Source organism: Xiphophorus maculatus, chromosome 8 (assembly GCF_002775205.1).
Source record: "Xiphophorus maculatus strain JP 163 A chromosome 8, X_maculatus-5.0-male, whole genome shotgun sequence".
Taxonomy (NCBI): domain Eukaryota; kingdom Metazoa; phylum Chordata; class Actinopteri; order Cyprinodontiformes; family Poeciliidae; genus Xiphophorus; species Xiphophorus maculatus.
Window position 1 is genome coordinate 961,992 of NC_036450.1, and position 72,089 is coordinate 1,034,080.

A 72,089-nucleotide genomic window follows, 5' to 3' on the forward strand; every position below is an offset into this window, starting at 1 on the left:
GTAAGGATGCTTCTAACAGTTGCAGGATGGTAGCTCTCGAGGACCGGAGCGCCCCTGGTTTAGTACGTTTCAGGAACAAGTCAGTTCAAAGTGCTTTACATGACACAAACAAATAAAGAAGTCAGAAAAACAGTCAATAATTGAGAAACAAGTCAAAAACATTATATTGTCATGAGCGCCATCATCAAGATCATCAGTTTGACTCCTCTGATAATCTATCAATCAATCAATCAATCAATCAATCAATCAATCAATTCACTTTATTTCGGTAAATTGTCAACATTAAACATAGTAAACAAAAAATAACAATAAACAAACCCATAATTTACCAAACAACGAACAGGCTGAAGCCAAAGCTTATTCTTCACACCTTATCTCTTCTTTTCTCTTCTTCTGTTCTCAACAGCTTCATCTTTACAACTAGGGATGGGAATGCAGAACCGGTTCTTGTAGAACCCGCTCGACACATCTTACGGTTAATGTAACGTGTGACATATTTGCTCCAAATATGTTTTACAAAACACAAACAGAAACAAACCAAGGCCAGTTGCAACATGTTCAGATCTACAGTCCTAATAAAAAAGGACATTCTTTCAGCATCCTCAAACAGCTCACCACACAGCGTGCAACCGATGTGTATGAATGGAAAGTGTTTGACATGTTGCTTAGCAACAGCAGAGACTCTGCAGGGGGCGGAGCTCCCAGCACAGCTTCTCCTGTACGAATGGCCCAGGTACCGTTAAATTCCTGTGCATCCTGGTTACTGAGTTAATGTATCTCCATCTCACATTAACATTGTGTCAGGTTTAAACACCTATTGAGACAAATTAAACAAACACAAGAAAGACAAGAGAGTTAGATTCTTTTGTCCTGGTGAGGAGAACAGCCACAGATGTTTTCAGTCTCACATCTCTTCGTTCTGAAAACATCTGTGTCCGTTCTCCCTTTCTATTGCTGTTAGGATCCCTGTTACAGAGAGCGTCTCAAAGGGGCGGGGAAAACACTTCAGTCACATGATTGCAAGGCAAATGCTAGTCACTAACAAAACACATGGTATCTACACACTAGATTATTCTGTTCCAGACACAGGATAACACAAAGCAAGTTGTACGTCTTCATGGCAACAGTTTTATATCTAACAGGTCAAGGATGCAGAGGTTTCTGCTGAGCGATAATCTGTTGGAAACAGTTTCTCTGCTCTTCCTCAGAGGCCTTCTGAGAAAGGAATCACAGTAATTCAACAACACAGAAACTTTCTTTATGCTAAGATGAAACAAATAAAGGCATATAAGACAAAAACATTATAAAGGCACATGAAACAACAAATATTTGATAATAATATATATAATTTACCTAACAGATTTACAGTCAATAAATTAAAATATATTTTCAGACGGGGCTCATTTATTATACTAAAGACAAAACCTGTTGATGCGCAGAAAGTTGCAGTTCATGTTAAAATGTTCATTTGCCAGAGGGATATTTATTGTTTAAGCAAGTTTTAATTTTGTTTGAATCAAATACAACTTAGTGCATATTTTGAATTAAAGTTTATTTCATAATTCAATGAGAATCAATAAGAAAATCAATAAAGAGTCAAATCGATAAGCAAGATCTATAATAGAATCGATAGCTATAAATCTATATCTACAACAATTCTGTCCTGTATTTCTTATAATTAAATGTAACATAATTAATATATTATCGTCCAGTGATGTACTGGCAACATGTCCAGGGTCAACATATCCTTGCCCCTCCAACACTGGCTGTTGGAGGGGCAAGGATATGTTAGATGATGGATGGAAGGATGTATAATACATTTTAAACTAAAACATTCTTTAAATAAATATAATTCCTTCCACCAGAAAATGCAGTGAAGAAGAAACACCTGTTGCTCAGGAATGGTGGGAGAAAAACGCCAAGGGTTCAGTTTCCTATCATCACCACATGCATCTGGTCTCTCCTCCACACCTGCAGCCTGTTAGCTCCTCAGTCGTTAAACCTTCTCCTGCTCAGCCGCCTTGCTGGTTCCTCCCATTATGCCCCATTAGATGCTGGTCCCGGGTCACGCGTCGTTCCTGGTGTTTTTAATCAGTTATGCAGCTGCTGATTATGAGATTCTTATACTGAATTTTTAATTTGTTTGTATTGCAGTTAGTTGTTGAGTGTTAAATGGTTTCTAAACATTTTTTAACTGTTACTCTTTTGCCAACCATTTTTATGGAAGAATTTCCTAACTTGTATGTATAATTATATTTATTGTACATTGAGGGACTACAAATAAAAAGAAATGTGGCTACTCCTGGCATCCTTTGTAATATGCATTGTTCCTTCTAAAATAAAGAACTAAGTTCAGATCTTGTACATGAGTCATTTTCTGCCAGCAAGTCTTTAATACTGAAACTGAGACATTCCCTCGTCTTCTACCTCAGCTACCTATACAGTTTATAACAACTGCAATTTGCTGGCCTTGAATTTTATTTGCAAGTTCTTCTTTGCCAAGTCCAGTTAGCTGCACTCCATTACATATTTTAATTTTTTTTCAATACAATGATGAGAAGCATTGCTTGTAAAATACCAGTAACTTAAAAAATATAAAATAAAATTAAGAAAAGTCAGAATAAAAACGTCCTCCAGCAATGCTGAATTTGAGCTTCAGGATTTCAGAACATTTCAGCAGCAGTACAAATCGTTATTCCAGATTATCGCAGCGTTTTGTGTATTGATGCTCTGCAAGAACACTATTGGATTTGCATTTAATTACACAGTACATGCAATTGTGTTTGCTCACTCAATTTAGTAGTTATTATTTGTTCTTTTTAAATGGGATGATCATAAAGATAATTATGAAAAATTAACAGTTTTTAACACTATATAAATTCTATTATAACCTTTCTAATAATAACTTATTAAAAAGGCTAATAATTATTGCTCCTCTTCACAATGAACAAGATGCTAACTGTTTATGTGACAGATTTTAACCGCCACATAAACAGTTAGAAGAAAAGGTTTGATTGCTGTGATTACAGTAACAATTTCATTTCTGAAAACATGTTTTCTTCAACATGTCTGCTTTTCAGTCTATCATCAAAGTTCCCATACTTGGATAGAGAGAAAGGAGGTTTGACAGCTTGAATGATACTTGATCTTATCTGAACAGGGAGTGGTGCTTGAGTGTGTTGACATGTTGGTTTCTCTTTCTCTTGTCTGTGGAATTACAAAACCAAATCCATTTCCTGCTGAGCAACATTTTTAAAAGCTGACCAGATTTTCATGAAATGCTGCTTTGACTTTCTGTAAATGTTTCTGAGAAGGAAACAACAGAGAAAAGTCAGCTTGCTTCTGCTTCATCAATCAAACCAAAACACTTTCTCTATCCTCACCTCATGAACAAGACCCTGAGATACGTCACTGTCCAGACTCAGACCAGGCTGCCGCTTTGAGACAGAGTCATAAAAATTCACCTTTAAGCCAGAGAAAAGAAAGTGTCTTTGGAACTGGTATGATGTGTGAGCGGAGAAATCAAGGACAGAAAAGGAATATGAGAGAGCAGCGAGTCAGAGGTAAACAGAAGCTGTAAAAGATTATTTTAGTAATCAAGTAATCTTTTGATTATCATAGCAATTAATCGAGTAATCGAATTAAAAAAAATTATAAAATAAAATGTTGGTAAATATTGCAGCAGTATTACTATCAGATATCAACATTGACCCAATTTTTGATTTCAGCGTGCCTAACAATAACTTTTCTGTAGTTTAGAAAATTAACTTGTAACAACAACAGTTCATTTTCTAAGTTAACCTGAAGAAAAGTTACACAAAAGTCTGAAATTATAATGAATTTAGTAGAGCCAGGCACACTGACATTTATAAAAATGTCTATCCTCCAGTTTCTAGTTTATTTTTTCATCTTCAGTCAATTTAATACATGAACTCCCACTGTGTCCAGCCATTAATGGCTTTATTTCCATGTGAACGATGGGATTTGGCTCCTTCATCAAACAGAAACTCATCTACCAGCTACGTACCGCCATGACGCGCTAAAGCACCCTGCTGTATTCAGTCTGCAACAGCGCAATGTCACCTTTATTTTCCAGTTTGTCTGTGAAGTTACATTTACATTAAGCATCAACTAGACCACAGCTGCCTGCTGTGTTCAGTCTACCTGCTCACCTGTATAAACACACCTGCTGCGCTGTTCCCAGCTGTTTGCTCTGAACACCGGCCACCAGGCAGCAGCTCCAGGAGGAGAAAGGCTGCCGTACTCCAGGCATCGCTCTAGTCATTTTAAGGATACTTATTGGTCCCCCAAAAACCAATAAAAACCCAGACATTATCATAATTCAATGGAACACCCCCATTTTACCTGGACCAAACTCGAAAATTGGACGTTGTGCTGCAAACACTTGGCACTCCTCAACAACTCAGAGGTGGAAGTGATGCACAGAGTAAGGAACATCTTGTTTCACAAAGTTTCTGTATTCTTGGAGAGGTGGACGACAAACAGACTCAAAGATGTTTCATTTGTAAACAAGTCCTGTTCCTCTTTCTTGCTTGTCAAAGTTGAAAATACTTTGGTCAAAGCTGCCATGTGGTGTGAATGAAAAAAATACACAACTGTCAAATGTCAAATGGAGAAACTTATATAATAGAAGCAACTACTGTAGTTGCATTGTTTCAACTAAACTGCAAAACAGCGCCCCCTAGGGACCTGTTTGTTTAAGCTTTTGCATTTGCACTTGTGTTTTTTCAGCCTTAATCCACGTACATCTTTACCACAAGTGACGTGTTTTAAGATGTTCATTATGCATTTTGAGGGAAGTTCATCCCCCAAAAAGACAAATAATTTACTACAAGAATAATAAACATTTGTTTTTCAATAGGCTTACATTTAATCTGTATTATTCAAGTCTACTGTAAACTGTGAATCAGGGAGTTAAAATACTACATATGCTTTTCATAATTTATTAATACAATTTTTAAACAAAAGCTAATAAAACAGAAAGTTTTCTGTTGTGCTTCTAAATGAATTATCAGCAGTAATTAAATGTAAATGAATCTCCAAGTCTTTCTTAATTAACAAACAAGTTAAAAAGTCTATTATTCTATTATTTTATGCCCTTTCATTACGTGCCTGGTTGCTGTTTGTCGTGTTTTAACTTCAGGAAATGTTTCAGGGAATGTTTCAGGGAATGTTGTCGGTCTCTTCAGCCAAATATTTCATTTCATGATGAGTTTGTCAGAAACCATGTGATCAGTGTTTTCTCCTCCCTGCCAGTATAAAAACTCGGCGCACTGACTAATCTTAGATCTGCCGTCTCACCCTCCCTGAGCTTCACAAGGACTCTGGGTAATTTACACACAGGTAGGCTCAGATTTTAATTAGGATTAGTTTAGCTAAATGGCATAAGAAACAACAGAATATTCACACAAATAGCATGATTCAGAAAAACTAGGACATTTTGAGGCTACTAATTTGCTTTTTCATCATTTGTAATTTAACAATTTTAAATGAGAGTTTAATAATCAAAGAACTCCTGTATTTACTAATAAACACATTTGTATCAAAATGGTATTTTATTAATGTCACAGTGACAGACATCAATAAATGTCTAATATTTTGCAATTGCAGTAGAAATGAATGAAAACAGCAGCTACACCTTTTTGATTTTTCTTCTTAGACACTGAGTCGTGTTTCAACATCGCCGTTGTGAACAACGTCCGCACAATGGAAAGATCGTGAGTAACTTATTTGCTCTTAACATCTGAAAGCAAATCAAAGTAATGTCGAGTAATGTCTGACAAAATTACTAGTAGACATTTTAACATGTGATAAGAGATTTTTCGTTTGCTGTGGAACATTAACTTTAATGATTTTGTGACAGAAACTCTTATTCAAAGCACAGATCCTTTCAGATAAACATCTTTCAGCTGATGTTAGAAATTGTTCACAGAACGTTTTAACCAAAGATAACAAAAAGCACAAAGATGAAAAGATGGATAAATAAATCTTGTGAAACAGTGCTGGGTAGTTTTCCCATAACCCAAATGATTGGCTACTAAACTAAGACAGACCATCACCTGTTGCACTCATCGGCTCTGCTTCTCAGGTTAGGGTAATTACGGTGCTCACTTTGATGATCTCATTACTAATAAAGTGCAGGACGTACATGTAAAGGTAAAGGTAGTTTTATTTACATAGCACATTTTCAGCAACAAGGCAATACAAAGTGCTTTACAGGAATTAAAAGGAAATACAAACAAAATAAGAAACCAAAAGAAGAAAAAGCTAATAATGTTGATCCAAAGTAAATAAACTGGATTCTCCTGTTCCCTGCCCTGAGCAAGAGAGGAAACTGACTTATGAAAAACTGCAGCCCTGAGTCAAGCTGCAGATGAATACAGCTCCCCGTCTGTCCAGGCGTGGGCTCATTTCGTTTGTTTTGTGTAATTGCACAGTGTCACCACAAGATGGCACAAACAACCATCACTCATGGATTTTTCCACAATAAAAGCCTGTTGAAGTCACAGAGTATCACAAAAAACAAATGCTTATTTTGTTAAAATTCAAACATTAGGACTTTGTAATGTAAATTTAAAATTTTATTTAAATTGCACTTTTCAAACAGATGAGTTTCACTTAAAACATATCTGTCTGAAAAGGGTTTAACAGGATTTTTTAAAAATAATGGAGTCAAACAGCAGTTGGATTCTGATTGGAAAAAAAATTAGTTTGCAAATTGGACAGTTTGTAACTCCGGGTTGCCAGACTAATGTCATGTTACTATCTCACTCTAATTTCTTAGAGCGAGGTACATACATAGTATATACTGTATGTACTGTATATATATATATATACAGTATATATATATGTATAGGTGTGTGTGTGTGTGTGTGTGTAGTCAAGTTAAGATTATTACCCTCCTCCATGAAATTTAAAGTTTTCCTGTTTAAGTTTTGATCTTAAACAGGTCATCGACTTTTCAATACCGCTTTTCCAAACATAGTTTTATTTTGGATGCTTGCATAACTACCAGAGTCAAATGATCACCCCTCTGATGCTAACAGTCAATTGTGTATCTTTTTTTTCTGGGTAAGAGCAAGCTGTCCTTTATTGTAGTTTGTATCAAGTCTTTACTGCCTCTCCTGAGGAATCCCAGCCCATTCTTCTTTGGCAAATCGCTAACACTTTATCTGAAGCAGTGTACATAAGACTGACATGACGCTGTCATAAACATGAAGGAGTCTTCATGGATATTTTTGACTGTTTTCATTAAATGTCCTTCAGTCAATAATGATATGCTTAATGCAAAGTTGACATTGTTTAAAATATCTTTGTTACATTAGCCAAGACAAATCATCTTTGTCAAACAGCCATATGCTGAGTAACGCAGATGTGCAATAACGTTTAAGAATCTACAGGTTTCTCTAACCAACTGAAAATAGCAGTAAAAAATATAGCAATGTAACATTACCGTCTATAAAGTAGTTTCAAATCTACAAATTTATAAACAAACTTGAAAAAACAGGCTAGTTCAAAGATCAGAGTCTTGACTGAACTGCCTTTTGCTCCAAGACGTGAGCATCGTCATTCTTTTGTCCTGCTTTAAAGAAGCATCCTCCTTGGTGCCATTTACCTGGAAGTCTGATGACATCACAATACTTGATCTGAATATCTTTTCCAAGCAGACATCTTAAGGCCCCCACATACTGTGGCGTACTTCTGTCCGCGCAAGGATACATTTTTATGACCACATATCCGTGGAAACAGTGTTCACATCAAACTGGTTTTCATGTGACACCGGGCTGATAAATTTGAGAATAGGGGTTACATGATTGTCTTAAAGTTGACATCAACACGATAAAAGTCGATATAGAGTTGTCGCGGTGACGTAATGGAAACGAAACCAACAATGCTTCACAGTAACAGGCTATATCAGCAATATATGTGCAAATATTGACATGGCGTATTATGCAGAACTATAAGAACAAAAAACAGGACATCATCCCAGACTTCTTCATCAGCAGCGGAGCAGAGATGGTCCGATATGTTGAGTCTGATCTTTTTTTTCTGAACAATGGCAATGAAAGGATGAGTGGGAAAGCTCATTTTGGATTGCTGCACAAACTATAATGCCGACCACAATTGTGCTCTTGGCACATATTAAACCAGGTTTATTATGAAGTGATCCCGTTGGATTACAGCTAAATTCAGCGCAGCCTCCTGCTGCTCCTCTGTCCCGATCTGCAGTAGGATGCTGCGCTGCTCTGGGTAGCAGTTCACGTCTTTGCAGGATGACATGTGACTGTAATTCTCTGTCCCGCACTGACTGGTGTGTTCAGGCTTCCCAGATGGAGAAGAAACAGAACTAGGCGCCCAAATAGCTCATCAAACTCGCTAGTTCTCACTAGAATTGTATGAAATAAAGGGATTTGTCACGAGAGAATTTTAGGTAATCAGTATGCTTGAGTATGAAGACCCAACCGTCCATGGACAGTATGCTCGGAGTCCGCGCAGTTCATAGAATGCACACAGTATGCCTGAGTATGTGAAGGCCTTTAGTTTGCTCTCTTATTTGTGCTCTAGGACTAAATAAGTTACCTGAGTAACCAGTGTCTGTTTGACAGCTGAAATCAATTATACCCAGAAAAATTTGTAAAATCTTTATATTCTTGATACGCACTTGAGTGCAACACAAGCATACATGCGCTCACCAAAATGAACAAGAAGCTTTTCTTGACAAACTTGTGTAAATAGTTCTATTACTAAAATAAACTTTCTAATACCAAAGTAGTGAAGTCCTCCTATATCCTACATAACACGTCTCCAACTCTAGTCCTCAAGGTGTAATGTCCTGCAGGTTTTAGATGCATCCCGGCTACAACACAGTTTAATCAAATGATTGAAACCCCTCTTCAGTATGCCATCAACATTGGGAAATGCCTGGAAATGAGCGATTCATTTGATTCATGTGTGTTGGACTAGGGTGGCATCTAAAACTTTGTCGACTGTAAATTTTGAGGACAAGGGTTAGAGACCCCTGTCCTACAGAGTACAGTATGCAAACCTCCATGAAGCTTCAAAATGAACCCATCAGCACAGAGTATGCTATCAGAGGACTCATCTTTACTTCTGCTTGTCACCAGTGTGATATAAAAGAAATTATTCATAGTTAAGAATGAGATTAACTACAAGCATGTGCCTCTTGAAGTGCTACACAGCCATTGAGCTACATGCTAAGACATAGTGACATTAAAATTGGAGAAGAAACTGAAGGTTAAAGAAAGCTCTTTCCAGTGCACAGGAACTGATGCTGGCAGTGGATATCATAAATGCAGTTAATACTTTTAGAAGTGGGAAAGTGTTTGTCTTGGTTTGGTGAGTCACTTTCACATAGCAATCTGATCTATACCGATCTTAATAAATTGCATCTGTTCTGTGTTTTCATGGCTTCTACTTTACAAATACGACCATAAATTATAAAATATTTTATAGCAAAAAATTTTGTCAACTAGTGACTTAGTATATTTAGTATCAAGTTAATCAGCAAATGTATAAGTAACATATGCTTCCACTGAAAAAGAGCCAGATTTACATAAGGTACTCAATGTCCTCTAAAACAAAATCTGCACCAACCATAAATATTTCTAAGATTACCATTAAGCCCAGTCATTCACACCATTAGCAGATTTAGATTCAATATTATTTTCATTAAATCAAGAACTTTGTTTTTCAGAGAAAATGAGACAGGGTTCTCATAAACAAAAGTTGAAAACCAGTGTAAATTTTGGAAAACAATTGTCTATTTTTATTTATCCTCCATTGAAAGAAATGCATTGAAAAAGTTATCCATAATAATATATGGGAAAATCATTGGCATTACAGCAGTAAAACCATTCTTCCAACAGTTGAGCAACTCTCTGCATCTTGGCCCTTGTGATGGTTTATCTTTTTGTTGAGTTTCAAGTCTTTCAGGACAGAAGGCCTCATTGCCACCACACCAAACTTTACCTCACTACATATTCAGGTCATGACTCTGACTTAACCATTTCAGGACATTATGACTTCCTTTCAGAAAAAAATCTGATGGTCAAATTAAAAGACTAAATCTGCCAGGGGTATGAATAATTTTGGGCCTATTATCTACACATCTTATATCTTCAAAGGGTAAATTATGGATTTTTTCTACAGGAATTTCTCCACCAAATACAAGGAGGTCATCTCTAAAAGTCTTCTGATCCAACAAGGATTTCCTGCTATCTACCAGCTAAAGCTAAAAAAGGAGGAGACTGGACCTGTGACAAAAGTAACCTTCGGTAAAATAAACATCAACAAGATAAACAAAACTATCTTACTTGTTGGAGAATCAGGGGCTGGAAAATCAACCCTGATCAACACTATGGTCAACTACGCCATGGGAGTCAAGTGGGAGGATAAAATCTGGTTTCAGATTGTAGAGGAGGACGGGAGCAGTCAGTCTGACAGTCAGACATCAGACGTGATCGTGTACGAGATTTTTGGTTTTGAAGATAAAACTATGCCGTTCTCCCTGACCATCATCGATACTCCTGGATTTGGAGACACCAGAGGATTTGAATATGACACAATTGTTAGTCACAGATTGTTTGACTTGTTTCGATCAGAAGATGGAGTTTATGAGATTCATGCAGTGGGTTTGGTGATGAAGGCTACAGATAATCGTGTTAATGACAGATTATCGTATGTCCTGAACTCAGTGATGTCTCTTTTTGGAAGAAACCTAGAGAACAACATTGTTGCTCTTCTCACTCACTCAGATGGACAGAGACCCAGAAATGCCATTGAAGCCCTTGAACAAACAAAAATTAAATGTGCCAAAACTGAAAAGAACCAGCCTGTTTACTTTCTGTTTGATAACTGCCAGAATGAAGACCGAACAGAAGAAGAAGACGCAGAATTCCTGCAAATGGCAGACAAAATTTCAGACAAAGGAATGAGAGCACTCACAGCATTCCTGCATAACACTGCACCTAAAAGAGTGATGACCACTGCTCAAGTTTTGAGTGAGCGCATCAGCCTGATGGCCTCTATCCAAAACCTCCAGGCCAGAATCCAACTGACTGAACAGAAAGAGAAGGAAATTAATAAAATCCAAAAGGCTCTAAAGAAACATTCAGAGGAGATGAGGAAGAATGAAAACTTCACTGTAGAAATTACAGAAGTCTACAAGGTGAAGGAACCTACTAAAAGTAAAAAGGTGATGAGGCATAGTATTTTTGAAAAAGCTATGTGCTGCACAGTCTGTGAGGAAAACTGTCACTATCCTGGATGTACACTTGTTCCGAGTCCACAACACTGCGAGGTCATGAAGAGGGGCCGCTGCACTGTCTGCACTGGGAAATGTCCCGCATCGGCTCATGTAAGAGAGGCCTGGAGATATGTCAACAAGACCAGGAGAGTTCAGTGGACTATGAAAGCTATGGAAGAGAAGTATATGAAGAACAAGGCAGATTGCGAGAAGAAGTTAAGCCTTTTAAAACATATGGAAAAGGACATGAAGGAACTTTCAACACAGAAGTCCCAACTTGTTGATGAAGCCTTCAGACACGTTGTTCGACTGGAGCAGATCGCCCTGAAGGTTGATTCAGTTTCTACATTTTTGTACTTGGACTTTCTGATTGAGAAGCTGAAAGAAAAGGGAGATAGAGCAAAGGTGCAGAAACTGGAGGAGATGAACAGCAGACAGGATGACGGAACTAAATTAGCACTGCAGTATGTGTGGGGTAACATAACAGACACAATGCAATGAACATGAGACAGTCCAGCTTCCTCCACAGCCATTCACATCCCTGAACTCAAACTAAATATGAAGGCTGTAGTAGCTGTATTTGGTAAATTTTCATCTGAAGTGAAAAACATCAAGATTATTTTAAAATGTATAAAAATAAATTTGGTGGCAATGATACTCATGAGAATCCTTTGACCACAAGTGATAGTAAACACCATAGATGATCAAGCTTTTACAATGGAATGTTTGTTGTATTTGTCTATTTGTCAAAAATGTCCAAATAAGTTAGGAGAACAATGTAGGTTCACTAAAACCAGAATTATACCAATCCAAATGTATGCTAGGTCTTAATTATTAGCACAATGTGGCAGCAGATACATTAGCTCAGGCATCTTTTAAAGGGTCTGGGCTTAAAAGATCCCAAATAAGGAGTACTAAATTATAAGAGCAAAAACAGCATATGCAGTCAGTGGGTGTGCTGCACACTATCTACAAAGATACTGTGCCCAGTTGACTGCAGGTGCAGAAGTAGTGCAGACCATCCTATTTAAATGAGGATTTTCTGTGTTACTGCCTCTCATCATGGAGTGTCTTAGTGCAGAAAGGCCATAAAAGATAATGAACTTGAAAGACATGCAGTTGAAGGGATAGCAATAATAACAATTATGACAATAATGAAGAAGATAATAATAATAACTTATTTAAAGAAAGCATATTATTATTATTATTACTATTAAGTATTTCAAAGTGATAGAACAGAACAGTGAAAACATTTAAAATCAATCAAAATAAAGCTCTAAACATCCATATTTGACTCCATAACTCAAAGAGTGCACAAGAGCTATTTTTAATTGTTTCACTTTCAATGTCACTTTGACTCCATGATGGTTTTCTGGTCTCTGTTGGCTTAGGGTTAATGTTCAGTTTTATTTGTCAACTAACATGCTAATTTAAATATTGTCAGCAGTCTGACAGCATTATTCTATCTCAAGCTGACATCTTCTGCCTGCACGATTTGTAGAGAATGCAGTTTACTGCCGGCTACAGAGATGTGCTCCTGAAGGGAATCCAGACACAAAGGTGTTACAGTGTCGTAAAGTGATGGCATGGTGGTATTATTAGGTAATCCTGCAGCTGAAGTAGTATAATTCAAGCTTCAACTTTCTGCAATATAGTAAAAACAAAACTGGTTTTGATGTGATTGAAAAGTAAGAATCTCAAGCTTAGATAATATATATTTGCTGTGTCTTATTTGTAGCAGTAGAGAACTGTTGATTGCATTGAAACTGTAAAACTGTGAAGCTTGGTAAAAGTATTAGTACTACACTGGGTCTGATCAGATGAAGCAGATCAGAACTCATTAAAAAGCTTTTAAAAGTGATGCCAGTAGTGATGCCTGACATAGGTACTTGTTTCATATATTTATTTTTGTGAATACTTTCATGTAACAATATGAAAACCAAACCTATTAAGAGGACAGTGGTTATGTTATGTCAGGACATCTTTGTTTTTAGCACAGCAGGAAACACCTAAAGTGGTAATGTGTGGAATTACTTGTTGCTTGCATTTATAAATGTTGTATTTAATTTTCTTGTTTGTACTATGAACACCTTTGGCTTGTTAACTGAGAATATTTAAAATGAATTTGTGAAAAATATTTTTCTTTCACTGTGAATAAAGGAATCCATATGAGATTGATTGTATTGGTTTCTTACTGTTACACTATTTCAAAGTAAATGCTATATTTACCAGGATATTTAAGATAGTTTATTAGATCTAAAACACACATGAAATGATAGTTGTTCCAGTAAATCAACACCAACTCCAGTCAATAAGATTCAAAATAAACAGAAATAATTTAAGGGTTGTTTAGTTTGAAAAGGTGTAGGCTGAAGGTAGTCAGCTTGTAAGAGCTTTCAGTGTTCGTTACAAATAAACCAATTCCATTATTCATCGCTTTGGTTTAATAAATATTACCAGAATACGCAGAATTAACAATTAAACTCAAACAGAAGAAAAAAAACAAAGCAGAAACATTAAAAAGTAAATTGTCATCATGAAGGTTTAAATTAAGTATCAAATATTCAAGTCTCTTTGTAGCTTTATCTGCTTTAATATCCTTTAATCCTGAGAAAATTGCCAGCTGGATGTCATGCTCCAAATAGTGCATATGTGGACACAAGCGTCATTAAACTGCAATAATTGCTTTCAAATCCTAGAAGAGAAAAAAATAGAAATAATATTTTTTAGATTATTTGGAACAATCTATTTTATTAGCAAAGGAAATGGTCAAGAACAATATTTAAATAATTTTATGGTTAAACATAGCCTGGTAAAAAAAACAGTCCCTTTTTCAATTCATTCCTTCATTCAGAAGCTCTGGGCTCTCAGCTACTGAGAGATTATTGCTTCCTGGAGACAGTTTTAAATTTTACCCAGTTCGACACTAAGACACGAATTGCAAAGAGATCCAAACTAGGCATGTGTAATGTTGATTCAATATTTGAAAGTGTGTCCAATATGGCCTGAATGGCTGCCTTCACTTCCTCCACTGCCATTGCTAAAACTACATGCAATTCTAAAGCATTGCAGAAAATCAACATCATTGTTCACAACTTGTAATTCTGCTTGCGGATTGGGTCAGTAGGAAGGCAATGGCCATGTTAGATTAAATGTCTTTCTGGAGTAGTTTAGAGAGTGATATAAAGTTTGAGACCGACCAGAAATTTGGATGTGGTCAAGACAAAATTATATGCTTGATGCTAAACAAGTGCTAACAATAGGGGAAGTTATATTAATAGGCAAGTAGAGTGTGAAGTCAGAGGTCTGGATCAAGTGCGTTAATCGAGCTCTGACACAATGTCAGTGGGCTATGGCTGGGCTGGGCTGGATTTATTTAGGCCCAAACTAAATTCTACTCTGGAGAATACTTTCATAGGAGGGGTTTTGTCTGAAATCCTGTATGCAATAATATCTTCCTCTAAATTACATTTCTTTATAATCTACAGTACTTTGCAATATCAGAAAGGTAAGTTAGTTATTGTGTTGTTAGTTTTTTTGTTTAGACTTCAGACATTTAGTTCACTAAGGAAACATGTACAAAACGTTAAAGGTTCTTTGAGCAAGTTTGTGCTTTTTCTTTTGCAGGATCGAGAATCCCATTCTGACAAAACTGATTTCCACTTGTGACTTAATCTCCTCAGGACATCCAAAGATCTATCAACTGAAAACAGAAACGGAGAAGTTTGGATCTCTGTCCAAAGTGACTTTTGGTACAAAAGACACTAAGCAGAATAATAAAACCATCTTACTTGTTGGTGAAACAGGGTCAGGAAAATCCTCCTTGGTCAATGTTATTTTCAACCATGTAATGGGAGTTCAGTTTGAGGATGGGGTCTGGTTTCAGATCGTAGATAGGCAAGAAGGTGAAACACCAGATGTGATCATATATGAGATCTGTAGTTGTGAAGGTAAAATTCTGCCCTATTCAATCACCATCATTGATACTCCTGGATATGGAAGCACCAAAGGAATCAAACAAGATGACATAGTCACTGGCAGGATGCGTAAATTGTTTGAGACAGAAAACGGTTTTCACATAGTTCATGCAGTAGGTCTGGTGATGAAGGCAACTGATAACAGACTAAGTGACAGATTGATGTACATCTTTGATTCGGTGATGTCTCTGTTTGGAAATGACATGGAGAAAAACATTGTGGCTCTCATGACTCACTCAAATGGAAGAACACCTAAAAATGCTCTTCAAGCTCTTGAAGCTGCAAACCTCAGATGTGCAAAAAATGAAAACAATCAACCAGTTTATTTCTTGTTCAACAACCAGCAGAATGAAGATCGCACAGATGAAGCAGAGTACTTTACAAGAGCTGATAGAATATCAGAGAAAGGAATGCGAGAGTTTACGGTCTTTGTTGAAAAAGTTTCACCTCAAAAACTGAAAATAACAACAGAAGTGATGAATGAACGCATCAGACTGACAGCCTGCATCCAAAACCTGCTGGACAGAATCAGACTGACTGAACAGAAGGAGACAGAAATCAAACAGATTCAAGAAGGACTCAAGATGCATGAAGAAGAGATGGGAAAAGAGGTCACTATACTTGTTGATGAGCCCTATGTTACTAAAGAAGGTATCAAAGGTGGACAGAAGTGGCTAATCTTCTATCAAGGAGCTGTGACCTGTCCTGTCTGTAAGGAAAACTGTCACAAAGATGGATGCACCAAGACCTGGTTTCCTGAGTTCTGTGAGGTGATGAGAGGAGGCCACTGCACTGTTTGTTCCAAAAAGTGTCCTGCATCAGTTCATGTTAAACAAACATGGATATACAAAAACAAAACAAGGAGAGTTGAGAAGAGAATACCGAAGAGGAAACATGACTGTGAAAATAAAACAAAGTTTGAGGACCAGACACGTTATCTGGAAAACCTTGAAAAGGAAAAGCAGCAACTTCTGGAAGAAAAATCCAAACTTGTGGATGAGGCCTACCAACATGTCATTAGACTGGAGGAGATTGCTCTCAAAGTTGATTCAGTGTCTATTAATGTCCACTTGGACTTCCTGATTGAGAAGACAAAAGAAAAAGGAGACACAAGCAAAGTCCAGAAACTGGAGGAACTGAAGAGAAAAGTGGATGAAGGAACCAAAGCAGCACTAAGATACAAACGAGTTTCTCAAGTGTAGTTTATGATGAGAAATAAATCTGTGAAAACATTCATTGTAAACATTAAAAAGTTTAACCCATTGGTTCAGAAATGTTCATAATACATTGCCTTCAATATGTGGTGGAGGGATTATTTTAAATTAATGGTCAGTATAGTCTAAAAATCTATGCCTGTATGTAAAGTTTAAAGACAGATAAAAATACAGAATTTTTTAAATCATAAGTACATTTTTTTTGTATGTTGGTATTGTTTTTAATATAACATTCCTTGATGTAAAAGCTGTTAATTGGATTACAGAAATTAATCAAATGTACAAGATATGCTTAAAAATATATGCTAGCATAACACTAAGCATATCTAAATGACGTGGTGTTCATACTGGACATTATTACTCCCAAAATGTGATTCACACACACACACACACACACACACACAGACACACACCCCGACCCCCCCCCCCCCCCCCCCCCCACACACACACACACCCCGACACCCCCCCCCACACACACACCCCGACACCCCCACACACAGACACACACCCCGACACCCCCCCCACACACAGACACACACCCCGACACCCCCCCCCACACACACCCCCACACACCCCGACACCCCCACACACAGACACACACCCCGACACCCCCCCCACACACAGACACACCCCGACACCCCCACACACAGACACACACCCCGACACCCCCCCCACACACACACACACACCCCGACACCCCCACACACAGACACACACCTTACCATATGTACTTACTGAACACATATTTTAATGTGTGTTCAGTAAGTACAAGTAAGTATTATTTCTAAAACCATTAGAAATAATTTGTTACTTCTTTGAATCCAGCTGATTCATTCATTCACATTTTGTTTTTTGTGGGTTTTTGGAGTCCTTGAATAAAATCTTTGTGTAACAAACTGTTCAATGTATCTTTACTAGATCATCACTTAGAAAGTCACTTTTTCAGGGCCCCCCTATGTATTACAATAAATTTCATAGGGTTTTTTGTACCACCTGCGCCACAAGGTGGAAAAACTGTACCACTGGTTGAAAAAAAAAATCAACTGGGCACACATCGTTGAACCAGACATAAACCTATACACATATTTTGTTTTTAAACTCCACTGAAGTTTATTTCACACTTCAGTGCACGCCCCACACTTTGGGAACCACTGACTTAGTCAAATGTGGTTAGGTAAATAGTAAATGCCCTGCATACATATAGCTACTTATTTATACACATTCAGCCATTTACACACACACATTCAGGTATCCATTTCAAAGCTATTAAAGGTTGATAATTGAGGAATCTCCTGAATGAGCAAACCCAAAGGAAATCCTGATGAAAATATTAGATATGTCTTAAAACTGGATATACATTTACAAACTACAAAGTGAAAGAGTTATCAGAAGAAGAATTATAAAATCCTCCCATCTCCACGTAATAATTTTAATGTAGAAATTGGCTTTATTTTTCCAGCTTCCTGACAGTCTTAGAGATATAATTTAGAATATCTAACTGGGCTGCACAGTGGAGCAGTTGGTAGCACCTCCTAGGAGTCCCAGTCTGCAGTTTGCATGTTCTCTGTGAATGTTCTCTCCGAGTCACAGCTACAGTCCAAAGACATCTATATTCTCCTGAATATGTGTGTGCATGGTTATTTATACTGTCTTTCTGTGTGGTGCCCTGTGATGGACTGGCGACCTTTCCAGGGTGTACCCGGCCTCTTGTCCACTGACTGATGGAGGTAGGCACCAGCAGCCCTGATGAACCTGCCTGTAGTGTTAGATAATGGATGATAAAGGATAAATCGAAGTACTGGCTTTAGTGTGTTACTACAAGGCGGTGCTAAAACATACCTATAAAGAACAAGACATTACATATGAAAAACTACTGAACATAAAAACAATAAAATGTATCAAAGCTCGGTTTTTATAGTCCCAAGCTTTCAGAAGTGGGATGTACCAAAGTCCTTTGTACCAGCTCTGACAGGTCCTTTCTGAGCGCTGAGTTTCTGCTGATCATAAGAAATTAAATATTTTGTTTGGAGGTTAAAGAGCAAACACATGGATAACAAGAAGAAGTAGTGCCATATTTAATCAAGTCATGGCATGAAGTATTTCTAGATTTTGTTTGATCCTTTAAACTATTAAAGTACTTTACAACTTAATCACTGACATTCTCCAAAAGCAATGTATTTGTCTTGGATGGAAGCAGACAGAATTTGTTGGGAGGAATGGTTTTGGGCCTTGGGTGGGGCTGTGTCATTCCTACAGTCATCCACTAGAGGGAGTCCCAGAGCTGCTGTTCCCTGGAGGGCAGATCTGCTGGCTGGTCAGATGCACCTGCTAACCATCAGGCTCATCTACCAGACAATATGAGGAGGAGCATGCTGGGAAAATTATTATCCAAGTTCATTTAAACTATGAGTTTGTCTGAATGGTTATGTTTTCATATTATTATTCTTTTGTGTTTTTACTAGGCTCCTTTTCTTTTAATTAACTGTTCCAGGACATGGGGACAGTGGTGACCAGAAGCTTGTGACTCGCTGAGATGATATCCGCAGAGAGACACAGGAAACAATGCCACGTCAATAGTCACACTCAGACTTAAAGAAAAGAGCTTTTATTTAAATGCTGTGTAATCAATTGGGCCACATTGCAGCTGTTTAGAGCTACAATGTGATTAGGTTATACTCTGTTTCAATAAAAGGTAGTTGAGGACTGGGAGCTCTCCGTGTCTAGCTTCTCTCCCCTCTTCTGCAGAAAAGCAACTTGTGTTCTTGGTTGATTCCTTGCAGGTTGGGAGCCAAAATACATCCAACAGACCAAGTCCCAAAAATGTTGAAGATTGACTTAAAAATCATCAAAAAAGAATACTAAACAGTTATAATCTTGATAAATATGTAAACAAGATTAAAAATCCTGACTGGACATAAGAGGAATTTCAGATGTTTGATAAATAATATTCTGAACAAACATGGTCCTGGAAAGAAGTTCTCAGTGTGTTAAAGACACACCCCATGGCCATATGGTCATTTAAAATAAATGCTGATTAGAGACCAAACTAAGCTAACTGCAGTTAAATCTGGACCTTAGTCAGACTGGCTTACATTTCTGAAACTGAGAAATTATATAACAATACAAGACCTACTATCAAAAGAAAATACAAAAAGGTAGAACGACAGTAAACAATTAGGGACAACCCTAAATTCTTTCTTGAAAGGCAATACATTTACTTCCTACCACTTGGAGACATTGGATTTTTAACTAAATAATATGAAATAGCTAATCATTTAAACAATTATTTTCTAAACAAGATACATTCCTTCAGAAACGCCTGAAATATAAAAAATATATTGTATTCATTAATAAATTAAAAGGCCAGTAATAGAAAATGCAATTTTAGTTTTAAGAAAATGCAAGTAACAAAAGTTTAATTACTATTGATGACTGACTAAGACAAACCTCCAGGGCCCTGTTTAAGAAAGCAGGAAAAACAAGTTCTGAGTATTAGATTGATACTCTGAATAAACCTGCCGAGCTCTGTTGTACTCAGGGTTTTAGTCTCTGAAAAGGAGATTTCAACTGGGTAACTCGATTCTGGATCAAGTCACCTCTAAATTAAGCATGAATGCGAGTAGAGACAAAGCGTTCATCAATGATAACGTGATTCACCATGGCAGCGGGACAAAACAACAAGCCTGAAAGTGTGAATTTCTCGTCAATAGACTTAAGGGCATCAAAACATACTTAACAAAAAGTGCTAAAACACAAAAGTATAGAAACAGCAGTACTGTTGATTCTGCAAAATAGTGAGAGTTAGCATGACACACAGAGTTATATTACCAGCAGAGGGTTAGTTTCATTATTGATGCTACACTTTATTTTATTTGTGGATTAACTACATGGGCTGTCAGGGACCTGGGGTGTCCTCCATGTGTTTAGTGCTTTCTTACAAATTTCCACCAGAGGGGGCAATAGGACAAGTACCTGGAGGATGGATCTCCACAGGTGTGCCTTTGTGCATATTCAGATCATCGGTGATCATCAACAGAATATCAGGACTTGGCTTCCAATTCCTCGTTGTCTGAGTGATGAGCCTCGTGGTAAAACCTAAGTCCCTTGTAGTCTCTTTTGATCTTGCTGACTCATTTATGAAGTCTTGCTGATTCTGTTTTTTCTGATTATCTCCTCATGTGGAAACCTTCCCTGAGTGAATCTCTGGAACCCTCCACCAGTGAAACAATTACCTTCCAGATATTCTGCTCCACAGCTCGCAACATTCAAGCTCCTGAGACCTGCTTCCTCTGTGCAACCTGTCCCAATAAACATCGGCATCCTTCAGACACACTTCACTCATGGTTCTCACCCTGCATTCCCTCACTCGCTCCACTGGCTCTCATCATCTGCAGTCCAAGTAATAAACTCCACTTTTCTTAGTAAATTCCCCAGTTCAAATCTGGTCTTGGCCAAATTCTATATACAGATTTTACAAGTGATTTACCATCAGTGATAAGCAAAGCAGTCATCTCAGTGTTTGATGACACTACGGTAAATGATTTAATGAATATACTTTATTAATCTCCAGGGGGAAATTCACAGTAAAGTCTATCAGTGAAATTAAAACTGACTTTGAATAAAAGCTTGATTGTATATCTCAGTATACATTGAAGCTCCCAAAGTGGAGATTTTGCTCAAGAAATATTTCTAACATTTAAATATTTCTAAAACAATGGCAATTGTAATTGGCACAAATCTTTCTCTAAAAGCCAAACCTTAACTACATTTCCACATAAAGGATATATCTGTATAACAAATATAGGAGGTGAGGCTCTTTGGAACTCGTATACAGCAGACTTTCCTAGAATAAACATATCCTGCAAGTGATCTCCATAATGGGTAGTAGTACATTATTAAAGGATGTTCACTACATAAACAGCCTCATATCATTCAAACTCTATTGTTTCAGTTGGATTATTGCTTTGTTGTTTGGTCCAATACATCATTTTATATCTCCCGCTGTGCTAAAGGGTCTGCGACTGTAAGCTGAGACATTTGTGATGCCCTCACGCTGCCGGAGTTATGCAGTCTGGGGGACAACGAGCTGGGGCCGTCAGGAGAGGAGCTGTGTCAAAGTTGTGCACAAATAACCATTTGGTGAGTAAAAACATCTAAAAATGGCTTTAATATGAATTCATTTCCACCAAACACAACATAGTTTCTCAGCAGTGATCTGATGAAATGGACAATTATTGTTAAACACAGCTCAACCCTGAGATGTTTGGTGCTCAGCATCTAAATCCAGCAACAGTTTAAAAAATTACTGATTTTCAAGAACAATGCATCAGTGAGTTTTTGTTCATGATTTTTAGTGTTAATTGTAGCCAACAACAAAATCATAGCTGAAGGCAATGATGTTATCTTGTCTTTAACAGGGATCAAGAAGTGCTCCATCAGTTAGTCAAAATGTTTGACATTTATTCTTCTAGTTTGGGTCCACAGGAACTCATGTTCAGGCTTAGAGTCAAGAAAAACATAAACACAAATACTATAGCAACAATAAACAATGAACATGAGAATAACAGGCAATAAACAAGTACTGACGAACAAAAAAACTGACAGGTTATATGAGAAATATAATTTAAAAACAATATTTCTCTGAGATCCTGAGTAAATTTTGCACTTAACATTAATTTTATTGCGTAATGTGTGTGGGGGTGTGAGAGAGAGAGAGATGAAGCTACTAAGTGAATGGAAGTCAATACAAAGTCCTAACCTGGGCAGAAATACAAATCTGTGAGTTCAGGTCTCTTAATCAAAACAATGTTAAAATAAAACCAAATACATAAAATATACTTTTGAAAAACTAAACTAGTATTTTCACCTCAATTATTATTTACATTTATTACTTATATATGACCATATCACTGCATATATATATGCAGTAGAGTATTAAGAAACATGTCTGAATAAGTGTTAAACTTTTTAATATTTCCAGTGAAATATCTGATTCTTATTCTGGGATTTATTTCTCATCATAAACTACACTTGAGAAACTCGTTTGTATCTTAGTGCTGCTTTGGTTCCTTCATCCACTTTTCTCTTCAGTTCCTCCAGTTTCTGGACTTTGCTTGTGTCTCCTTTTTCTTTTGTCTTCTCAATCAGGAAGTCCAAGTGGACATTAATAGACACTGAATCAACTTTGAGAGCAATCTCCTCCAGTCTAATGACATGTTGGTAGGCCTCATCCACAAGTTTGGATTTTTCTTCCAGAAGTTGCTGCTTTTCCTTTTCAAGGTTTTCCAGATAAAGTGTCTGGTCCTCAAACTTTGTTTTATTTTCACAGTCATGTTTCCTCTTCGGTATTTTCTTCTCAACTCTCCTGGTTGTGTTCTTGTATATCCATGTTTGTTTAACATGAACTGATGCAGGACACTTTTTGGAACAAACAGTGCAGTGGCCTCCTCTCATCACCTCACAGAACTCAGGAAACCAGGTCTTGGTGCATCCATCTTTGTGACAGTTTTCCTTACAGACAGGACAGGTCACAGCTCCTTGATAGAAGATTAGCCACTTCTGTCCACCTTTGATACCTTCTTTAGTAACATAGGGCTCATCAACAAGTATCGTGACCTCTTTTCCCATCTCTTCTTCATGCATCTTGAGTCCTTCTTGAATCTGTTTGATTTCTGTCTCCTTCTGTTCAGTCAGTCTGATTCTGTCCAGCAGGTTTTGGATGCAGGCTGTCAGTCTGATGCGTTCATTCATCACTTCTGTTGTTATTTTCAGTTTTTGAGGTGAAACTTTTTCAACAAAGGCCGTAAACTCTCGCATTCCTTTCTCTGATATTCTATCAGCTCTTGTAAAGTACTCTGCTTCATCTGTGCGATCTTCATTCTGCTGGTTGTTGAACAAGAAATAAACTGGTTGATTGTTTTCATTTTTTGCACATCTGAGGTTTGCAACTTCAAGAGCTTGAAGAGCATTTTTAGGTGTTCTTCCATTTGAGTGAGTCATGAGAGCCACAATGTTTTTCTCCATGTCATTTCCAAACAGAGACATCACCGAATCAAAGATGTACATCAATCTGTCACTTAGTCTGTTATCAGTTGCCTTCATCACCAGACCTACTGCATGAACTATGTGAAAACCGTTTTCTGTCTCAAACAATTCACGCATCCTGCCAGTGACTATGTCATCTTGTTTGATTCCTTTGGTGCTTCCATATCCAGGAGTATCAATGATGGTGATTGAATAGGGCAGAATTTTACCTTCACAACTACAGATCTCATATATGATCACATCTGGTGTTTCACCTTCTTGCCTATCTACGATCTGAAACCAGACCCCATCCTCAAACTGAACTCCCATTACATGGTTGAAAATAACATTGACCAAGGAGGATTTTCCTGACCCTGTTTCACCAACAAGTAAGATGGTTTTATTATTCTGCTTAGTGTCTTTTGTACCAAAAGTCACTTTGGACAGAGATCCAAACTTCTTTGTTTCTGTTTTCAGTTGATAGATCTTTGGATGTCCTGAGGAGATTAAGTCACAAGTGGAAATCAGTTTTGTCAGAGTGGGATTCTCGATCCTGCAAAAGAAAAAGCACAAACTTGCTCAAAGAACCTTTGATCTTTGGTTCATATAGGTAGAGTAACAGAAAATAAACAAAAATACAAACTGTACTTATATTTCTGATAGTTTTATGGGAGATATTGTTTATCGTGTCAGAAAAAAAATCCAAACAATTAAAGGCCTATTCAGGTAGACATGTTTTTCCTTAAGTAGTTAAAATGTTAGTTTATGCTAATACACTACAGGAAACATGCCAGTTCAACTAAAAAATTGCATTCCTATTGTTTTCTTCTAAAATGTTAAATGTTTTCTCCTTGCTCTTTAATGATTTCTCTTTCCACCCATGTACCAACTGGTTTCTCAAGATTAAAGCATTTTGTTCTGCATGCTATAAACATAACTACTTTGATGTAATGTAACACTAAGAAAGCAATGCTTGTTATCCAATGAAGATTCCTTTATTTAAAGCCAAAGAAAGACAGATTCACTTTAACAAGCCAAAGTCAATTGTACAACCAAGAAAATTGATTACAAGAATTTTCTATCATATTAACACTTTTTAAACTGTAAAGAATTACAGTTTAAAGCATTTAACAAGTTCTGACTTGGTTGGTCTGATCAGACCAAATGCTGTACAAATATCTTAACCAACTTCAAGCTCAATGATGTTTTAATGCATTCAACAGTTCTCTATCCCTTTAAATAACATCACATGTATGTTTTCATGTTGAGGTTTTTTACTGTAATCCAATAGGTTCAGGTATTCCACTGGGAAAAGCTACTAGAAAATATATTAATTAATTAAAATGTGTATATTTACAGAAATAAAGTAGCTTAAATTTATCTGTTAAGGAAACAATTTCCTTATGTTGTAATAACTAAACTTACACTTTTTAGGTTTAGTCATTTACTCTCCATCTGGAAAGTATAGAAACTCTTCACTTTTTCCACATTGTTGTTGCAGCCTTTTTCCAAATACTATTAGTTTCTTTCCTAACCCTAACCCTAACCCAGGGTTGTGCATTGATGTGCAAGGTGTCTTAGTGTTTCTCTTATGTTCATTGCATTGTATCTGTTATTTTACCCCACACATACTGCAGTGCTAATTTAGTTCCTTCATCCTGTCTGCTGTTCATCTCCTCCAGTTTCTGCACCTTTGCTCTATCTCCCTTTTCTTTCAGCTTCTCAATCAGAAAGTCCAAGTACAAAAATGTAGAAACTGAATCAACCTTCAGGGCGATCTGCTCCAGTCGAACAACGTGTCTGAAGGCTTCATCAACAAGTTGGGACTTCTGTGTTGAAAGTTCCTTCATGTCCTTTTCCATATGTTTTAAAAGGCTTAACTTCTTCTCGCAATCTGCCTTGTTCTTCATATACTTCTCTTCCATAGCTTTCATAGTCCACTGAACTCTCCTGGTCTTGTTGACATATCTCCAGGCCTCTCTTACATGAGCCGATGCGGGACATTTCCCAGTGCAGACAGTGCAGCGGCCTTCTTGAATGACTTCGCAGTAGGATGGACTCAGAGCAAGTGTACATCCAGGATAGTGACAGTTTTCCTCACAGACTGTGCAGCACATAGCTTTTTCAAAAAAACTAAGCATAAACAGCTTTCTGCTTTTAGTAGGTTCCTTCACCTTGTAGACCCCCACAATTTCTACAGTGAAGTTTTCATTCCTACTCATCTCCTCTGAATGTTTCTTTAGAGCCTCTTGGATTGCATTGATTTCCTTCTCTTTCTGTTCAGTCAGTTGGATTCTGGCCTGGAGGTTTTGGACAGAGGCCATCAGGCTGATGCGCTCTTTCAAAACTTGAGCAGTGGTCATCAGTCTTTTAGGTGCAGTGTTATGCAGGAATGCTGTGAGTGCTCTCATTCCTTTGTCTGAAATTTTGTCTGCTATTTGCAGGAATTCTGCGTCTTCTTCTTCTGTTCGGTCTTCATTCTGGCAGTTATCAAACAGAAAGTAAACAGGCTGGTTCTTTTCATTTTTGGCACATTTAATTTTTGTTTGTTCAAGGGCTTCAATGGCATTTCTGGGTCTCTGTCCATCTGAGTGAGTGAGAAGAGCAACAATGTTGTTCTCTAGGTTTCTTCCAAAAAGAGACATCACTGAGTTCAGGACATACGATAATCTGTCATTAACACGATTATCTGTAGCCTTCATCACCAAACCCACTGCATGAATCTCATGAACTCCATCTTCTGATCGAAACAAGTCAAACAATCTGTGACTGACATTTGCATCATATTCAAATCCTCTGGTGTCTCCAAATCCAGGAGTATCGATGATGGTCAGGGAGAACGGCATAGTTTTACCTTCAAAACCAAAAATCTCGTACACGATCACGTCTGATGTCTGACTGTCAGACTGATTCCTCCCGTCCTCCTCTACAATCTGAAACCAGATTTTATCCTCCCACTTGACTCCCATGGCGTAGTTGACCATAGTGTTGATCAGGGTTGATTTTCCAGCCCCTGATTCTCCAACAAGTAAGATAGTTTTGTTTATCTTGTTGATGTTTTTTTTACCAAAAGTGATTTGAGTCAGGGCTTCGAGCTCTGTTTTTTCTACGTTTAGCTGGAAGATAGCAGGAGTTCCTGAATAGATCTGATGACTTTTAGAGATGATGTCCTTGTATTTCTGACAGACATTCCTGTAGAAAAAAATCCATAATTTACCCTTTATAGATTTAAGATGTGTAGATATTGGGGTTTTATTTCATGCAGAAATATACTAGTAGGCCCAAAGTTGTTCATACCCCTGGCAGATTTAGGTTAAAACAATCTTTTAATTTGACCAATGGGTTTCTTTTGATTAGAAGTTATAATAATGTTCTGGATGGTCTAGTCAGATTTCTAACCTGAATAAAAACCATCAGAATACTTTAGAAAATATGCAGAAAATTGCTTCACTGTCAGAAGAAGGGTTTGACTGCCACAGTGCCAATAATTATGGCAGGAAAATAAGTTAGATACCAAAAAGAAATTGTAACATTTTTGTTGATTAACTTTATTCAAATTTCATATTTTATTAATTTCCTCAGAACATTTTTTCTGCTCCATAAAAGGTTTTATAATTCTTGATTGCTTGAGGCAAAACACTCAGTGGCTGCATGGCACCTCAGGAGACATGTTTTGTTCTGTATGACCTAAATGCTTCAGTGGCTCTGAGCAAGATTTTCTATTGGTTTCCTACTTATGTGCTAATTTATAAACTGTTATAATCTGAAAAGTTCAATAAAGTAGGGCATTTTGGCATTCTTGTTGACACTGGAAGCGATGGCTTAAATGTAACCTTTAATACTATTTTAAATTTGATTGTCTTTCCTCAATGTATCTGCAGAACTACCCACTCCTGTCTCGGTACTCTGGATCTTGTGCTGGCATATGGACCTGAATGTAACAACATTTCCTTAAAACCCTTTACTGTTTCTTCATTTATCAATTTTTGAGTTAATCTATGGTAGATCTTGATGATTGGATCAATCATAAGATAATGCTGTTACAACTTGTAAAGAATTTGTTCCATTTTAAATTTCCTCAGTATCTCAGAACCACCAGCAGATGGCAGCAATTTCATTTCTACTGTTTCACAAGTTGATATTTTTGTTTACAGTTTTACACCCTTGTTGTGTGGCACTAGATCATGAAACCCTTTTGACAAAAAAGGTAATTATCCAAAGGTGGCTCCACTTAAGGGTGACTGATAAAATAAGCCACCTTGTTGACAAGTATGAATGAGCATATAATTAAATTAGCTGATTCTTAAACAGCAGCTCAGCTCATATTTATGTGGGCTTCATTATTTTTCTACATAATGAAGCACTTAGTTTTTTTTATTCCATAAAAATCTCACCAGATTTGAGTACAAAAAATAAATGTTATTTTTGGTTTGATTTCACTGTCTTTAAAACACTTACAATGTAAATATGTGGGTGCTGTGGTGGTGGAGGGGTCAAGCACAAGCTGGAGACCTTTGGTGCATGTCTTCCCTCTCGATCATTACCTACTTTCCTGTCTGAGAACTTTCAAGTAAAGGCCACTAGAGCCCAAAAAACCTTAAAAAATTTAATTGTGTGGGAGCAGCGGCCCAGGAGTAAAGCATGAGACCCAAATACAGAGGCCTTGGTCCTCACCGAGGCCATCACAGGTTCAAGTCTCAGCTTGTTGACCTTTGCTGCATGTTTTCCCTGCACTCACAACTCGCATTCCTGTTTTAAAACTCAAATGAAGGTCACCAGAGCCAGGCAAAAGCTAACTCATCAGAGAGAAAGGCGGGGGACAACCCTGAGCTGACCTGAAGGTAACAGTCTAAACTGTTTGTGTCCAGGATGTGTGGGGTCTGCAGAGATGCTAACTGCCCTGTTCCTGACTCATGGAACAGGGCAGTCCTGGATGGAGGGAAGGTCAGCCTGGGATAGCTTCTCTGCAGACCTCATTGTTTGTTGCAGTCTGGACCCGTCTGGTTTTGTGGATGAGCCTAAACACACAACGTCTTCTGTGCCAACTCAATTATGGTTGAAAATGAAAAACAAGAAGGTGTACACTGATTTTCTCCTAAAAGTGAAAAACTGCTGAAACATTAATGCCTGAAGCAGCTAAAGTGTATCCTGAACTTAACAACACACCCCAAATATGACATAGTTTATGTTGATTCAATTATGTTTGATGGAAAACTGTTAGCACTCTGGTAAAGTTAAGCTACAAAATTATTAGTTGGGCCTAATACAACTCAAAAACACCAGTTTGGGAACACACTGGAAGACAACACTGCCACCCAGATCCAGTTAAATGAGCAGAAAATATTTGCTATACTATGTTGAAATGGAAATACTTTTCAAATTAATGTGGTTTGATAATTTTTTTCACTGGTAGTTTCAGTCAGTGCATTTATTTGTTTCATCATGGAACAGCAAACTCAATTAGGTGAGAGGCTATTAGACAATTACTTAAAATATGGGAAAGTCAACCGAGAATTTGCTTTACCCATTTTTTAGCATACAAACAGTTTGCTTAATCTGCAGAATTCCTAAATTAGTTGACCTTACTTTAAATGTGTTTGCCTTATGCATAAAAAGAAAATAATAAAAAGTTATTGAATAAGTTGATCTGTGTAGTTGGCACAAAGGCGGTCAGAGACTGGAAGAATCTGGCTATCTTTACTGCATCAACATGAATATTCTGCAGGTATTTACATTGTCTGACTCCTACTAACACCTGCTGTGGCACTGTCTGAGACTAATGTTGCAAACTCCATAATCTAGATCCCATCTGAGACTTTATATTTTACTTATTTCTGTCTGTTTTAAATTAAAGAGCTTTTCTTTTTTAAACAGGCTGTGCATATGGTTGGCAAAACTAGAATTTATTCCCCTTTTAACTAATGGTGGATAAAGTTGTGCACAAAAAGCTACAGGATAAATGTTTTGACCTCAAAATTTTTCTAAATTTACAGAAGTTGATTTTTTCTCTTATTTTTCTTATATTTTTACTTATTTTCCTTTTACTACACATAAACAATAAGTTAACATTTGAAATATGCTACAAATTTTAAAACTTTTCCTTGGTTTGATCAGTACAGATTTAAACTATTTGTAAAAAAAATAAATGTTTTTCCTACTTACATTTTTTGCATGATGATGAAGTTGATGTTCACTCCAGTCAGGTTGTTTTGTGACTAACCAAAGACAAATAGCAAAGTTATTATTACTGTTATTTCTCAAATTCTGTTTTTATGTTTGAGTGTAGTTAATGTCATGTCAGGCACATTGTTTATTACTTACCAGACCTAATCTCTTAAAAAGTAATTAATGTGCAATATTTAGGAGAGAATTATAATGGAGGAAGTACAACTGCCATAAGGGGACATCTTTGTTGTATTTTCAACTCATGTAACCATCTATTTTCATGTTCAACTAATTGTTAAACAGTTGTTTAATTTAAGTAGTTATTTAAAAATGTGCACATAACAAGTAAAAGTCTCAGTTTATAATCTAACCTTCAGCATTCAGGTTCTAACATTAGGAAGTTTTCCTACCTGTGCAGTGAGTCACACAACTACTCTTCACAATATTCAGTGAGGCTGTCAAGGCAGGAAGAGTAAAGCGAAATCAGCATTCAGAGTTTTATATTCTGTGAGAGGAGGAGGAAACGCCGGTCACATGATTTCACTGAAGCTTTAGTGTTCGACTGCCCCTGAACTAAGCTGGAAGCTTTCTTTTGTTACACTGTCTGATTGATGACGTCTGTGCTAAACTGCATTGCTGCTAAATAAACTAAGTCCAGTGTCTCATTCTTCATATTTCAGTATATGAATATTTAATGCCATCAGTAAGTGAAATAAACACTTAAATTTCAATTTATTTCAAGTTTCTGGTTTTAAGTTAAACAAAGTGCCTTTGATTTTAAGATAAAACATAACATTTAATTTATTTTTTCATGACAGCATTCATAGATTTCTCAAGACAAACACCTAAATATTTTTACAAAATCAATGCAGCCTGATTTCCACCTTTACTCTCTCAATTTAAGAATATCATACATTTAGTATGTACTATCCCAGTTATACTAACATATAATAGTATTTTAAACTTTTAGAACAATCGTCTGTCTCCAGTCAGTCGAGGTTGGTGCTGCAAGTCTGGGAAACTGAGTTAAAGTTTAGATTTATTATCCATAGCAATTTGTTTTATTTCATAAGAAATGCTAAAATGACTAGAAATATGTTGCTCAGCAGGAGTTTTTTCTTACACGGGAACAAAATGTTATCACTTCAGGAAACTGAAATATTTTCATAGCAGCTTTATAGATTTTACCCTCATTGCTTTGTTTGTTTCATTCACAACCACTGATCTGAATCTGCTGTTATGGTTGGTGTAGGCTGTGTTCAGATAAAGCTTTTTAAAATGAACGGCATGGTATACAAGGTTTCACTGTTGGACATTCAACCTTTTAATATGCATTGAACAATTGTTATCTGAAGAAAGATCTAGAAGCCTTGTACTACAGATCATGACTCATTGTGATATATTTTATTTGTGGCTAACATTTATTAGAAGTCTAGTTTGCTTTAACAAATATTGGAAAAATATTTATTGAAGTTACAAGGATGTGTGAAGACACACCTTACAATAAAATGTTTATGTTACATTCTGTGATTTCAGCATACACTTGGTGCTCAGAGCATCTTTAGGTTTCGTACTCTGCTATACACATATTCCAAAAACTGTTTATGGTGAATGAGAAGACAAGCCAACATGCTGACAGGTTTAAGAGTATTTGGAAGGTGAGGTTTCATTACATTAGGGTGCTTCATAAAAGTAATGCTTGTGTATTTTTTCCAGTGAAAATAAGAGTTCACAACCTGTTAATTTTCATCAACTTTGGTAACTGCAAACACTATTTTGTATTTATTTACATATATTTCATGACCTGTCATTGCATATCTAACATATGGAGAAGCTGGTTGTCTGCATGCTTTAAGGCAGCTTTGCTCTACAGAAGGATACCTGAAGATGTTTTCATGACTGCTTGTTTGGCTTTGCTACATCATTGTCAAAACTTTGCAAATTATATTTTATGTCTGCTTTTAATTCACAGAGCTTAACATTTTTTCACTTTCGTGAAGAGAAACTAAAAGTATTTTTAAGATACCCTCATAGCTTTAACATGATTACAGTATTTTTTGTCTGCAAAATCAGACAACGATTGTTTCATTGAGAACCACTGTACTGAAACCTCTAGTTCTGCTTGGTCTCAGCTTTTTTCAGATAAGACCTTTTACAATGCACAGTATGTCACACAACACATGCCACTTCTCCAACTGTCTTAAGCTAATTTATTTATGAAAATATGATACTATAACATTTAATTTCCCATTCAGAGATGTTCATTGCATAGTGCTTGAAATCTGTCTTGGGTCAGAACCATCAGAAGTGTCAGGATTCTCAGTAGTGCTGCTGAAAACAGATCAGTTAACAGGACTATCTGTTCAGTCTGTTTGGAGACGAATGATGAGTTTTGTTTTTAAAAGAATTTTACATTCCATGCTGATAAGTAGTTGAAAGAAATCTTCCTGCAGATATGTCAGTTATGAGGAAAGGGAGATCTTTGACAGCAATACAATGTTATCCCTTTCACAGAATCAATACTATCTTTACATTTATCTCACACAAACCTCAGTATGGTTGGTCTCAGGTGTGTTTAGATGACTGATTTTAAAATGCACGTCACGGCACGGTGCAACGTGTAATTTCTCCAACATTTGAAGCATTAATTATGTATGATTAAATATTTTAGAAAATGTATTTATTGCATGCATTTTTAATCTAAAGATGGCAATAGTTAACCTCAGCTTTAATTTCTTATTGTCCTCCTAAAAGAACTCAAGTCACTGGCGTGCACAATACAATGACTTTTTTTATTGTACACTTCATGGTTTTTCTCTTTTTAAAAATCGCCTGTTCTCAGCCTCCATCTTTACTTTCTATTTTATTTTCCAGGTTTGATGTTAGTTTGTGTTGAATTGGAGAATTAAACACTGCAGTTATTCATTGGAAGTTATCGCCTCCATTCCAGTATTAAGGTAATCCTTAATATGACCTTAGTATGTAAGATTCACTGTTATATTTATTTATAGCAATCTTCCAGAGATAATAACTTGTCCTTAAGGTATCTGTTAGTGAAAATCTGTCCATGATCAAATAGTTTGTTAAACTACTACTAAGACTCAAACTAGGTCTACATAGTTTGTGTAGCTGTAACTAGGGTTGAGCTTTTCAGTAAAAACAGCAAGTGGCCCTGGCAAAAAACAAAGGATGTGGAGAACCATCTCACCTACACTGATATACATATGGTGATGCTGTGGGCTTGTTTTTCTTCCAAACAATTAAAGAAACTTGTTAAACTGAACATAATATATACTATCGACTACTAAGACATTAGGGATAAATATCTGGTATTAGGGATAAAACCCTATCTGGTTATGGCAGAAAATAAAAAATGGTTCATTAGAGAAAGGTAATAGGTGACAAGGGGGGCTAAACTAAACCGATCACTGTCATGTCCTGACTCAATATGTAAGGTAGTTCTGTATCAGCTGACCTGTGAAACTGTAAACTTGTGATTGAACTTGAGAGATTGATGCAGTGAGAACAAATGGTGTATGGAGACACCTGGATAAAACTGAGACCAAATCTGTGTTGGTTTTCTCAGCATGAATGCACAGAGGATTTCTACACTAAAGCGTTCAAGGACATGACAGACCACAGGACATCAGCACTGCTAAACTAAGCTCTTCTATAGCAGATAAGCTTGAAAATAGAACAAACCCAATAAGGTTAGCATATATGCAATCACAGATATGCTAACCTTTTAAAAATTTCAGTACTATCCTTTAGTGTTGCAATAGCAGACTAACTGAATTTTGAAAGGTCACATATGTGCGGGATGATTATTTGATGAAATGCCAGGAGAATGTATCTCAATCATTTGATTTAAAATCTTACCTTAGTGAAATCGTTTCATATTTATCAAATTGGTGGCTATATATTAAAATACAAGTATGATCCAGTAATGTAAAGATTGCAAGGATAGGTATTGGCTCCTTTATTAATCAGTCTTAGTATCAGTGATCTTTCTGATTATTATATCTAATCATTATTATTAGATATAATTATTCAAGTCACTATTTTGATAATTTTGTAGAAATCTGTCTTCAGTGTGAGTTTGTTCTGTAAATTTTGATGTCAAAAGGTCAAATTCTGCTGATCATGACTAAAGCAAAAAACAGGTGTTATATATATATACAGTATATACAGTATGTATATATATATATATGATTAATCAAATACATGCCTTTATTCCCAATATTTAAAAAATCCTATAGTGCCTGTGACCACTAGAGGGGCAAAGATTATATGCAAGTTAAAAGTACTGAAATAGCAGAATTTAACTTAATTTATAGGTTGTAGATGAAACTCAATTTCCATTTCCACTTTCTTCTATTTATCCAGAGTCAGGTCGCAGGGGAAGCAGGCTAACAAGGGAGACCAGACATTCCTCTCTCCAGCCACTTGGGGCATCTCCTCGGGGAAATCTCAAGTTTCTGATATTAAGTATCAGTTTAAACTTATGCTTAATATAATAACTCAGAAATAAAAGGTATTAACATTTGAGCAAATATAGAAATTATATTGAATACATGGAGAAAATAGTTAACATGGTGAGCTAAAAGTCCTGTAAAATATATTTTACTTGATTCTCAGTTTCACTTCCTATGATTTCATAAGTAGTTCAATCAGTCCAGCCTGCAGGGATTTAAACTTGAAGACAGAAGACAGGAAGCAGTGAGGATTAGTGTGCACCAGGCTAACCATAGATAGCATGAGGAACATGTTTAATATAACTTCAGGTACCAGATGCTCTGACACCAACTTGATGAACCATCAATGAAAACAAGAAAACTGTCACATGCAATTGACTCAAATATATTTCCTCTTTAACACCACCCCAGATAACCGTACTAGAAAATACTCAAAACATATTGGTAATGGTACTATATGATGGTGGTAGTTTATTATTTTATGTATTTTTGTATTTTCCCATTTGACTCTAAACCTGTGGATTTTCATGGTCAACTGTGATGGTCATAAGAAAACACATCTGCTTTAAATTCATACATTTCGCATACATCAAGTGCTTAGCGGGGTTATTTTTCCATTTTGACTTCTTGCTTTACTAAATAAACAGATGGTAAAATCTTTGATGTGCTTTTTATTCTTAAAGTTTGACAGAAATAATTTTATAAAATGGTAAAGACCTGATCAACAATGTTTACCTGTGTCTTTAAAAACATGTGACCTGTCTGTCTCCTCCCACAGAGCTTAAAAAGTCTGAACACAGCTCATTCTTTCACTGACGCCATCAGATTCCTGAGCCACAACAGGTAAGATCATTTCTGGGTCAATAGTTATCAGCTGTGACCACGACTTTTCTGACACATTTAATTAAACAAATTAAATGCTGAACAATGAAATATTTCAGTTATTTAAACAGTTTTTCTGTGAAAAAAAGGAACTGGGTGTTTTTGTCATGTTTATATTTTTCCATCCATCCATCCATTTTCTAACACCGTGTCCCTAGTGGGGTCAGGAGGGAGCTGCTGTCTCTCCAGCTAACGTTCCAGGTGAGAGGCGGGGTCACCTGGACAGGTCGCCTGGCTGTCGCAGGGCAACAGAGACAGACAGGACACACAACCACACATGCTCACACACACACCTAGGGATAATTTAGAAAGATCAATTAACCTGGCAGTCATGTTTTTGGACTGTGGGAGGAAACCGGAGAACCAGAGAGAACCCAGCATGCACAGGGAGAACATACAAACTCCGTGCAGAAAGACCCCTGGCCAGGAATCGAACCCAGAACCTTCTTGCTGCAAGGCAACAGCTCTACCAACTGCACCACTGTGCAGCCCTTTTATATTTTTCATTATATTTTAAATGTAAGCTTTGAGCTAACCTGTATATTCAACCTAGTACAATGCATGTGCCTCATCTCATATTTCATATCTGCAGCTTTCCGTTTGTCTTCTATGTTCACCTGAACAGCTGCTACTCATACTTGAGTCCTTTGTATTCTTTTAATGCAGATTTCTAGCAATCGGGTCACAGATCTGATTATGCAACTGTACACACATATATAAAATATTCCATTTCTTCAGTAAATCATATTTCTCTGATATAGTTTGCTCAGCAATAAATGACTTATGCTCTGAAAATCCATCCATGTTTATGTATTTTCATGTTAAAATGAGGATACAGCGCTTCATACACAGCAACAGCCTGACATGTTGATTGTGTCAAATATGTTAAATCTTTTGAAGTCCAGAAATCATTTTAATCCTAATTATTAAGCCAAAACTTGTAATTTTTTTGTTCAGAATAAAATCTTGATAAATGTAGAAAACCTTCTAGTAGAAAGTGTTTTACATAAAGAAGATACTTCTTCACTTTGCAGCACAGATAAAGCGCTCGTTCATCTGTTGAGGATGAGTTTATGAAAGAATCTCAACATTTTATTGTACTTGTGTTTTTTATTTGTATCTCTGGATCACAAGCATCCACAGATTTATACTGGGAGAAACTCCAGATCTAGATTCCTTCCTGATACTGATGTTTCTTGTTTCTTTCAGCTTTGAAGAGTTTCTGGATCTTCTCCAGACCTCACATTCTGTGTAAGAAATATTTATCCATGTTTGATCACTTCTGCTCTGTTTTTTGTGACTGAATCAGATAATTCTGACCTAGAAATGGGGGTAGCAGACCAACACAAGTCAGTATTTTGGAAAGATAGCCCACAGATAAAAATATAATTAAAATAAAACAAATAAAAGACAGAGGAGGAAAATAAATTAGACAATTAAAATAAATGCATTAATGTGAAAGAAAAGCAAATTTGAATAAGAAAGTATCATTGCATCATAATCCAGTTTTATTGCTCTTCCATCCATAGCAAGTAATGTCACTCACCATCCTCCACATTCTGCTGGTGGGTTTCTGCTCCACCTTATTCATTTTTATCTATTCTATTATTATTATTATCTACTGTATTTTTTCTGTCAGCCTTCCTTTCCATATATGTCTCTCACTGATTGCTCTTCTGGTTCAGGAACTCCTCAATGTTCCTGGTAATCCAGAGATTATTAGTAAAGAAATCAGGAACAACCATTGTCCTCTGCTAGCTTCCACTCTATAATCATAATGTATTATAGACCCAGTCTGTTTTGATGGTAGACTTTCGTTCCACCTTTTACACATTTGTAAATATGTTCAGATGATACGGTTGAAATGTTGCTCCCACAAAGGCAACTGCAGTTTTTTTCTACAGATACAAAGACAATATAAATCATATTTCAAAAGATTTGTTTAAAAACCTCCCCTAGCTGCAATGTTATGGGCACGGTTAGAAGAAAATAATTTCTTTTTTGATGAGTATTTCTACTGTTTAGTTTTTGATAATTGAAGAAGCAATGTAAATGTGTTTTCCAGAAATGTTATCCAGATACTATATCCTCATCTTCTGACAGATCATCACTGAAATTAATAAAAGATAACAACATGGATATGTGAGTAAATTAAAAATCTTCTCCTAAAAATCTGCAGATTACTGCAGATTTTTTATACCTTAATGTTTAGCTTGCAAAGTAAATATTTAGCTTAGTAAATAAATATTTACTCTGAAACTGTAACATTTATTAATTAATAAATAACATGGTGAAAGTAAGACTGGCTAAATAACCTTAATTGTTATTAACTTTTGACTGTGTAACTTTGAAAACACCCCACAACAGCTGACTGGTTGTCCAAGGACATTCTGATAGATTTCATGAATTGACATTTTATTTCTCTACATTTTTTTCAGCTGCTTTGTAATAATTAACTATGTACTTAACTTGTAACTAAATTTCCATTGTGTCTGTCACCCATGAATCACTATCTGATGCATTTCATGGAATATAAAGTTTTATTCTGAGGAAAACTACTTTACATGTTAACAACAGAGTGAGTTCCAAGTCAAAACAGACACATTCAGGGAACCATCTCCTGCTGGACACGGGATTTTCTTGATAGTTATTGAGAAAATTATAAGACTGAACCCTAACCTGAAAATCAGCCAGAATAAGATTTCTCATTTAGGAAATTGCTCTCAGGGGAAAATAAATAGCTTGTCAAGAGTAAAACTGAGTACAGAAATAAGTGAAACATGTAATGATAAAATAATCTGATTTTTTTATTTAAACTGTTTGCTTTCCACAGTGGTTTGATCAGCGTAGGATGCCCTACAGTCCGCCGATTGAAAACTAAGAAACAGCCATTTGGAACGCTGACCAGAGTGACTGTAGGAGAAAAAGATGTGAAGAAGATAAATAAAACCATATTACTTGTTGGAGAATCTGGGACAGGAAAATCTGCTCTGATCAATGCTCTGGTTAATTACACCATGGGAGTGAGGTTTGAGGATGAAGTCTGGTTTCAGGTTGTGGAGGAAGAGGAGAATGGCCAAACATCAGATGTGATTGTGTATGACATCTTTAATTTTAAAGATAAACCTCTGCCCTACTCTCTGACCATCATTGATACTCCTGGATGTGGAAGCCATAGAGGGATGGACCGTGATGTGACTGTAAGTCAGAGACTGTTTGACTTATTTCGATCAGAAGATGGAGTTCATGAGATCCATGCAGTGGCAATGGTGATGAAGGCTACTGAGAATCAGTTTAGTGATTCTCTGAGTTACATATTTGAGTCAATGATCCCTCTTTTTGGGAAAGGCCTTCAAAACATCACTGTGGCTCTGATCACACACTCAGATGGAACAATACCTAAGGTTGCTCTTCAAGCCCTTAAAGATGCAGAGACTCCATGTGTAAAAGACATGAACAGCCAGCCTATTCACTTTACATTCAATAACTGTCAGAATGAGTCTCGAACAGAGGAAACTAGCTTAGATCTGGAAAAAGCATGGAGAGTGACAGAGGCAGGGATGAGTCAGTTCATGTTTTTTCTTAAAAAGGCTTCACCTCAGCAGCTGCAGGTGAAGTTTGGGTTTAAGTCACAAATCAGACTTGCAGCCACTATCCAAAATCTAGAGGAGAAAATCAAGCTAAATGAACTGAAGCAGAAAGAAAATAGGCAGCTTCAAGAAGCTCTGAAGAAACTCAAACAGAATAAAAATGAAAACATTATCGAAGTAGACGAAGTCTGCATTGAACAAGAATCTATTGGTGGTGAGATGTCCTTCTTAAAATCAGCTGTCTGCTGCACCGTCTGTAAGGAGAACTGCCACTATCCAGGATGTACGATGGCCCTGAGCCCTGAAGAGTGTGAGGTCATGCATTATAGCCACTGCACTGTTTGCACTGGTAAATGTCCTGTATCAACACATGTTAAAGCCAACTGGAGGTATGTGGCCAAGACAAAAAAGGTGCAGAAAACCAAAGAGGAATATAAAAAGATGTATAAGAAAGCATCAAAATATAAGATAAAGCTTCTTGAGATTCTGGAAAAGGATATTGAAAGTCTAAAATCAGAGAAGACACAATTCATAGAAAACTCCTTCAAAAAAGTTGTAAGCTTGGATCAGACTGTGCTTAAAGTTTGCTCCATTTCCACCAACATAAGTTTGGACTTCCTGATTGAGAAGATGGAAGAAAAAGGAGACTCAGAGAAGCAACAGAAACTGCAGGAGGTGGACCAGCAGATGGATGAAGGGGTCAAAGCCTTGCTCAACTGCAAGTATGATCAATTAGCATTTATTATGAGTTCATTTAACAAGAAGTCCTTTATACAGTCCTGTAAATTATTTATTGCCTTATATTATGAATTTTTGTTTAAGATTTTAAAAACTACATATAGAGAACCTGAGAAAATGTTTTTGTATGATGTAAATTTTGAATACAACCAACTTATTTTTAAATATTTAAAATAAATGTGCTTTCTTTGCAGCAACAACTCTCCACAAGAAATCTTTCCCAGCAGAGACCTGATTCGTTCTGGATCCCCTGAAGTCTACCAGCTCAAAACAAAGAAAAAAATCTTTGGAACCCTGACCAGCCTGACTGTAGGGACAAAAAACCGCAACAAGCCAAATAAAACCATCCTGCTTGTTGGTGAAACAGGAGCAGGGAAATCTACTCTGATAAACGCCATGGTCAACTACGCCATGGGAGTGACATTTGAAGATAAAGTCTGGTTTCAGATAGTAGAAGATGAGAACAGAAGTCAGACAGAAAGCCAGACATCAGATGTGATTGTGTACCAGCTCTTTGGTTTTGAAGATAAAACTCTGCCCTTCTCTCTGACCATCATTGATACTCCTGGATATGGAGACACTAGAGGGATTGAACTTGATGTCATTGTCAGTGAAAGATTATTTGAATTGTTTCGATCAGAAAATGGTATTCACGAACTTCATGCGGTGGGTCTGGTGGTGAAGTCGAGCGTGAATCGTCTGAGTGACCGACTGAAGTACATCTTTGATTCAGTGATGTCTCTTTTTGGAAAAGACATTGAGAAAAACATAGTAGCTCTGGTCACTCACTCCAATGGAAGAAGACCAAGGGACTTGCTTCAAGCTCTCAATGCTGCCAAGATTAAATGTGCCAGAGATGAGAAGGAGCAACCTGTTTACTTCCTTTTCAATAACTGCCAACACGAAGAACGAATAGAGGAAGAGCATCATAAAAATGCTGATAAAATAGCAATGGGAGGTCTGAGTGGCTTTACTGCCTTTCTGGAAAAAACTGCACCCCGAAAACTAGACATGACTTTAGATGTTCTCAATGAACGGATCAGATTGTCCGCCTGCATCCAGAACCTGCAGGAAAGAATCCGTCTGTCTGAGCTGAAAGAGGCAGAAATTAAACAGATTAAAGAAGCTCTGGAGATACATGAAAATAACAAAACTAATGAGAAGGTCACTGTAGAATTTGATGAAACCTACAAAGGCAAAGAAGCCATCGAAGGAGACATTTGGCTGATGATTTTAGTAAAAGGGGCAGTATGTTGTACGATCTGTGAGGAGAACTGTCACTATCCTGGATGTTCAAGCTCTAGAAAGCCCGAGGACTGTGAGGTGATGAAAGATGGCCGGTGCACTGTGTGTACTTTAAAGTGTCCTGCATCTGCTCATGTGAAAGGGAAGTGGAGATATGTTAACAAGACAAAAAGGGTTCAGAGAAGCCTGGATGAGATTAAAAGAAAATCAAAACAAGAAAAAGGTTTGAATTTTTTGGGTAATCTTGAGGAAGACTTGAAAAAGCTGAAGGCAGAAAAGTCGCAGCTGCTGGAAGAAGCTCTCCAACATATTGACAATTTGGGGCAGATTGCTTTGAAAGTTAATTCAGTGTCCACATTTGTCCCATATGACTTTTTGATTGAAAAGCTGGATGAAAGAGGAGAAGCCAATAAAATTCGGAAACTGGAGGAGATGAAAAACAAAGAGGAAGAAGGAACCAGAACAATCGTTCTGTCTATGTGGGGTAAATTGAAAGCAGCTACCAAAAAAATTCAAAAGGGCTTCAAGTAGCAAATCTGGTATCAGCTAAATGGGATCCTTAAAGAGTGCATCTTTGAATTAATGCACTTGTTGCTTGGATGAATGCCCGGGATCAATTTCTCATTTCATATCAATTGTTTGTCATGTAAGCTGTGTTACATACTTTTAAATAGACTTCAGTTTAAACACATGCAGGCACATAAAACACAGGTCTACACATTCCTAATGTTAAATTCTCAGTGCAATACCACAAGAAAATAAAAAATGCCAATGCCATCAGAATAACAACCACTGTTGACATGAGGTACCAGCCAATGCAAAGCAAGGTCGGGTTTCAGAATTGATCATTTTCCAATTTCCTTCCATTGAACTAAATCTTACCCTGTTCATAAACCAAACAAAAGATTTATGTTAACAACATAAAGGTATCTGTTTAAAAATATCATTTTTTGTTTCTCTTTATTTAGGTTTCTATTAATACAAAATAAGACATCAAATAATTTTAAAAAACCTTTATGAAAATCCAAAATACTAAAAACATCCCACTTGTCCTTACGCTGTAACTTCCTTAACATGTTCATTATAGCACATGAGCTTTAGCAATGTAATTACATGACTGATCTGCTTTCCATACTCGATTATATGTTTAGTGTCCTTGCAATTTATCATAATTTGATGACAATTCACAAACAGCTGGAGAAGCACAGTTTTGTATTCTTCTGGCTGAGTTTGATGATTATATTACATATGATGTAAATGTTCCTATGATTGTATTGCCTCATAACATCAGCACCATGATAATGGTTTTGAGTACATGGACTGTTGTACTCTTCTTGACTTTCAACTGTTTTGTTACAAAATACATTATGGTTTTTACTTATATTTAATACTTTAATTTCCTAATAAACTATTATTCTTAGAGATGCATTGGAATCATAAGTCATTATTAGATCTTTGTATGTTTGACATTATGTTCCAATTTTACTATATTTTCTTCTATTTGTAATCATTTGATGTAAATTCTGTGAAACATGAATGGAAATCTGATTAATAAATTTCTGAGAAAAGCTTTGTTCTGGTCATTTGTGTCGTAAGTTTGACCTTGAAACAAAGTCTAGACAAAAACATTAAATACAGGATGTAATTTGCCTTCATTTTAAAGGGGCAGTATTATGTAAAATTGACTGTGCTGAGCAGTACATCGTGTTTTAATATTCTCTCATGAAAAACATACTTGGAGTGTTGTCCTGATCCTTTCATGTATGTTTGAGAAATCAAGCTGTGCAAAATGCCTGGGTGGACATAGCCATGCCTATGAGGCAGTAGGAGGTTTTTAAAGAGACAGCAGCCCATTTTCAAGGCATTCACATAGTCAATTTTCTTTTATATCTTATTTGATACATATGGCATTTTTACAGCTGAAGGTGACATGGCTACTTCATTATGCTGTTAAATTGAACTAGCAAAAACATAGTTGCAATTAGAATTGAATGGACAGAGGCAGGCAGTGGGAATCAAACCAGCAACCCACTGACTGTGAGACAAACTCCTACAAGTGTCGGCACTTTTTCTTATTAGAAATATATGCAATGCAGTATAACTCAGCAGCTGTATTTAACTCCACAAACGTCACACTCCTGCACAGGAACAAGACACAACGTTCTGCAATTTAAGCTCTTATTGCTCCCCAGTTCATATCTGTTTTAATCTACATGTAAAGCTTTTACGCCAATCTTGTTTTTGGATGTGTTCGTGAATAAATTGGATTTTATTAAAAACCTAAAAAATAGAATGATGTCTGAACAGCTGTTAAAATTATTTTTTAGTCGGTTACCCAAAAGAAAAACTCCCTTTGTATTTTTTCATACTCACTGAGGCTGTTCACACAATATTACATGCAGCATAATAATAAAATTAGTACATCTTAAACAGTTTAAAACCCCAAGTTTCATTTTGTAAAATGAAATGCATTTCTGAAAACCTTATCTGAACACCCCCATCAGCCATCATGAGGGTGTTTCCACAGGCAGGGTGTTTCAAAGACGTCTGTTGACATGATAAAATACATACATAAGAGATACTATTGTTTGCTGTGGAAGATAACATTTCCTGATCAGCAACATATTTGCAAGTCAGATTTGCTTCCCTTGTTTTCATTATGGTATGTAAAACACAAACCTGGGAGGAATCAATATACTGTATCTGTTTAACCTCATGGTTTATTTTGCTAGTGATGACTCTTTCATTTTTTTGGGCAATCCCATTAATTTTTATCAACATTTTCTTGATAGTGTAAAAGACACGTGCTGAACAATCTAACAATTTTCCTGAAGTCCTTGGAAGAAAACCAGGCCTACATTATAATCATGTCTATTAGTACAAGGTGTGTGAAGTCAAATCAGAAAAAGGAAAAAAAAAAAAAGACATGTGCTCACTGTGTTCCACACGGACCTAAAAGAGGGACAGACAAGGGGAAAAAAGCGGAAGAGAAAGCCAAACAAAGAGAAATGGAGTTTGAGGACACTTTTGATCAGAGATCCTGGTCAATTTGTGCAGATCTGGACGAATCTGTAGATGGGCAGAGAGGCAGCCGGTAAGACAGAAGCTGTATTATTGTGAGATCGGACTGCAAGATTACTCACGTTCCTCCAGCAGGCCTCCAGCTTTACCGGTCAATTAACACCTATTAACCCTTCTTGACATCTATTGTTTCCTGTCAGTCATTAAGTGTTTTGTACAAAACAAGCCCTAAAATAGACCATCTACACAAACTTCATGGCTCCATTTGAAAATGACAAATCTCCACATGTAACCCACGTGACTGCCATGACCAAACCACCTTCCTTTTACGTTCTGGGATCCTCATGCGTGTTTCCGGGTTTTCCCATATGCTGCTGCTCACTGTGGTTGTTGGAGTGTATTGTTTGTAAAACAACCTGAAACATCCAAATCTGAATTGAGTAATACATGAAACTTGTTGATCTGTGGTAAGTTATGTTACTAACTACGATCTGACACAATGTTGTACCTGCAACAATAGCACCGCTAATGTTATTTCCCTCCCGCTGTGGTGCTCACCAAGTTGTGATCTGGTTGACAACTGGTATAGCTTCCCGCTGCTACATTAGAACGGTTAACATTGCATCAACCTCCTCAAACAATTCACTACTCGACGGTGAGTCGATATCATATCTAAGCATAGAGTGTTATTCCTGGAGTTACAGGCTACGCTCCGCCAGCTAGCATTAGGTATAAACTCGACTATCATTTGCTCAGGTCAGTTCAATCCACTTAATTAATTACTAAATGTAAAACCAAACTAAATAAGCTGAATGAAAGGCAATACCTTTAATATTTAAAGGCATTTCCCCTGGTCCTAGATTTGATAATTTTTATGATTATTTTGTTAGTTGTATTCCATGCTGGTGCAGCAATTAAGTCTGGTACCAAAGATATCTTTGTAGCTACATTGATCAATCAAACTTGTTTGATTGATTTAATTTATTTGTTGTTGTTGTATGCAACAACTGCCAATGTCTTTATTGAACCAATTTGAACTGGAATTATGAAGTGTACTTTGTTTTCTTTTCCATTTTATACTATGAAGTTAGAATCAGCTGATACATAGAAAGTATGTATTTAACTGCATTGTTTCCCCTATTTACCTTATATTATACAGTGAACCCTCGTTTTTCGCGGGGTTACGTTCCAAAAAGAACCCGTGATAAGCGAAATCCGAAGAGTAGGAACCTTTATTTTTTTTTAACAATTATTATACAATGAAATACTCCATAATAGATTTTAAACAAAGAACAAAACCTTTTTTACAGGGCTAAGCATTGTTTTTAACAAATAAAAGTACTGTATAAACGTTTTTCTTTTTTTTTTTACTAATAACTACTATACTGAAAAATAGTAATTTTAATCATCAATACGAAGTGAAGGCTTCAAATTGCAGAGATCAGCACCGCCCCACCGCGACCAGAGTCATTGGATTAGACCGGGGAAAAAATGATTATTAAAAAAATACAAAGTGCAGTTGGACAAATAGTGATTCACCTGCATTTCACTGCTCTTCTGACTCCGCTCTGTCACTTTTTTTCTTCTAAAGCCCGCGGTGCAGGTGTGTTTTTTCGAAAGAAGAACATAGTTATCAGTAGCTGTTGTCACTCTTTTTTTTTCTGGGCAAAAAGATTCTTATAAACCGACATGCCACCATCGATTATGTTAAATTTGGCAAGCTGGGCGTGCCGTGGTGGCATAGCGGTTAGCGCGACCCATATTTGGAGGCCTTGAGTCCTCGACGCGGCCGTCACGAGTTCGACTCCCGGACCCGACGACATTTGCCGCATGTCTTCCCCCTCTCCTTCCCCGTTTCCTGTCTGCCTACTGTCATATAAGGGACACTAGAGCCCACAAAAGACCCCCTGGAGGGGTAAAAAAAGAAAAATAATTTGGCAAGCTGTTTTACGTACGTGTACATATTACCCGCAAAGTTATTGACACACAGGTAGAGAAGAAGCGGAGACTGTTTAGCCAATCAGAATGCAGAACACAATGCACGATGCAAATCCTCGAAGCAGCGAGACCGTGAAAGGTGAACCGCGAAATAACGAGGGTTCACTGTAGATAGATAGATGGATCTATATAATGTTTTCTGGCCTTTTAATGTGCTATTACAAGATCACATGCTGACTGGAATCAAGTCACGTTTTTGTGCTACGTGTCATGCTGTGCATTTTAAAATGTTCCATCTAAATACATCTGAGCCAACAATGTCAGGGTTTGTATGAGAGGAATGTGAAGATAGCATTGATTCTGTTAAAGTGATAGCATTGTGTTGCTGTCAGACAAAATGTTTCCTCACAAGTGACATATCTGTAAGAAAGATGTCTTTCAACTAGTCATCAAGATTGGATGCAAAATTCTGACATTATAAAAAACATCAATAGCAGGTAATTGATTGTTCTGACGTAAAACAAATATCAAGCATTTTTGCAATAAGCAACTATAAATGGGAATTAAACCGTTATCTGGTGCCTTGAATCCCCTCCTGCCCCATTAAGCCCTAAATAGTAGCCAGAACATCAGGAAGACATGTCATCATCAGCCCCACTGGGCCCCACACAGAAAACAGCTGACTACTTAGTATTATTTACATTACAATTTAAAACATGACAAAAAACCAAATGCTCCAAGGAAAGTAAGTGCATTGCTATTTTTTCTGGAAAAGAATGTTATTATTATTATTTCTCAAAATAAACAAATAAAAAAGTATTACATGTCTGAGATTTTGTGACTGAGATCAGATTTTCTTCAATTCACAAAAATAATTTAAAGGAACTAATGTGTGGATTATACCAGGGACCACAAAGCTATTTTAAATCAAATGCAGCAGAAAAACAAAACAAAGACCATAAATGATCAATTATTCATCCTTGTTTAGCACATTATTATAAATAAATTAGTTTTAGGTGTTTGGAGGAGTGACATGTCTTGCGTGCCATGCCGGGCATGTTGGAATGTTTTATCAGGAATCAGTTGACACCAACCATAGCAGGGTGTTTCAGTACACTGGTTCTGTATGAAACAACCATCATCTGACTTTACAAAGATAACAAACCAGCTTAAAGCTGATGATAGCTCAAAAAGACTTTGCTTCTTTTTACTAAAGTGAAAATATATGATGCTGAAACAATACAATGACAGACATAAACTCCTTTTGCAAAGTTCGTATGTCTACAGCTGCTTTGTAGATCAGTCATTAGAATCAAGGCAACTGAAGAACTGAAACAATATATTCCTCTGTGGGACATTGCTTTAAAATCCACTGGGCTTTGAGTCAGAAACCTGGAATCAAGTCAAACTTTGGTAACACAGACATTATACCTACAATACACTATAAATACAATGGAGCAGAAATTTTTAATATCATTAAAACATTTTCTAAGTTCTGTAGATGTGAGAAAACAATGGCAACCTGTGCACTCAGATGTCAGATGGAACCTTGATGTAAAAGAGCCAATCAAGAAACCATCTACTACATATTGGTATGCTTTCTGTAGAGCCAAGTTGCCCTTCAACATTCAGACAACCAGCTTATCCACAAGCCTAATATGCTGTGACAGGTCATGTGAAAGCAAATAGAGTAAATAAAGGTAAATATTTTGCAGTTACCAAAGTTTAAATAAAACAAAAATATGTCATAAACACATATTTTCACTTTAGTATTGCTTTTATAAAGTATTTTATTGCCAGAAAACATCCTTCCAAATAATCAAACTTGTCAGCATGTTGGCTTGTCTTTTCAGTCATTATAAACATATTTTAATTATTTTGTATAATTCCTAACAGGATAATTGAAAAATGTGTTCTCAGTACCTAAATATATCCAGAAATTACTGAAAATGACATATGAAAAGTGTAACTTACAGTGAGCTGTTTTCAATCATGTCCTTAAAACTTCAATAAAAAGATTTATAATCTGACTCAGAAAAAACTTCTAATAATAAATTAGCCACAAATAAAATATTTCACAATGAATCATGCGGTCTCAGTATAAGGCTAAAAGATCTTTATTAGGATAACATTTGTTATCCAGTACATCTCAACAGTGGTTTGAAAAAATGAAACTTTAGATACCATGTTGTGCATTTTAAAATGCCCTATCTGAACACAGCCTACACCAACCATAACAGCTGGTTCACATCAGTGGTTGTAAATGAAACAGTCTTCTGACATTGCAAAGCAATGAGGGTAAAATCAATAAAGCTGCTATGAAAATATTTAGTTTCAGTTTACTGCAGTGATATATTTTTTTCCAACGTAGGTTGAAAAATATCTACTGAAAACTGATCTGAGTATTTTTGCATCAGACCTGAATCACAAACCTTGACTGACAAGAGGCAGTCAAGCTTCTGCTAATAAAAAGTTCAAAATACCTATGTTAATATAATTATAATGATAAATGAGAAACTCGTTACTCTGCACAAAGTTGAAAGAAAAATAAAATTTCTTTTTGTTTTTCATCAAGGAGTGGAAATGCCTGGTCTCCAGCCAAGAAAAATAAAATGTCAAGTCATCCACTGATGCACACATTTTACTGTCAGCATTCCTCAGTTAGTTTGGATGAAAGGGGAGCCTGATGTGCTAGCAATGAAAGCAATTAATTATGTTTTAATTCAGGATTTAGAAGTCCAGTCCTATGAAGGCATTTTGCATAAAACAAATTTGTTGTTGGTAGCTCTAAAAGACAGATAGTTGTAGTTCAAATCAGGCAGGACATCTAATGCTCATCATTAGGACATCATTTCCTTCACAGATTATCAAGAGTTTTAATTAAACTAGTTAAATTAGTTTAACACTTGATTTTGTCATTTGTCTTGAGAAATGCTATAAAAGATACTGTAAAGATAAATGTTTCCTAGTACAAAGAAACAGTTGAACTGATTACCAGACGACTAAAAAATGTAAATTTAAGTTTATTATTTTGATAATGTTATACATTTACTGAAAACAAAACTGAAATATTGAGGAATGAAACACTGGACTCAGTTTCATTAGCAGCTACACTGTTTAGGACAGACTTTATCAACCAGAGGAGGTAAAGAAAGCTTTCAGCATAGTTCTGCTGAACAAAAAACGCTTCAGTGAAATCATGTGACCAGAGTTTCCTCCCCTTCTTGTAGAATATAAAACTCTGAATGCTGACTTCTCTTTACTCTTGCTTTCATAGCCTCACTGAGCATCGTAAAGAGCAGCAGTGTGGTTGTCTGCACAGGTAGGAAAACTTTCTAATGTTACAAGGTTAGAATAAAAACTGAAACATCAAGCTGACATGTTTGTTTTTTTCATTACATTTTTGAAGGACCACTTAAACTATTCAACAATTTGATGAATATGAACGTAGTTTTACAGCTGATTGGATTTTTTAAAACACAAATCTGCTAATTCCAGTTGTGCTTTCTCTGTTAGGTCACTTACTGTATGTGTACTGTATACAACAAAGTTTGTCTAATGAATTACTTTAACACACTGACATAAAAACAGATAACAGTGACTTTACTATTTGTTTTTCATTAGTCATAAAAACCTGTTTCAACCTCACAGGAGTGATCTTCAACACTTCATCATCATGCAAAGAATGTAAGTAAAAACATTTATTGTTACAGTTTATGTAAATCTGTACTTATCAATCTATAAAAACATTTTTAACATGTTTCCAATCACTTTATCATTATGCAAAGTAAAAGGAGACTAAATCAGATCTTTTTCAAGATAGAGAAAAGTTATAAATTAACTGAAGATATAGTTTTATAGTATTAAAAAGGACAAATGTCTGTATGTTATACGTAAGGGGAGTCATTAAAAACCATTTTTACAGTTGCTTTACAATAAGAAGTTTGTACATAGTAAAAAATACTGGGGGATTGTGTCTAAAATGCCTTCTCAAAGACCGATTTTATTATTATATTGATCTCATTCACATGTGTGAGTAAGAAGAATGTCACATAATTTAGCCCGTTAAAGTTTTAGGTTCTTCGCAGCTGCCTCTAATCAGTTAGCAAGAATTACTTGAATAAAACATAAAACAAGCTCATATGCTCATAAATTAAGCTCATGGTCTTCATAATAAAGAAGAAAAAGCAAACAGAAGAGATTATTTTATTTGTATTACTCTACTCCATTTGGGAGAGGAATTTAAGCTAGTAAATTATTAACTTTTTCAACAGGAATACATCATCTAAATTCAAGGACATCATCTCAAAAAGTCTCCTGATCCAGTCAGGATCCCCATCCGTTTTCCAACTAAACACAAAAAAAGAGGACTTTGGACCTCTGACTAAGATAACTCTCGGAAAGAAAAATTTGAACAAGGCCAACAGAACAGTGCTGCTGGTTGGTGAAACAGGAGCAGGAAAGTCTACTGTCATCAATGCTCTGGTCAACCACACCATCGGAGTGAAGTTTGAGGATGAGGTCTGGTTTAAGATTGTAGAAGATGAGAAGAGAGGGCAGACTGAAAGCCAGACATCAGATGTGATGGTTTACGAGATCTTTGGGTTTGAAGATCAAACTCTGCCATTCTCTTTGACCATCATTGATACGCCTGGATTTGGAGACACCAGAGGGATTGAAAAAGATTTTATTGTCAGTCAAAGATTGTTTGACTTGTTTCGATCAGATGAGGGAATTCAGGAGATTCACGCTGTAGGTCTGGTGGTGAAGGCCACAGATAATCGAGTGAATGATCGCCTTTCATACGTCTTCAATTCAGTCATGTCTCTGTTTGGGAAAAACCTGGAGAAAAGCATTGTGGCTCTCATAACTCACTCAGATGGAAGACAACCTAAAAATGTTATTCAAGCTCTTGAAGCTACAAAAATAAGATGTGCCAAAAATGAAAATAAGCAACCTATTTATTTTCTTTTTGATAACTCCCAAAGTGATAACCGATCAGAGGACACTGAATTTCTAAAAATTGCTACTGAAATTTCAGAGAGAGGATTGAGAACCTTTACAGCCTTCTTGGAGAAGAAAACAGCCCAAAAACTGATAATGACTACAGATGTCCTGAATGAACGCATCAGCCTGACAGCCTGTATCCAAAACCTGCAGGAGAGAATCCTACTAATAGAGCAGAGACAAGAGGAACTCAAACAAACTCATGATGCGCTCGTCAAACAAGTAGAAGACATGAATAAATCAGAGACGTTCACTGTTGAAGTCGATGTTGTTTTCAAAGAAAAGGAGCCTCTGAAAAGTCAAAAACTTTTTTTCAGGCAAAATATTTTTGAGAAAGCAATGGTCTGCACCATCTGTAAGGAGAACTGCCACTATCCTGGCTGCACACTTGTTCGCAGTCCCCAACATTGTGAGGTCATTAGAAAAGGGCATTGCACTGTCTGTACTGGTAAATGTCCTGCATCAGCTCATGTGAAGGAAAACTGGAGATATGTCACTAAGACCAAGAAGGTTAAGAAGACTGTAGGAGTTCAAAAAGACATAAAGAGAGAGAAGGGTGATGTTGAGAAAAACTTTAATGTTGTAAAAGGTCTTGTAAATGAAATACAGAAACTGAGATCAGAGAAGTTCCAGCTCATCAATGAAGCGTACCAACATGTTATCACACTGGAGGAGATTGCCCTCAAAGTTAATGCTGGGGCCACTTTAGTTCACTTGGATTTCTTGATTGCAAAGATGAAGGAAATAGGAGACACTAAGAAAGTTCAGAAACTGGAAGAGATGAGAACCCAAATGGATGAAGGGACCAAATTAGCACTGCAGTACTTGTGGGGCAGAGTAACAACCGTGTAAAAAAGGGAAGAATCAACAGTCACAACAAATCTGTGACAAGTTTAACAAGAAAGTCTCATTAGGTGCATGACTCTGAAAAGGTTGTACTTCATGAAACTTTGATATAAAACTTTGATTAGGTTTTTAATAAAGGAATTTACCAAAGTATTTTGATAAAGGGAAAATGATTTAATTATTTAAGATAATAAATTGCATCTTTTGTTCAACTACTATTTTTTAATCTTTGTGGTCATGTAACTTGAGAATATGATGTACAATATCAGAGAAAACAGAGTAATTAACCAGAGACTGCATCTCTTGCTTCTTGTAACGAGAAACAAGAGTAACAAGGAGCAAACCAACAAATATTTTATGACAAAAATGATGTATCATTATAATGATGAACTCCAATTAATAGACTGCAAACTTGATAAATTAGTAGTATGTTGGGAACTGTTACTTTTACAATCTTTTCCACGATTCCAATAGTTTGAATAAATGTTAAAATATTCAGAAATATGATTATGTGCAGCTATGTTCAACAGTAATTACACCACTCATTGTAACCGGTGTATTGTATTTAACAATAGGTAGGTTAGTGTTGGTATGATTCTGACTGTAAAACAATCTATTGGAAAAATACTTAGATTTAAATGTTTTGATACCATTTTGATGCCACAAAATATTGATACAATTTGAAACATATATCAAAAAGAAATATTGAAAATTGTTTTTGTTTTACCTCCTTCTTCTTAAGTATTTTCTTGAACTAAACTGAATTAGTTCAGTTGAAATTCAGATGTTCTCCAACACAATTTGCCTTAAAAGTACATTTTGACAATGCAGTTTTGACTTGTACTGTATAATACATTACTTTTAGCTGTAAAATAGACTTGAAATGCTGTCTAAGTTTAGCTCAATATTTTGGACCATTAATAGAGTTTCTTTATTTCCTTTGTGATATAATCAGAAATGAAGTTGTGACTAACTATGACTGTATATATCCTGAGACACTCCAGTTAATGTTCTGCATAAAATTATTGGTCTTCTGTGAATTAAATATTTGATAAAATCAGTATGCTCCGTGTATGTTTATTGGATCTCACTCAAATCAGTGATTGGATCTGTACAGAAACTAATATCTGTTTAAATTCAGACTGTCAGTGTGAAAATGTAATATTAAAGTTTAAAGAAACTTTCAAAATTAGACTGGAAATATTCTCTACAAATTCATACTCTACCAGTGTATTTTGGATTATAAGTCTTTTAAACGATAGTCTGCCCTTGCGTTTAGTCCCTTGAAACCTCCATCAGAACCTGGAGCAGGAACAAGTGTAATTTGCTCAGTTTTTTCCTTCTTATATACTTCTGATATTAAATACCCAGTATGTGTGACATTGCCATCTAAGATGTGCCTTTATGCAGAAAATGACTATTATTCTGCTGCATTTATATTCTATTTATTTTTAGTTTGAACAAAAACAAATATCTACCGATGTATCTTAAATAAAGCATGATAATAAACTGACCTTAAAAATAGATAGAAGACGGTTTTTATGCTTATGTTCTATGTTCCAGTAAATCTCCAAGCAAGGTTAGTGACTCAAAGTGTCCGCCTTCATCTTCTACCTCACCGGCTCGTACACCTGCTCCTCTGCCTCGAACTAAACTGAGAGCAGGACCCCCCTCTCTAGACATCAGCAGTGCAGCAGTGAGGTATGTAACGAGGAATCTCACTGTCTTCCCTGCAGCTAATGTTTAAAACATCCATGACAAGATTCCAGGTCTCCTAACAAACACTAACACCTGTAACCTTATTATTCGAGCTGTGTATCCACCACAAGGCAAATGAATCACACATTTGCAAAGTTGAAAATGGTATCAATCAATGATTGCTACAATCACTCACTATTCCAACTACTGACTCACCACCAGGTGGCGCTCTGTGTCTGAATAAGGTGGTTTTATACCAGAGAGCTTGGCTATGACAAAATTGTACCAAGCTTTTCCACTGTAACCAATAGGAAAATTCAACTGCTTAGGTACTATTTGCCCTAAGGAGGGCAACACTAAGACAGTTCTACGTAAAATATTTCAGAACTTACTTTACATGAAAATTAAAAATTCACTCAAAATTCACTAAATTCACTCAAACATAAAAATAGAGCCCTAAATAACCAATTTATACAGTTTATAAGTAAAAAAACACATTTAGTTTATAAAGGACATGATGCAAAGGACAAGTGGAAAAAACCTGAAATCACTCTGAAGGTATTGCTGATTATACTTTAGGTTAATATTCCTTTGGTGGTTTTATTATTTTGACTCCATCCAAGCTATTGTAATTTATAGTACTTCCTAGATTTAAACTTCCCATATACTGAAGTCATTGGGTCTTAAATGTTTTTAAGGCTTTAATATAAGCTTGATAAATATTTAATATTGTTACATTTAACAACTAGTTTTGAACGGATGAAATCAGTATACAGTATAAGTTTTCAAAATGGTTTGAGTAAGTTTGTTTCTCTTCTAGGAATTGCACACTGGACACCATAATCTCCAAAAGTACTCTGATTCAGTCAGGAAATCCATCTGTTTACCAGCTGAGGCCAAAAAAGGAAAAATCTGCAAAGCTGACAAAACTGACAGTTGGTGAAAAAGATGGATGCAAGAGACATAAAACAATCCTATTGGTTGGTGAAACAGGAGCAGGAAAATCCACTTTCATCAATGCACTGGCCAATTTCACCATGGGAGTGAAGTTTCAGGATGAGGTTTGGTTCCAAATCGTGGAGGAGGTGGACCATGAAACGTCTGAAGTGATTGTCTATGAAATATTTGGTTTTGAAGGTAAAGCCATACCCTACTCTTTGAGCATTATCGATACTCCGGGATTTGGAAGCACCAGAGGGATAGAACATGATGTTAACATCAGTCAGCGATTACTTGACTTGTTTCAATCAATGGATGGTGTTCATGCAATTCATGGAGTGGGTCTGGTAATGAAAGCAAGCGATAATCGTCTCAGTGACCGACTGATGTATATCTTGAATTCCATCATGTCGCTGTTTGGAAAAAACATAGAAGACAACATCGTAGCTCTCATCACTCACTCAAATGGAAGAACACCAAACAATGTCCTTCAAGCTCTTGAAGTTTCAACCATTAAATGTGCCAAAAATGAGAAGAAGCAGCCTGTCTACTTCTTGTTTAATAACTGTCAGAGCGAAGACCGGAACGAACTAGCAAAATACCTGGAAGGGGCCAATAAGATAACAGAGAAAGGACTGACAGAGTTCACTGCCTTTCTGGAAAAGGCGCAACCTCAAAATGTGAAGGCAACGGTTGTTGTTATAAAGGAGCGCAGTGAACTGACAGCCTGCATTCAAAATCTGCAGGAAAGAATAATTGAAACGGAACAAAAACAGGAGCAAATCAGACAAATTCAACATGACCTGATTAAATATAAAGAAGAGATGAAAAAGAATGAAAATTTTACTATAGAAACAGAGGAGTCCTACAAAGTCAAAGAACCTATAAATGCCAAAAACCAGTTTAAAGGTGGTTCTTTTGAAGGAGCTATGTGCTGTACTCGCTGTGAGGAGAACTGTCACTATCCTGGATGCATTCTGGCCCCAAGTCCTGCCTTCTGTGATGTCATCACAGCAGGTCACTGCATTGTTTGCAGTGGGAAGTGTCCCACATCTGATCATGTGAAAGAAAATTGGAGATATGTGACCAAAACAAGAAAAGTTAAGATGACTCTGAAAGAAATAAAGCAAAAGTATGACAACAGTAAAACTGAAAGAGAGAAAAACTTGAGTTACTTAGAAGGTCTGGAGACAAAAATTAAACATCTGACTGCAAAGAAACATGAGCTGCTGGATGAGTCCTACAAGCATGTTGTCAAACTAGAAAAGATTGCTCTGAAAGTTGATTCAGCATCTACTTTAGTCCACCTGGACTTTCTGATTGAGAAGATGAAAGAGAAAGGAGACAAGAAAGTCCACAAACTAGAACGAATTAAAAGAAACATGGATGAAGGAAGCAGAGCAGCTTTACAATACCAGCATATTGCAGAGAATCAGCTGTAGATGCAACGATGAGGTCATTATTCTGACTTAACTGACTAAATCTCTGATGTTACTTTTTTCATGTAATACAAAATAAATTTATCATCAAACAAAATGTGGTGGAGGGAAAATCTTGCTCATTTGCCACATAATTCATTATGAAACAGCAAAAAGGTTATGTGTCAACTACAGGAATGCAGACAACATTAATGGTCTGGTTTATTAAAGATGCCATAAAACATAACTATGATTAATGGTGGAGATTATTGTAGGCACAATTGTGTTTATTTGTAGTTTCATTTCCACCCACACAGGTGGAGAGTGGTCCATTAAACTGTTTTAGGTAGAAAACATATTTTCAGTGTTCACAACAGTACTTTGACGACAGAAAAATAAAAAAACATTGTTAAACACAAATAATAAGAATGTTCCAAAGTAATCTAAGATGCATATCTATGTATGTATGTATAAACAACTGTGAAGATAATTATTTCAAAAAGGCAATAAAGCATTTTTGTTCTTTAACCTAAAAATTTGATTAAACAGATTAGAAACCAAGCATGTTTGTCTCCTGGTTTCCCTGATGGTGCACCTTATGAAAAATTATATTCTTGGTTTTTTAATGCTGCACTAACTTAGAGATAGAGTGAGAAGTTCAGATATCCAGGAAGGACTCAGAGTAGAGCCGCTGCTCCTTCAGGTCAAGAGGAGCCATTTGAGGAGCTCGGGCATCTGATTCAGTCCCTGCTGGATGCCTTTCTGGTGAGGAGTTCATGACCCACCAGGAGGAGCCCTGGGGAAGACCCAGGACACGCTGGAGGGACTTCGTTTCTCGGCTGGCTTGGAAGTGCCTTAAGATTCCCCTGGAGAGAACAAGTGGTGGCGGAGAGGGAAGTCTGGGTGTTTTTACTTAGGCTGCTACCCCTGCAACCCGACCCCAAATAAGCAAAAGAAGATGGATGGATAATGGATGAATTGGTGAATGATTGGATGGATGGATGGCTGGATAAATAAATGCACATACACACACACACACACACACAATAGAATACAGACAGTAATGTTAGCTAGCTTGGTTAGCTAGCTAGTTTTGAGAAACATGCTCTTTCAATCCCCCCCAACTCTCCTACCCCCCCCCCCCCCCCCCCACACACACACACACACACACACACACACATAACGGACGCTGACATTGTTCCAACATTGCTGTTGTAAAATTGCTGTAAAATATGAAAGGAATCTGTATTCCTTTCATATTTTAATTAACCTGCATTATAGACATGCAGGAATTTACTACCTTTTTATTTTAGAGGTAGTAATAAATTCCTACCTTTAGAAAGTATCTGTATCAGTAGTGGCAATACTGGCCCTGTATTTACTTGGCATCAGATCAATACCAAAATATGCAATATCATACACCTGTTGCTTGTTTAATAAGTATTCAAAGAATAGAAGCTGCTCAGTGGCAGTCAACTAGATAGACAAGTTTAGAAAGTTCATGACGACAGAGAAAGTGTGGACAAAGAGCCCAACAGAAGATTCTTCAGATGCTCACAAGAGAAAACAGAAGGAGATCATAGAACGAATCCAACTCCAACCAAAGTCAGGCTGGGCCTCAATACACCACCTCTAGCAGATCATATGAAGCAGGAGAGGAGAGTGGAGAGCACATTCCAACCACAGATTGAAATTAGAAATATCTGATTGGAGAATAGAATAGAATAGAATAGAATAGAATAGAATAGAATAGAATAGAATAGAAGTACTTTATTCATCCCAGCAGGGAAATTATTTCGCAGTTACAGCATAGAGACAAGACACACAACAACCACCACTGAGTAGCAATTGTAAATAAAATAAAAATAAAAAATAAAATATAAAATGCTATAAATTGTAAAAATATCAAATGCTGTTAATATAAAAGCAGCTTAGAGCAGTCCTTGCAAAGATTCAAAATGCAGATACAGTATGTATATGTAAATATATGTACAGCAGTGTGCCACAGTGCAGTTGTGTGAAATCGGACTGATTAGTGCAGAACAATGATTTAGCTTTTATTGTACAGTGAGATGGCCTGTGGCAGGAAGGATTTCCTGTATCTGTCCCTACGACAGCGGAGCTGGAGCAGCCTATGTGAGAAGGTGCTCCGCTGTCTGTCCACTATGTGGTGGAGAGGGCAAGCAGAGAAAGGAGACAGGATACAAAGAAACAAGTAAATATCCTAAGAGAGATGATGATGAAAGAAACAGCTCATTGTGTTCTGGTACAAGAACACGCGAATGAAGACATACAAATATCACAAAAGCACAAAGTATCTTATGTGCTTGAGGTACATAGACACATAACCAAGTTTTTATCCCAGGTCCTTTTGTTATAAATTCTCATAGTCCATCAGTCTATCCATCCATTTTCTATACATGCAGGGGTTTGTAAACCCTGTACAGGTAACCAGTTAAATATTTGAGTGTTGGAAATCAAATTTAATTATCTTGAAACAACGTAATTACTTCTGTTCTCCACCAGATGAAGTTGTTCAAACTCAATGCTATCAGCTGCCCACTATCACTAGAGAAATGTATCAGTGTATAAATGAGTTTGAGTGCAAATGGGTGAATGTTGTTCTGGTGTATAGCTGTTTGAATGGTCAGTAAAAGTAGAAAATGACTATTTAAATTAAGTTCTTTTCAAATACCTTAACCTAACTTTATAGAATATAGAAGGAGCACTTATTGAAGCACTACAACTTGTCAGAATGTCCAACATTTACACAAAATAAAGACGCAGAACATGTTGATGCACTTTTTAAATTGTTGACTGTGTTCAACGATCTTGTATTTTTTGTTTTTATGATGTGAAGCACTTTGAACTGCCTTATTGCTGAAATGTACGAATAAACTTGATTTTATTTGCTTTTTATAACCCTTTATCATAACAGCTACCTTTAAAAAACAGATGTAGTGCATGTTGATGCACTAAAATCCTTTAATTACAATATGAAAGGAATTTGTATTTGTAGCATATTTGAAAATAACTGAATTGTTATTCAATATAAAATGGCTTTTAACCAAGTAGACAGGCTAGGTTTTCTTCCCTTTTTCAGAAGAGTAGGTGCGACTCAAAAAAGGAGCAGGTAGGCTAGAGTTTTGCAGCTGCGAGTATTTTGTATTTGCATTGTGAATATTATATTTACATATTTACAACCACACATTGGGATATGAAACATAGGCATGAATGAAAGAAAAGGGAAAAAAACAATGAAATAAAAAAAAAGAAAAATACAAGGGAAAAAAAAAACAACAAACGACAAAAAAAACTAATTAATTAATCGGTCCCAAAGTTAAAGTTCATCTCACACCCCCCCTTAGTCCATCCACCCCGAATGGGGATCAATCAGGCTCACCAACAAGGCGAGTATCCGGAGCTTGATTCACGTCTTGGGTAAATGAAAGTCCAATCAAAGAAGGAGCAGAGTCCTTTGTAGGATTCTCCTACCGGCTGGGTAGGAGAAGTAAACAGTCCTTAATCACCAACAGGTGAATTCTTTCCTTGGCTCTAGGCCTGGTCTCATAGCTCGCCATCCATCTGGCCTGAACAACAAAACAGGACCACTTCCTCAATATAATTATATTTTCTAATATTCTTAGTGTATACACGGTTCAATAAATAATTCTATCATATTCAATCAATTGCAATAAATCTAAAATTCAATATAAATTACATTCATGAAACATTCAATAAATATACACCATATTATCAATTAACATGAAATGTAAAATACTAATACAAACCAGTGCTCAATAAATACTTCAATTACCCGTTTTGGTTATCAAAAGCAATGTTCAATCAGTTTTTAGTGGCTACACAATAGCAGTGATTACAAGCCAACGCTAAGTCATTCATAACAACACTCACCAGTTCCGCAGTTTTGTGTCATACTACCGGATCTTTTCCATCTCCCTTTCCGGCTCACAATAATGGGCTCCTACAGTTCAGTACATTAAGTGAGCATCGTACATATTTACAGACATTAAATGATACTACGCTTTAACTGACCTGCCAGCTCTGCTCCTTCCGACGCGATCTAACCTTCATGCCTTTCGCTCCAGCTAATATACCGAGCCAATAAACTGCGACGGTACACGTGACCCCAATACTTAGCCACGATTGGCTAAATAATCTCGCGAGAATCACTCCTAAGGTTATTAAAACATCGCGAGATTAAGGCTAAAAGGCAAAAGTAGAAAATCAAAGGACATGAAGGTTTAAAATGACACTTAGGTTACATATTGTTTTCATATTGTAAGGAACTTGTGTATTAGCCATGAGTAGCACATCTTGATGTAATAAATACCTACCTCAGAAAAACCTACCTTTTTACAATCGGAGGTAACACATGGTTGACAAATTAAAAAAGTCAGAATATCCTACCTTGATCAAATTCAGAGGTAACACGGCTTGGGCTATAGCTTCAGATTAACAACTTACCTGAATTTCTAACTTTAGAATGAAACAGTGTGTGTAGTGAAATCAAAACTCAGTGAATATGAATGTTTAAGTGGCAAATGGCCTGTACTGGTGTAATGCTTTACGAAGTCCTGAGGACTCCAAAGCACGTTACATTACGCTGATTATGTGAATACATGCTGACGGTGGTACGCTACATTGTAGCCCACAACTGCCCTGGGGTAGATTGCTAGAAATAAAAAAATAACATTTAATTCTTAATGTGACAACCAAAAGTGGGACCAAGTCATTGCTTTTCAAGTCTCTAGTCTTTATCTTCAAGGACAATTCCTCATTGGGGCGGGGGGTGACACAGGACAGAGGGTGGAAGGAGGAGTGACCCCTTGTATTTTTCTCCATACTTATCAGGTCAAACCACATAGTGCAATACGATATCACTGGTCAATCTATCCACCAAATTCTTATATTTTTTTTGCGTTGTATTTATATTTACTTATATTCTTATATTCTATATTCTTATTCCTTGTTTCTTGCATAATTTAAGGTTTTGGTTACTCACATTTGGTGTGTACCTTAGTATTTAATTTGTATTTTGTATTCTTTTGCACCTTTGCTTACTGTGTGTTAACTTTGTTTTTTGCCTGGGAGCTGCTGGTAACTTCAATTTCCTGAGGGAGTCTTCCCAAGGGATCAATAAAGTACAAGTCTAAGTCTAAGTCTAAGTCTGAGTCTGAGTCAGAAAAGTTCCAGGTCTTAAAATGGGAATTTAAAGTCCTTTGTGTCTTTTTTAACAATGTTGCAATTATTTGTTAAATGTAAATAATAGATAATGTGTACCATCTTAAATGTGCATTTATCTCAAACCATGATGAAACATGTGCAACTGAACTTACAAAGTACAAAAAGAGTCATTCTAAAATCATTCCTCTATATTTTAAAGCACAATTAAACTTAGCTGCAAGACACATTCAGTCAAAAATTAACTGCCTGGAGTAAACCTATTCTAACATGTTTTTCTGATGCAGATGTCTTCAAGTACGTGATCTGTCCTCTAAACAGTCAATGTTGTGACGGAGAGGAGACTGAGATAAACTATCTTCATTAAGTTCAAGTGAAGAACCGTTTTCTGAATCGGAGCCCCGCTCACCTAACGGCAAAAACTAACAAGCTGCAACTTATTCATGGATGAGCACCAGATTTAAAAAAGCATGACAAAAACTGCAAGAAAATCAGCGTGGCCTGGAGCGCACTAGCTAATAACACAAAGTTAGCTGAAGTCAGCTATCTCATCATAGTAATGGAAATTACCACCTACTGCTCTTTATGCAACTTCAAATGTTGGGCAAAGTTGGACGTTGTTCCGTCTCCATCTGTGATTCTCATCTTGCATGTTGCACTTTGTTTTTTGTTGAGTACTTTGCAGGTAATGTAACCAAAAGAAACATGATAAAATAAACAATATTTCAACTGTTTTACCCAAAATGAATTACTTCTGCCCAGACACAACCTCTTACTGCGAACCAATCTGATGAATAAGAGCGCACGCTGAATTCAGCAGGTCCAATGAACAGACGAGATGCAGTCACATCTCTCCATCTGGGACTCTTGTCTACTCAGTCTCTCAGTAGCTTGCCATCTTCTGTCGGGGTAAAAAAGACGAAACTGCTTCATCGGTGTAGTTAGAGACAACAGCTCTTCTTGGAGAATCTATAATTATTTCAGGTTCTTTCTGCAGGAACTCAGACAATCAGTTTCATGCAGCTAGTCTTATTTTCCGCTGGGGTAGAGACACCGGATGCAGACTGTATACTACGTATATACTTTACTTTGGCTTCAGGGATGTTTTTGAAGATGAAGTCTTTTCCTTCGCTAGTGAGATCAGTTTGGCCACACACAAATCCTCCCAAATACAGCCTGTGTGTGAGCAAACAGGAAGAAATGTTTGTCAGTGTTTGACCACCCACAGATAATCAACACACTCACAAGATGGCAGCCAAAAACAAAGGACATAGCGACTGAAATGCTGCTTAGCAGCTGTTCTAAGTCTCACATGTACCTTTAAATACCGCTCTCGTCCAGCGGTGAGTGAACTGTTCATGTGTGTCCTCCGCAGCGCAGCCTGTGAGCCGCGAGCAAGTAGAAAAAATGCTGCTGCCATTTTGTAGATCTGTGACGTCACTAAGAAACAACTATTAATGGCTTAATATTGTGTACTCTGGGATTCAGGGTTTTTACCAGTCTCTGTTGATCTCTGTAGTTTTTTGTTCTCTCCCATGACAGAGCCCAACACTAATATGCCATTATACTACATTTTGTGTCCCCAGTGTTCAACCGTATGGAGATGAGGTGGTTTTACAGGCGTGTCCGAGAGACCTGGACATTTGCTGGTTAAATCCACGGCAAAAGGAAAAGTTCCTTGACAATTTTTAGATGCATCCCTGTTCCAACACTCCTGAATGAAATGGCTGCGTTCCCTCAGTCATCCAGCTCTGCAGAGGCCTGGAAACTAGTAGTTCATTAGGGTCAGCCAGGAAGAAAAGTAAACACAATAAACTGCCATTTCGAAACATTGTTCCTTACCACCACCATCCAAATGTCTGAGTACTGTTCATCTGAAACAATAACAAATTACTTTATGACAATTACTATACAGAGAAATGCATCCCAAAACAAAAGGCATGTAGAGGAACCTAATATTCATCAATCTAACTGGAACTCAGCCTAATGAAGCTCATTCGTCTCTAGGATATTTCTATTCTATTCTTGCTACAATATATGGAGTTAGTAGCTTTTGAACCTTTTTATTAGAGACAGTCCAGAATCATGTACAAAATAAGTTGTGCTTCCTGACCAATGCTGCTCTTATTTTATTTAAATCCACTCTCTAACTCAGGGGTGGGCAATCCTGGTCCTCGAGGGCCGGTGTCCTGCAAATCTTAGATGTCTCCCTGGTCCAACACACTTGAATCCAATAACTCAATCACCTCCTAAGTGCAGTCAAGTTCTCCAGAGTCCTGCTAATGACCTCATTATTTGACTCAGGTGTGTTGAAGTAGAGATGCATCTAAAAGTTGCAGGAGACCGGCCCTCGAGGCCTGGAGTTGCCCACCCCTGCTCTAACTGCAGAGTAAACGTCTAATGCAGCGGAGCCCAAAGTGGGTGAACAGGTGAGCCAACACTGGGTGCTACACTAAACACGTTAGTTTAAAGGAAATAAGCTTCCGCATATACTGTTAAAACATTTCCCCACACAGTTTTGAGCTTTAGTCTTTTTCTGTTCACCATCATCATTAGCATTAGCGAGCACTAGCTACCTGGGTGTGTGAACACAGACATCAAAACTCAAACCACAAAGAAACGCTGGTCAGAAACTAAACCTACATCTAGCTAATAATAATCAGAATAATAATAATAATAATAACTTACCTCGAGTGAAAAACTTTATGATCTGCAGAATAACAAAAACCAGAAAGTGCGACGCTCTGAAGTGAACGGGATCGGCCAGGCCGGAGCCCAGGGGCAAATCATCAGGGTAATGATGAGTTTTGTAATTTATCCAAGTATCTGTCAATCAACTTATACACACATTTGAGCAGCTTCTGGTTAATACATAGGTTTTGTTATATTGTTTGTCAGTCTACATTGCATCAATCTCAGGGCCCCCTAGTGGCTGCGCTGGCACCTGAATGGTCCAAGAATATTAAAGGAGATCATTAACCCAAAGATTAGAAATCAGTGCTCTGATTGGACCAACCAGCAAGGAAAACTTCACCATAAAATGAAGGGTTTCTGTCTTTGTGATGAAGAGTCAGTGTAAAACATGATGTAAATGAGAAATGCAGAAATATGTGATATGTCAGGCATAACATCGGTTGTTCATATCAGCCCGGTTTACTTAACCAACAACACTGCTGTCCTTACCTTTTCAGCAGCCGTTTCAATAGATACTTATGACTCTCAGGACGACATCAAAAGCTGCAGATGGTTGTTAATCAATCTGTATTTTCTACTGATCTTCGCCGACCTTTCCTGATGACGAGCTTCTCCAGTGACCTTCTTTTCCATTGATATGGAGCCTGTGGAATCAAATAAATACGAGTCACGGCCGAGTTTATATTGTTGTAGTTTTGATTTTCTTATTTCAAAGGACAAAACATGTAGGTACTACAGTATGTCAACGAGTTAAGAGCTGTTAGGATTACGAGCAGAAAATGTTGCAGAAATCCAACAAATCCATCGTTAACTCAAAATTCATTAAAGTTCATGACCTGGTGTAGAGTTATATTCTACAAGTTCTGTTTGAAGCACACAACACACTTGCAAATAATTTATTAAGAGAGACAGCATTTATTACTTGAGGGGATCATAGATTACTTTTAAAAGAAACTCAGGACTAAACAAATGGAACATTGTGTGAAGAAAATCTGTGGAACAATCGATCAAAAGAAACCAAATAATATGTAATAATTATTGAATGGTGAATAAAGGTGAGGAAAATAATTCCAAACGTCAACATTTCTTTACATATTTTGTAGCATTGTCTGTGGGCTTGCAAAGGGAGTCGCTAACCAGAAGCTAACGCTGTTTGGGGGCAAGGCCTTCTTCTTGTTTTTTTTTTATGGCGGTTGGCAAACAACTTTTAGGTGCATTATCGCCACCTTCTAGACTGGAGTATGGATCAGATGTAAAGTCACTATAATCTTCCCATAATACCTGTTCTCCTTAGAAAATTAAAAATACTATTAAAAACTACGTCCCCTGATGATCTTTGAAGCAAACTTCTAATATCTAATTTATTTTTATTCCTATTTAAATTTCTAATTAACTCCTTCCTTTCTCGAACATACTTACGACATTCTAAAAAAAAATGTTGTATTGTTTCTAATTTCCCACAATAACTACAGAAACCTGTATCATGTTTATTTATTATTTTAAGAGTACTGTTTAAACCTGTATGTCCAAACCTTAATCTAGATATAATATCTTCTTCTTTTTTATTCCTGCTACATTTCCTATATTCTCCAACTTTTCTTTGGATGTTATAATAAAATCTGGCATTGCTTCCTTTATCCCACTGTTCCTGCCATTTACCCTTAATATACATTTTACTAATATTTTTAACCTCATTTTTACTCATTTTAATTTTTAAATCAACAATACACTTTTTTGCTGCATTCTTAGCAAAATTATCTGCCAGCTCATTCCCTAGTACTCCAATATGAGCAGGAACCCAAACTAATTTGACCAGAATGGGGGCAAGGCCTGGAAAAGTTGGAGACTTTTGAGAGAAAGAGCAACGACTCCATTCATTCAAAACTGTTGCTCATTTCCACGTCATATGTTAATTTTAACATAAAAACGAATAGCGAATAAAAAATTAAATGGCTAATATGGACGGACGATATTAAATAAACTTGTGCAAAGACTGAAAGCCACGTTGCTCTGTTAGCAGACTGAGCTAACTAGCATTAGCTTAACAGCTAGCATGCTACTAGCCTAAAAAGTATCGCGTTGTTCACACTAACATTAACTTTAGACTTTTTTCGAGTTTACACTCTAATATTCTGCAACAGTATATACGTACGGTACGTTATGAATAATTTTAAGTATATGAAAATAGAAACACAAACGACATCGATACTTGGCTCCACCTACGTTGATCAGCGGCCTGGGGTAAAGAATCCTGTGTGTAGTTACACTGTCCAACCAGCAGATGGCGCTAAAACAGCCTCCTTACTTTATTTATTGTTCCATCCAGTTTAACCATGAAAAATAATCATTTAAAAAGCGCCACAGAGCAATTATTAGTAAGCCATATGAAAAATAGAACAACAATAAATGCAGTGAAATAACTGCTGGAAGTTGCACCTGACGTTCCATCAAGTAACCACCAGGTGGCTCTAAACCGACCCGTTTACTTTGTTAAAAATTTATATTGAAACGTTTTAAGTAAGTTTTTAAAAAATAATAATATTAGTTCATTTTTAAAGTTACTTCTACCGTTTTTTCTTTTATAACTACTTTAGCTTTATTTTTTATTTAAACAACACTGGATTATTCAAAATACATAATACAATTTTTTTATTTGCTGCGGTAGTTGTTGATTTGTATATTTTTATTTTATTTTTGTTGTGATTACGCGTCGACATATATTCTTAAAACGATCAATTCGGTTCGGATTGGTATTACCAGGGTTCTGTTTAGAAATTACAGAAGTGGAAGTTGTGGTGGATTTTCCCACGGCCCATGAACGCATCCCCATCTCGTTGGCAATGACGTGTCAGGAAGCCCCGGAAGCTGTCAGTAGTGTCTCCAAAATGGCCTACCAGACCCTCCAGCAGGAATATTTACAGATTCCTGTTGTTACCAGGGCTTACACCACGGCCTGCGTCCTCACCACGGCTGCAGTGGTAAGACTAACCCGAAACGAACCGAGCCGGACCGAACCGAGTCGGTCAGTCAGTCAGTCAGGACTCTGCTGGTTTCTGTTGAGCTCCAGATGTTTCTGTTGCAGATCCGAGTGTGAGCTGCTCATTCAGGAAGTTAGCTTCACGTTTAATGTTGTTCCGAGCTGAGAACTCAGTCAGGGTTCGGTTCCGGTCCGTTTAACCCGGCCTTGAGCGCAGTCAAAGATTATAATCTGGTTTTATTTAGTCTCAAGCGGTTGGGGGGGAACCGGTTCCCTCCGTCACAGACTGGCCCTGAACGCACCATCGGATGTTTAACATATTTACCTTCAGCCTGACCTCAGGAGGGTTTTATTGACAGTTAAATCTGTTTTATAATTTTAATTATGAATTGTTCGTTGTGGATGTGGAGTTCTGACTGACGGTGACCCGGACCTGACCCCAGCTCGGAGCAAACACACCAGGCTGAGGGTTCTGGTTGGTTAGAGTCCGGTAGAACAGTTGATGTTTGGGATGGAAGATGAGGAGGAAACTTCCAGATGTTCCTGAACATCCCGTAATCTGAGCAGAACTGGGAGGAAGGCCCTGCTTCCCGCTGAATAAAAGGTTAAAGTTATGTCGCTTTCTCCAGTAGCAGTCAGTTTACCAGCGAATCTGAGGAGGCCTCTGACTGGGTTAAGATTCTATGGGTTTAGGGTCACAGTTCAGGGATTATTTAAGTTTTTGATATGCTAATCAGATGCTCTCAGTTGCTATAGCGACACCTTATTGCCATGGTTACGCATCATGATAAGTGTAATCCATGCAGCTGCTCAGCATCCAGAAGCAGAGGTGATAATTATCCAAACAGCTGAACCAGAAACTGATGAGGTGAGCCAATCAGAGCTAAGGCAGCAGAGCTGCTGCGTCATGATTGGAGTGATTCAGCCACGACGTCCGGGCCAGGATGGACCCGCTCCGGCTCAGGGTTTCCCAGCGTTAATCCAGCTCAGGTTGACCATAATCTCTGGAATAATCCTGGTTTCTGAAGCTGCTCAGGTTCTTTCTGGTTTCCTCCTGCAGCAACTGGAGATCATCACACCGTTCCAGCTCTACTTCAACCCAGACCTGATTCTGAAGAACTACCAGGTACCGAGTCGCTCCTTTACCTTTCAGTAAACTGGGTCAGAACCAACGCAGCTGAAGGATTTTCTCTTGTCTTCTCAGGTATGGAGACTCATCACCAACTTCCTGTTCTTCGGTCCAGTTGGCTTCAATTTCCTGTTCAACATGATATTTCTGTATCCTGGTTTGCATGTTTCTGTTTCACAGCAGCAGATGTTGCTGCTGCTGACACGACCCAAGAGGTTCTGAAGCTGCAGCTAAGCTAATCGTTAGCCGCAGCTAACGATTAGCTTAGTAATCAAATATTCTGACGATTAATCGGATGTTATGATGATTAATAAGGCCCAGTCTGTGTTTCGGGTCCAGTCTGTGTGTTTCAGGCCCAGTCCGTGTTTTGTTTTTTTGCCCAGTCTGTGTGTGATTTTTTGGGCCCAGTCTGTGTGATTTTTGGGCCCAGTCTGTGTGTGATTTTTTGGGCCCAGTCTGTGTGATTTTTGGGCCCAGTCTGTGCGTGTTTTCCCTAACCTATGGGTCCCAGGTACCGGTACTGCCGGATGTTGGAGGAAGGCTCCTTCAGGGGTCGGACGGCTGACTTCGTCTTCATGTTCCTGTTCGGCGGCCTGCTGATGACCGTATCCTTCCGGCTCGGGGCGTTTCCATGGAAACAGCGTTTCACTGTAGACCGAGAAACTGTCCGGGACCACAAGTTTACATACAGCTGATGAAAGGACTTCCTGAAGATAAAGAATCTCTGAGTTTTTACAGACATAATTTAGCGATTCTGACCTGAAACCAGAGAGTCTGATTCTCCTCGCTCGCTGAGGTGTATGTAAACTTGTGGCTCCTTTAACGGCGCTGAGCAGATCTTCGGCATCTTCGTGAGCCTGGTCTTCCTCGGCCAGGCCTTCACCATCATGCTGGTGTACATCTGGAGCCGCAGGAACCCCAACGTGCGCATGAACTTCTTCGGCCTGCTGAACTTCCAGGCGCCCTTCCTGCCCTGGGTGCTGATGGGATTCTCCCTGCTGCTGGGAAACTCCATCATCGTCGACCTGCTTGGTCCGTTACGCCGCCGCCGAGCCGCCGCCGGGCCGCCTCAGAACTCATCCTCTGTTTTGTTTCCAGGCATCGCTGTGGGTCACGTCTACTACTTCCTGGAAGACGTTTTCCCCAACCAGCCCGGAGGCGGACGCTGGCTCAGGACGCCGTCCATCATGTGAGGCTGCAGAACCCTTTACTGAATTTAGTTCTACATTTTATACGCTCATTTTACATTTCATGTTTCATTTCATTCTGCAGTTTATTTTACTTACATATTTATGAAAGTTTCTGTATGTTTGATTCAGTGTTTCACTTTATTTCCAAAAGTTAATAATTATATATTTTATAATTCAGTTATATATTTTTATTGACATATGTATGTCTTTGTTTATTACATTTTATTGGAAGGTGATTTATGGTTCAAATAAAAATCTGAACAGTGTGGCATGCATTTATATTGTGGCCCTCTCAGTCTAAATGGGGCCAGCCCCGAGCATGATAGAATAGAATAGAATAGAATAGAATAGAATAGAATAGAATAGAATAGAATCACTTTATTCATCCCAGCAGGGAAATTACTTCGCAGTTACAGCATAGAGACACAACAACTACCACTGAGTAGTAGTTGTAGATAAAATAAAAAATAAAATATAAAATGCTATAAATTGTAAAAATATCAAATGCTGTTAATATAAAAGCAGCTTAGAGCAGTCCTTTCAAAGATTCAAAATGCAGTTATGTATATGTAAATATATGTACAGCAGTGTGCCACAGTGCATTGTACAAAATGGGACTGATTAGTGCAGAACAATGATTTAGCTTTTATTGTACAGTGAGATGGCATGTGGCAGGAAGGATTTCCTGTATCTGTCCCTACGACAGCAGAGCTGGAGCAGCCTATGTGAGAAGGTGCTGTTTATTGGTGCTGCCATCCCCGTGTTTGGCTGAGCTTCCTGTCTCTGGCTCCGCCCACAGAAAGATGCTGTTCGACACGCCGGAGGAAGACGCCAACTACAACCCGCTGCCTGAGGACCGGCCCGGCGGCTTCGCCTGGGGGGAGGGCCAGCGCCTGGGCGGCTAGCGCCTGGGCGGCTAGCCCCGCGGTGCCTTCAGGGACCCTGCGGCGGAGACGGGAAGGGGACGGACGCGCTCGGTGTTTTCCTGATGTTTGTTTAGTTCTCGGTGAAGAATGCCAAACAGCCTGGACTGCTGGGGAGGAAACGGTTTTGTTGTTTGTGTTTTTGGCTTTGATCATCTTCAGAAACTCTTCGCCGGCGCCAAATCGTCACGCCGACGCCGTTTTCAGGAGCGCCGCGGTTCTGGACTGCAGACAAACGTTGGACAATGAGTCTGTGGGACTCCATGTTTATCTTGGTCTCAGATTAAAATCCTGACGTGTGAAAAAGATTTAAATATAAAACAGAATTTATTCCTTCTTTTCCATTTCACTTTTTAAACTAATAAATGTGTGCAGCAGCAAACGTTGATCAGTTTCATTTCCAGAGGTTTAACCGACTCCAGGTCGGAGGTCAGCAGGACGTCATGCAGGACACTGAGAAGAAAAGAGTTTAAAGGTCTGCAGCTTTAAACTCAGCAGGTATCAAACCACTGACGGAAACGACCTGGACGAATCATCAGGACTGACCTCTGACCTCCCGTTCACCAGCAACGTTACTGGAAAAGCTTCAACAGTTAAACAGCTTCCTAACTAAACCAGCGGCTTTGACTCCTTCCAGTCTGGTTTCCATGGTTACCACAGTACGGAGACTGGCCTAGTCAAAGTGTTCAATGACATCCATATAAATACGGACTGTGGGAGAACCACAGAGCTGGTTCTGGTTCTGGTTCTGGTTCTGTTGGACCTCAGTGTCAATCATTTTACTGAACCGACCGGAGATTTGGGTCGGACTCTCCGGTCCAGAACTCAACTGGTTTGAATCTGACATGAAGAACTGGGATTTCTCTGTTTCAACTGGAAACTTCTCATCAGAGGTCAAAGGTCACATGTGGGGTTCCCCAAGGTTCAACCCTAGGATCCTCTGATTCAATATCTATATGCTCCCACTGGCTCAGGTTATAACAGGAAATAATATCAGCTACCATAACTATGCAGATGACACACAGCTCTACGTTATGATGTCATCAGGTGACCTTTGACCCCATAAAGGTCAATGAATAAATGCTTAAAACAGATAAATGTGTGGATGAGACAAAACTTTATCCAGCTGAACAGAAACTGAAGTAATTCTCTTTGGACCTAGAGACGAATGATCTAGAGTTATAGATCTAGAGTTATAGATCTAGAGTTATAGATCTAGAGTCAATGCACAGATTCAGTTATTACAACTAAAAACCAGCGATCAGGCCAAAACCTGGGAGTAGGGATGGACTCTGACCTCTGACCTCTGCCCTGACCCTCCAGAGCCACATAAAGCCGGTTCCACGCTGGTTCTTCTCCCAGCTGCAGAACATTTCCAGAACCAGAGACTAAAGTCTCGGATCAGAGAACCTCATCCAGGCTTTGATTCCTGCAGCAGCGTCTTCACCGGTCTGATTGACAACCCAACGGTCCAGAACGCTGCTGCTGGAGTTCTGACTAGAACCAGGAGGATAGAGACACCACCCGGTTCTACACCACCCGGTTCTACAGTTCCTACTCTGGCTCCCTGTAGCTCAGAGAATAAACTATAAAAGTTTATAGTTTATGAATCACTAAACAGTTTAGCACCACATTAAACATCTGCTGCTGTTGTATCAACCTTCCAGACCCCTCAGGTTCTGGTTCTGGTTCTGCTCTGCATCCAGAACCAGAACCAGAACCTAACAGGGAGAAGCAGCATTCAGCTTCTATGCACCACAAATCTGGAACAAACTTCCAGAAAACCTAAAAACTGCTGAAACACTGAGTTCCTTTAAATCCAGACTAAATTCCAGATGTTCGAGCTGATTTAGAAACCTGATCATGAATCATTGATCAATAATCTGATGACGGCGTCCACTGTTTCTGCTTTATCTAGCAAAGCTCTTTGAAATGCCTTGTTGCTGAAAGGTGCTATACTGATCAAATCTGATTGATTGATCGATTGATTGAAGAAGGAACATTGTCACGAAGGAGGAAACAAGATAGGAAGGAAGGAAGGAAGGAAGGAAGGAAGGAAGGAAGAAAGGAAGGAAGGACACCATTAAGGGTGCAAACAGCAGCATACTGGAAAAGAAGGAGGATGCAACCTTTATACAGTTATTACAGATATTCTCCTGATGAACAACCACAGTGCGGCCATGTTTACCAGATTCTGCATCTGATTGGCTGACCAGGCCCTCCTGATGGCTCCTTCCCTGGTAAGCATGGAGCGTTACCCAGCGGTGTTTAGACAGAAGCACAACCTGCAGAACATCTTGTAAACAACTTGCAAAACTAAAATAATTTTTCTTTAAATGAAGAATAGTGTATAAATTGTACATTAAAGGAGGCTGGGGAATATGCTCGTACTTCTCCATTATGTGTATTATGGTGTGAACATGTTTGAAACAAATGTAAAATTGAATGAATTCAACTGCTAGAGCGTTTCTACTGATGAAACAGCATAACAAGATGTTCATCAAGCTT

At 37.4% G+C, this 72,089-nt stretch overlaps 5 protein-coding genes across 6 annotated transcripts; all 5 read left to right on the forward strand.

The window, feature by feature from the left end:
- Positions 1-5,310: 5,310 nt before the first annotated feature.
- Positions 5,311-16,526, forward strand: LOC111609542 (septin-2-like). Of its 2 annotated transcripts, none has more exons than XM_023338652.1 (3): positions 5,311-5,364; positions 5,681-5,738; positions 10,192-16,526. In XM_023338652.1, exons 2-3 carry the CDS (start codon positions 5,728-5,730, stop codon positions 11,786-11,788), a joined length of 1,608 nt encoding a protein of 535 aa, XP_023194420.1. In that variant the 5' UTR covers positions 5,311-5,364; positions 5,681-5,727; the 3' UTR covers positions 11,789-16,526. The 2 variants fall into 2 exon arrangements, with proteins under 2 accessions (XP_023194420.1, XP_023194421.1); XM_023338653.1 differs by having other exon boundaries at positions 5,314-5,349.
- Positions 10,246-16,526, forward strand: LOC111609543. Its single transcript, XM_023338654.1, has 2 exons — positions 10,246-10,316; positions 14,915-16,526. Exon 2 carries the CDS (start codon positions 15,138-15,140, stop codon positions 16,464-16,466), a length of 1,329 nt encoding a protein of 442 aa, XP_023194422.1. The 5' UTR covers positions 10,246-10,316; positions 14,915-15,137; the 3' UTR covers positions 16,467-16,526.
- A 4,122-nt stretch (positions 16,527-20,648) lies between these two features.
- Positions 20,649-41,527, forward strand: LOC102228934. The gene is made up of 7 exons (XM_023337943.1): positions 20,649-20,877; positions 21,491-21,617; positions 34,920-34,984; positions 36,233-36,274; positions 37,089-37,165; positions 37,857-39,335; positions 39,546-41,527. Exons 5-7 carry the CDS (start codon positions 37,158-37,160, stop codon positions 41,125-41,127), a joined length of 3,069 nt encoding a protein of 1,022 aa, XP_023193711.1. The 5' UTR covers positions 20,649-20,877; positions 21,491-21,617; positions 34,920-34,984; positions 36,233-36,274; positions 37,089-37,157; the 3' UTR covers positions 41,128-41,527.
- Positions 41,528-43,615: 2,088 nt separating this feature from the next.
- On the forward strand, positions 43,616-55,962 carry LOC102229450. The gene is made up of 5 exons (XM_023337970.1): positions 43,616-43,690; positions 48,833-48,877; positions 49,207-49,242; positions 52,972-53,109; positions 53,927-55,962. The coding sequence occupies exons 3-5, from the start codon at positions 49,232-49,234 to the stop codon at positions 55,485-55,487; spliced, it is 1,710 nt and encodes a 569-aa protein (XP_023193738.1). The 5' UTR covers positions 43,616-43,690; positions 48,833-48,877; positions 49,207-49,231; the 3' UTR covers positions 55,488-55,962.
- Positions 55,963-66,210: 10,248 nt separating this feature from the next.
- On the forward strand, positions 66,211-69,889 carry derl2 (derlin 2). The gene is made up of 7 exons (XM_005815878.3): positions 66,211-66,340; positions 67,400-67,465; positions 67,544-67,617; positions 67,980-68,073; positions 68,305-68,500; positions 68,567-68,657; positions 69,458-69,889. The coding sequence occupies exons 1-7, from the start codon at positions 66,248-66,250 to the stop codon at positions 69,561-69,563; spliced, it is 720 nt and encodes a 239-aa protein (XP_005815935.1). The 5' UTR covers positions 66,211-66,247; the 3' UTR covers positions 69,564-69,889.
- The last annotated feature ends 2,200 nt before the right edge of the window (positions 69,890-72,089 follow it).

Bases quoted from the DNA above. Each gene is read 5' to 3' on its own strand.
- LOC102228934 (XM_023337943.1), top strand. The intron at 39,336-39,545 runs GTATGATCAATT...CTTTCTTTGCAG, and splicing joins AAAGCCTTGCTCAACTGCAA to CAACAACTCTCCACAAGAAA.
- derl2 (XM_005815878.3), top strand. From the start codon at position 66,248: ATGGCCTACCAGACCCTCCAGCAGGAATATTTACAGATTCCTGTTGTT. The intron at 66,341-67,399 runs GTAAGACTAACC...TTCCTCCTGCAG, and splicing joins TCCTCACCACGGCTGCAGTG to CAACTGGAGATCATCACACC. The intron at 67,618-67,979 runs GTATCCTGGTTT...TATGGGTCCCAG, and splicing joins CTGTTCAACATGATATTTCT to GTACCGGTACTGCCGGATGT.
- LOC102229450 (XM_023337970.1), top strand. The intron at 53,110-53,926 runs GTATGTAACGAG...TTTCTCTTCTAG, and splicing joins ATCAGCAGTGCAGCAGTGAG to GAATTGCACACTGGACACCA.
- LOC111609543 (XM_023338654.1), top strand. From the start codon at position 15,138: ATGGGAGTTCAGTTTGAGGATGGGGTCTGGTTTCAGATCGTAGATAGG.